This window comes from Furipterus horrens, unplaced genomic scaffold (assembly GCF_987537825.1).
Source record: "Furipterus horrens unplaced genomic scaffold, mFurHor1.1.pri manual_scaffold_6, whole genome shotgun sequence".
NCBI lineage: Eukaryota > Metazoa > Chordata > Mammalia > Chiroptera > Furipteridae > Furipterus > Furipterus horrens.
The window spans coordinates 41,979,410-42,041,382 of record NW_028327176.1 but is presented as its reverse complement, the minus strand read 5'-3'; the positions used below and the strand labels follow the sequence as shown (position 1 = coordinate 42,041,382).

At 37.0% G+C, this 61,973-nt stretch overlaps 1 protein-coding gene and 1 pseudogene across 1 annotated transcript; one reads left to right on the top strand and one right to left on the bottom strand.

The window, feature by feature from the left end:
• Positions 1-1,461: 1,461 nt before the first annotated feature.
• Positions 1,462-45,114, bottom strand: REL (REL proto-oncogene, NF-kB subunit). Its single transcript, XM_090281344.1, has 10 exons — positions 44,808-45,114; positions 33,828-33,970; positions 31,776-31,924; positions 27,763-27,854; positions 12,340-12,480; positions 11,086-11,190; positions 10,761-10,973; positions 10,141-10,209; positions 9,937-10,008; positions 1,462-8,908 (listed from the first exon to the last, which is right to left on the bottom strand). Exons 1-10 carry the CDS (start codon positions 44,815-44,817, stop codon positions 8,127-8,129), a joined length of 1,776 nt encoding a protein of 591 aa, XP_090137470.1. The 5' UTR covers positions 44,818-45,114; the 3' UTR covers positions 1,462-8,126.
• Positions 45,115-50,577: 5,463 nt separating this feature from the next.
• Positions 50,578-51,401, top strand: LOC150006014 (sodium/potassium-transporting ATPase subunit beta-3 pseudogene; annotated as a pseudogene).
• The last annotated feature ends 10,572 nt before the right edge of the window (positions 51,402-61,973 follow it).

Below are 61,973 nucleotides of genomic sequence, written 5' to 3'. Positions count from 1 at the left end.
TTTTAATTTGTGCAATTACCAATGATTTGGGCTTTGATCAGTTAATAAAGGTAGTGCCTGGCAAGCCCTTACACTCTTTTTTTTTCCCCTTTGATTAATAAATATAAGAGACCATCCAACTTTCATTTACCAGTATTAGCATTCATTGAGGATTTTCAACTGAATCAATTATTACCACAATGATTGTCAAATTCCAAGTGATTTTCTAATTCTTTTAACATTTATTGGTTGGCATTCCATAGAACTAGCTTCTAGATTAGGCAGAGCTTTCCCTTCTTGTGGATTCATGGCTTCCTGTTTTATTCGATAGGTTATAATTTGCTACTCATTTTTATTTTAATTTCTAAGTACTGATGTGGTTGCCTCATTAAGCTGAGTCCTGTATCCTTTTGGCATGTCCCCATTATTCTTGGAGAAATGTTCTTAGTTTCTAATACAGAAAGACACTCCAGGCTCATCTTGTGTTTCATCTATACGAGCCCTGGAGTAGACTGTTTCACTATGAGGAACTAGTGTCTTTTTAGTGGAATATGGTATTTAGAAACCAAAATCTGGGCACTAGGTATGCTTGCTGCTAGTGTGGCATTGTTGCTCCTAAGCCCTCTCATGGCATATGCACATACATGCTTACCTCTATGTATTTTCTTTTAAAGATTTTATTTATTTTTAGAGAGAGGGGAAGGAAAGGAGAAAGAGAGGGAGAGAAACATCGGTCAGTTGCCATATGCACATTGACCTGGGATCAAACCCTCAACCCAGGCATGTGCCCTGACCAAGAATCAAACCAATGACCTTTTGCTTTGCAGGACAATGCCCAACCAACTGAGCCACACCGGTCAGGGCACCTCTATGGATTTCTTTACATATATTGAAATTATGGGTTATACCAGTACTTCCAATTCCAACCTTATTCTAGTTTTCTTTCCATATTTGTCATTTCTTTCTCTCAGAGTGAGAAATCCAACTCCAATTAGCTTTACTACATTACTTAATAGATCAGTCCCCCTCATAAACAATCTCCTATCACTGTGTCCTCACTTCAGGTTACTGAGACTTCCCTCCCTACTGCCCTCGCATGTTCTCCTCAGGCTCCACACACGGTAATTCCACATCGGGCCACTACCTTCACCCACTGTGGTAATACTTACCTGTACCTTGCTCAGAATTGGCGAATGACTTTTGTCCTCAGTTATCCAGGAAGGAAGAGAAACAGGCAGGAAAAAGTCAAGAAGGCAGAGAATAAAAATTTTAGAAAAAGCATTTCAATACTCTATAAAATTATCTGTCATTTCAAAGGACAGTTATATATGCAAGTATATTCAGCTATAGTGTTTCATTAAAATGTCTAGTGTTGCTAAGCAACCAAAACTAGCTTTTTCTGTGAGGAAGATGGTATAAATACAAAGAAACTGATATTTTTAAAGTCAAATAGCAACAAAATTTTAGTAAAGGTTTCAGAATTTATTATATTACTAAGAAAAAAATCACTGTATACAAAGATATTACAGAGGCAATATTCTGTACAAAAGGGATTCTGACATTTTAAAAATAATTTCACCTTGATATCGTATGCAACAATTAAATAAACAGTACATGAGAACTTATAAAAATCTTTTCAGTGCCTCCAAATTCATTAGTCACTAAAAAGCATATAAACATACTTAGAACAGTAAAATACAGGATAGTGCCATTCCGTGGGGTTCTGAAGTCATCATAGTCAAAAGTATTTTTAAGTACATTCTTTAAAAACAGAAATCATTTATAAAGGGTTCATCTGGTCTGAACCATGCACTTAAGAATGCCCAATACCCAACAACTTGATTGTTTTCTCCTTGCCATTTCATCTTAAAGCTCCCTGAATCTGTGTACCAGTGACCAACATTTTCAGCTAATTATCTAACAAAATCAAGTGTGTCATCAATAGTCTCAAGATTGAATTCCACAAATGGATCCAAATACTCCAACCTGATCTAATTCTTACTACATTTTATACAAAGCTATGATGGTTTGATAAAGTTTAAGAAGGAAAATAGACAAGATGAATATTTGATACTTTTACTAATTTGTATTTTATCCGCTGACATCCCTAAAAACTTGATTTGTTGAAGCACCAACATTTTGTACTAATTATGGCGTATAACTGTTCATACAGAGGTGTTTAATGAATTTTTTGTAACTTCTCAGAGTCCAATAGTAAATTGAAGTTGTAGAAGCAAGTGATTAGAATATTAAGAGTATGATAAATTCTGCTCTTTTTAAATAGATTATTACTAGCAGGTGGGTTTTTTCTTTCTTTCTTTTTCTTTTTTTACTTGAAGCCATAGCCATTTAGGATAGAAAAAAATCTTTAGAAAAAAATAATTGTATATAAATTGTATCTATATTTTATTTATTAATGAGGGTAACAGAGACATGATGGGGTCTTTTGGAGGTGGGTATAATCTTTGGTTTGCATTTTAAAAATGACATGATTACTTTTGAGATTCAATCTTATCCACTGATAAGTCTGTGCTTTAAATTCTGCTAAATTGTATCAGTTAAAATATTAATTTGACTAAGGCTTAAATAAACAAAGGCATAAAACTGGATACAGATAATTCATACATTTATCTCTGACAAGCTACCCATTCTTGGGCTTATCAATTTTCTATTATATGTGATATTAAAAAAAAAAATCTTAGTTTTGCCCCTTTCATACTCAACCTCTGAAAACAAAACAGATTAATCTTACAGTGGCAACTTTATTAGCTTTGATGACTCTTTTTTAGGAAGACAATACTACTACTCTTGATTCATAATCAACTTTGGCTAAGAAATTAAAAGTCATAGAATTTCAGAACTGGAAGTCATCAATTGACCTATCTTTGCTATACAATTGGAAATGGTTCTGGGAATAGTAAGGCCAAAGGCCTCCAGATCTGGGCAACAGCTGGCCACTCTAAGGGGAAACCTATTTCAGGATTCCTACTATGCCACTGGAAGGAGTGTTTGGATTAAAGATTAATAAGGGCCACAAGACATATACAGATGATCTACTAACAATATTTGATTAGCACTATATAATTTACATAATTTCTTATGCATTATTTTATTCAATACAACAAACCTTGTGAGGCAGGTAGGCTGGGTATTATCTGCAATTTTATATCTGAAGAGACAGGCCCAAAGAAGATGTCATTTTTAAAATATCATTTTAAATGGCAGAGCTGAAGATTAAAACCCTGATGTCTGACTAAGTATTTCCTATCCTCCATGCTATTGAAACATCCCATGGAAATTTCTTTAATCCCTCAACAAATCAATTTATGATATAACAATTTATTGGTGCTACTAGGCAGCCTTGGTCACCAATTCCAAGTCTTTCTTAACATGAACAGCATAATTAGTTTTTCTGAAGTATTGGGCTAGAAATTGACACTCTAGCTGTTTCTGTTCAGGTTTGAGTAGAAAAGCCCAGTTAGCAATTTAAAAGCTCTGAAGATACGCACTAATGATAAAAATCAGAATAGGGGTTTTGAGGAGTAGGTAGACTGGCAGTGGGTATGAAGCAAACTTCTGGGGTGCTGGAAATGATTATTTATATATGTAAATATACATCAAGCTGTACACTTAAAATTAATCCACTTTATGCACTTTACATGTTATCCCTCAAAAAACGTATATCTTTGAGAAAGTTTTGTCTCATTTACCTCTATATCCCTTACAGCAAGCACCAAACATGCTGCTTTGCACATTAGACTGTAAAAAAATGTGATATGTAATTTGATTACACGAATACTCCAGGGTCTGAGCAAGGGTAAGGTGCTAAGCAAATGCACGGGGGGAGAACTGAGATTAAACCTGCCACATAGAGAGAAGCAGCGAAATCAGACATATGAAATAATCCTAATTGTAAAATTTCTACCTCCTACAGTTGACAATATGGAGGCAGAGGGTGAAGTACTTCACAAACTCGATAATCTTGGCATCACTGCTTTTCCTGTCAGGTTACATTCCTTTCCTTTTGAGAACCACATCCTTGTCCACATTTTTATACTCACTTCTATGTCAATTTCACCTTGACTCCTTAATAATAGTACCATTTATTCAGCACCAACTATGCCAGGGACTGTGCTAACAGATGGAGTCCCAAAGATGAAAGAGACAAACGACCTTAATTAAGTGAGGAGTTCTGCAACGGGCGTGTACAAAGGTGCTCCGCAACAAGGGAGGTCGGATCAAGTTTTACAGAGAAGCCCAGTCTTAAAAGACTGTGATGCGGTTGTAGAACACAGGTGGCGTGGATGACACGTGAAAAGCAGGGAGGCCCAGTGGCCTTAAGTTTTTTCAAGGGATGACAACTAACTATGTAATAGGGGATAAGGAAGAGTGGAGTGTTATTTTTAACCGGAGCCTATGGAAAAGAGATTCTTGTTGGAGGAAAAGAATGAAGGCCTATACTAAGAACTTGGCAGGAAGGAGGGCAAATGCAAGAGATTTTTAAAAGGCAGACTTAAAAGAGCCTGATGACTAAGTAAGAATATGAGATTTGTTTTAGATCTCTTGGGTGGCAGGGTAAATGGTAATGCCATTAATGAAAGAGTATGCAAAAGGAGGAGGCAGTTGTAAAGATATTCTGATGGTGTGAGAGAGAGCTGAAACTGTGGGTACTGAGAAGGTCAGCCTGAGGGAGAAAATAGCACCAGGTGGGGGCTGGTTGTGACTCTGGGGAGAAACCAACCTCGGAGAAGAATCTTGTCTACCACAAGAACCATGGAGGAGTATCCAAGGAGGGAATGGTCAATGGGATCGAAGGTTACAGATAATTCAAGCATAAAAAAACTTAACAAGAGAGGGTGTCTCTGGTCACTTTTCCCAGAATATCATAATAGTAAGAGGTAAAAAGAGATGGCAGGGTAAAAAATGCCTGGGAAGTAAGGAAATGGAGACTGAACGCATTTTACAAGCCTGGATGGTAAGGAAAGGGGTTTGAGGATGGCAGGAGAGTTTTTTTTACTTTTAAGCTAGGAAAGACGTTTACCAGTTTATACAAATTAAAAAAAAAAAAAGCATCAAATGCCGATGTGAGGATAAAGAAACAGGAGGAGGAATGGGAGAGAAAGGACTGGAGGTTATCCAGTATATAAGTAGAGTTGAGAAAGGCAGAAGGCTACCTTTTCCTCAGAAACTAAGAGTGGGATGTTACAAGAACAGGTAAAAAGTGTAAACACATTTAGAACTAGAGAAGCAGCAGGTTGCCAAATTCCTTTTAAGTTATAAAATAAATCCTATGAAAAGTCCATTTCAACACAGATGTAGCAGTACCTCAACTTTGGCTCACACAGAAAAACTGCAAGTCAATTGCTCATCTAATTTTAAAAGCCCATTTAGATTTTCTAACAGTGTTTAAGCTGATCGATGCAAAATTAAATTTTTAAAAAAGTGTACACCTATCAACCACTATCTGAAAATATCTTGGGTTCCTATTTTGAACAGGAAAGAAATTATGTCTTCAGGTTTTTCTTTCTCCTTGGTAAGTTCTATAGAAGTATGTGATGTGCTTATGATTTTTAAAATTATGTAACAAATGTTTTATTCTGAAATCATAATATCTGAGAAACATTAAAGATGTTTAGCTTTATTTTTTTTCACTTTAACCTTTTTCTTTTGCTCCCTAAATATCCTGACCCCAACCAAATCTTATCTGAGTTTTCTTCCCATATCCCAGTATCATTCAATTCAGTATTATTTATATGACATTCACATATTCCCTATTTTGACCAAATTGACTAGTTTTAATTGTTCCAGTAAATTAAATGCTATGTAAGTGAAATGACACATTTCTAGCTAAGAATATGCTTAACATTTATGGTAGCTTCTAGCTGTAAAATAAAGTAGGCATTTAATAAGTTAGTTTCTTAACATCATGACAATTTCATCCAACTAAGATTTTGCCTAAATTCTACCATCATTTTTCCACTGGGATAAAGCTTTCCAACAACTTGGATTACCATTATTAATCCTTGTCTTGGATTCCGATATAAACCCAACATCACATTGAGCAGAACTATAAAAATCATGAACATCTAATAATTAAAACTATTCTTAAAAACCAAAGTTAAATCTGTAGTACTTCCAATGTTCAATAAATATTTACTGATTGCTTAATATCAGGCTGACACTGTCCTACAAACTGTGTATTCAACAAACAAAACACAAATATTTTTGCCCTCACAAACATATATTCCAGTATAAGAAAACAAATAGTAAACAAATGAATACTTAGATAAGTACTATGGAAAAATATAAGGGAGGGGGGACATGGAGTGCTGATATATAGTGTCAAGAAAGGCTCTGATCAGGTAACAGTTGAATGAGACTGAAGGATGTATGGAGTGAGCTCTGAGTATATCAGAAAACCATTCAGGTAGAGAGAACACCAAGTACAAAGACTCGTTTTTGAAGAGGAGTACTGAAGTCAGAGTACCTGGAACCGGATGAAGAGGGTAAGTGGTAGCAGATGAGATAGGAGAGGGAGTGAAGGCCTGCTAATTTTAAGGACTTTGGTCTTTACTCTGAGAAGGGGAACCACTGGATGGTTTTGAGCAGTTGAATGATAGGATTTGACTTGGCTTAAAAATAACCATTCTGGCTACTTTAGGGAGAACAGACTATAGGGATACAAGGATGTAAGAGGGTTTGAGGAGGATATAGCTTCAATGCAGGCAAGAGATGACGGTGGTTTGGAACAAGATGTTAATAGTAGAGGTCAAAAGAGGTGGTCATCTTTGGATATAGTCTGAAGGCAGAGCCTACCAGATTTGCTGATAGATTTGGATATGGGAGATAAAAGAAAAAAAGAATCAAGGATGACTCCAGAGTTTTGGACCTGAGCCACTAGAAGTGTGGCACTGCCATTTACTAAGTTAAGGGAAGACCAAAAGAGAAGCAAGTTTTGGGGGGAAGATCAAGCATGTGTTGAGTTTGAGCTTTAATTAGATTTCTAGGTGCAGATGTCAAATAAGCAACTTAACATGCATGAGTCAACTCCAAGCCTGGTGTTCAGAGGACAAGTCTAATCTAGAGGTAAAGTTTCAGAGTTGCGGGCATGAAATTGGACGAGATTACAGTGAGTGAGGAGGACACATACGGAAGAGAAGAAAGTGGTTCAAGGAAGTTTCTCCCCTAAAATCATAAAATCATAAGCAATTTTAAAGGTATGGATTTAAATAGTACAAAAATTAGAAATCTCCCATACCTTGAAAGCGCCCTTATGCAACTTAGCACTTAAAAATTTTTTTGATTTACATATAACTCCAAGAAGCTCCAAAAAACCTCAGAAAAACCCCTTAGGGGTCACCTTGGCCCATGGGCCTCAAAAATAATAATAAGTTTATTTTTCCAATGACATAGCCATTACAAGTTTTATCTTAAATTTGCTTAAAAGCAAATATCAGTTAATTCATTTAACTAAGAATACATTAGTACATTACATGGTGAAACTCTAAAGAAAGAATTCCTATCACACGTTTCAAAAGAAGAAAACACTAAAACCCTTTTAAATTTCTGTTCTGAAATGTTCCCTTTCTAGCATATCCAAAGTTTTGTGTTTTTTTTCAATATGGAAAAATTGATTTTATTCAATATTTAACATATCACAGATTCATTATACATTTCTTATGGTCAATAATGATCAAACCTAAGCTGAAATATGTACTAGTTTAAATAAACCTGCAGGGCATGTGGGATTCTGCATGGCACGGTACCCTAGAAGTTCAGTTTGTGTGGATTTATCTATTCTTGAAGCAAAAGTTGTCCGTAAATGCTGAACTTTTCCCAGCTCTTCCTGACGTTGGAAAATGAGTTCATTCTTTTCAGTGGCAGCTTCAGCAATGAACAACCCATATTTTATTTGTATCCTGATGAATTCTCTGAGGAGCTCTAGAGCGATGACAGCTGGTAATAGAAATCCCCTACACATCAAGTTTTATAATTCTCTCTAATCAAGAAGTTTTTGCATTACCATTTGAAAACGACCTCCCCAAACACTCTTTGTTATAGTCTTGATCAGATAAATATAAAATACTGTATCTATATATGGTTCCAAACATTTAAGAGGATTTAAATCTTGAATCACTATTTCAATCTTAGAAGTTAACTTGAAAAAATTCAAAGTCAAATGAATTGCTCAATTGCTCATTCTGCATAGTGCCAATACCTGAATACTGACTTTGAACAAAACCATGACAGTTTGGATTAGTGCCGTTTGAAGACCCTGACTCACTTATCATGCTGTTATCTGTACAACTGAAGTCAGATCTCTCAAATGCATCTGATTGTGAAACAAAGGCAGTAGTAGTACTGGAACTGGCGCCTGCTGACATGCTGGAAGAGGACATCTGTTGGAGCTGTCTCAAGTCTCCTGGGTCTATCACTGAGTTACATGAGGAGCTTTCAATATTCATGCTCACAAGTCTTGGATTATCAGTTTCCCTCATGTTGTCATTATTGGGTGTTATCATATTCACATGGCAATTAGGCAACATGTTGCCATCAGAAATACCATATAAGTCAGCTGGTGACATGGATGATGTTTCCATTCTGCCTATGTCATTATTACTGTTATAAAGGCAAGCATTAGTCACAACAGGCATTTTCAGGAATGATGGGATAACTTGTGAATTAGAGGGAAGTGTCCCTGATGAAAAATTACTCAGTGGATTTGTATTGACTGAGCATGAGGTGGAGTGGGCCGCTGAGGACCAGCTTGAAGGAGACTGAGGTACCATTGAGGGTATGGCTGAAGGATGATGTGGCAATGCATTGGGAATGGACACAGACGGGGAATAGTAGGGTTCTGCTTGACTTGAAACTCTTGAAGGTCTGGGCATTTCTGCCAAAGCTGCATCGTGAGGAAACAAGCTGGATTCTGTAGGGGAGGGGAAACAGGTTTACAAAATTGAAATGAACAATATTATAAAAAGTACTATTTCTAAAAACTGCACAAACACACTAATATAAAAGAAAATTTTCAAGGACACTGAGTAGCATTTTAAATTAAAATGTTAAATAGCACTAAAATTATTACATGAGCCCAAAACTGAATTCTTTGACATTGATTATTTTACAAATACCTATAAATAATTTTGCTACATTATTTTGGCATCTCACTATAGTTAACTCTGAAAATCTAGCTTCTAAGGGCCAATAAAGGTATTTTTGAAAAGTGAAGGACGAATCATTTCATTTCTCTACTTTTAAGAAAAAATGGAGCGATGGAGGAAACACTCAGTAGAGATAATTGAAAGTCCACCACCTACCTTTCTAAGCTTATATTAAGATATAACACTAACATACTACACATTTCCACTCAGAAAAAAATTAAGGATTCTGTGTTTATTTACACATTATTTATGTACACCGCTATACATACTAACCCGGGACAAAGCACTGATTTAAGAATGTAATGGGAAAAAAGACTTCTAATTAACGCTGGTTGAATAATCAAACCAGAAGCTGGCAACTTTTTTTCTATAAATATTTTAGGCTTTGCAGCCTCTGTTGGAACTACTCGACTCTGCCACTGTGGTGAAAAAAAGCGACCACAGACAACACGTAATCAAATAAGCATGGCTATGTTCCAGCATAACTCCATTTATAGACAGGCTACTGGCCACATCTAAACCAGTTCCTGCATGACATACTGTAATTAGTAAAACTATCACTGTAAGAACGAAATGTGATTTCATTTCTCAAACAATAACTCCCCCAAACCACACTTTCCAATAGGACTATTGGAAGCCAAGATCAGTTTATTTAATATTCAAAGCATGAAAAAAAATGTAGGAGTAGAAAATATCAAAGAAGCGGTTTTATTACTAAGAATAGAATTCCAATATATTGTGCAAAGCACTTGTCTTTCTGATCACAAGGAATATTCTACGGGGAATAAAATACCTTTTTTAATGAATCTTCCTTCACCAGTTGATCCTAGGGAATCAGGTCTAGGTCTTTCAGGAAAATTAAGTGCTGTGACAAAGTTTTTCCATTATTAAATATAACTTGAAAAATAACATTATCAATTAAAATTTGAAAAACTGAATAAAGCAAAAAATTCCCCCAAAATCTATTTAGATATGAATAAATCCAAAACATTCTTACCACAATCCTGCCACAGTTTATGGAAAAGTAGAGTTGTTTTTTGTTTTTTTGCTTTATTGCCATAAGTATCTGGATAGAAAAAACAAAACAGAAAAGCATGTGAATGAATCATCATGCTTAAATCGTGTTTTATTCCTACATAGCAAATGCTTTAAATAAATGTACATAATATGGATTTAATAAATGTTGCAGAGTATCCTAAGCCACTGGTAAAAGATATTATTCTCTTAGTAAAAAATAGTTTGATATTCATCTTGTTTTCTTCTAACACCTATAGGTCAACAATGTCAAGTAAGCAATAAGGGCAGAAAAGGGCCAAAATGGAGACCACTCTTTGACTGGCAAGTTTGCTATTTATAAAAAGGACACAACAAAGGCCAAAAACCCTCGTCAAATATGAAACAAATTTTGGTAAGTGGTTGAGATACTCTGAAGTTATTCCAGATTCCTTTTCTAAGAAAGAGATGCAAAGAGCATACAGATCAATCAGTTAAAAAATCAGCTGAAAACTGACAGGAAAAGAAATGTAAATTACGAGGAAAACAACAACATATCTTACAAAAATGTTAGCAGGACAAATTTTAAGAAATTTATAAAACATTATCACCAAGAAGTCACACCTTTTTCGTCTGGAAGATATCTAAAATCCATAGATTCACTAACTTCCTGGTCAGAAGGTCTCCGCAACTGCATTTTCACTGTTACTGGTTCTGTTACAGCTTTGCAATATGGTGGAGTCTTGAAAACAATGGCTACTTGACGGTGTACATCAGCTTGTGAAAAGATACCTTTTGCTTCCCAATCATTCAACACAAACCGAACCTCTATATCATCTAGTGAATATGAAAGCAAAAAACTATTAATGGGAAAACAAAGTAAAGTATACCTATTAATTTAAAATGTATTCTGAATTCAATGAAACAAGCAAAAAAACCAAATACATACCTTTCTGAACTTTGTCACAGAGTAGAAATATTTCATCTCCTCCTCTGACACTTCCACAGTTCTTGTTTACACGACAAATCCTTAATTCTGCAGTATTAGGAGCACCTAAATGTGAAGAAGTTTTTAAATGGGTTGCTACCTTAATAATATATTTTCTTTCTTTTTGAAGTAGAGAATTTTAGAAACCCAACTTATAGAATAAATTTAAAAACTTTAATGTCTAAGTAAATTAAGAACACTAAATACATTAATCATCCACACCTGTCCCTTTCCTTTCTAACTGCATTATCTTACCTGGTTTAGAGTGACTTCATTTCTAGGCAATGACATGTCTTCCAATTAGATCTTGCTGCTTTTAAATTGATTCTTCCAATCCACCCTACACACTGTCATCAAATTAATCTTCTTAAACCATGACCATAATAACCCTAAGGCTATGCAATTTTCATGCACCCTATTATCTGGGCAGTAATCCAGTAACTCTCCCTGGCATTCAAAGCTCTTCATGGTAAGAACACTCTAATCTACCGTTACAACCCCATGTCCCACTATCCTTGTACAAGCAAAACATGGACAGTCATATAGCACGGGAGATAATTTATAAGAGTATGCACAAACATACACAATATGAGGGCAATTTCATAATCTTTAAAAACTATAAATATCTGTATCCTTTAATCTAACATTTCCCAACATTCTACTTCTGCAAATTTATGATAGAGATCTATTTGCATAAGATATGCAAATATAAGATATTTATTGCAGCGAAATGTGTTGAGGAAAAAGAAAAAAACCAAATGTCTTGTAATAGGGTAATGATTTAATAAAATTATGGTAAAACCACAGAAGGCACTATGCAGCTACTGAAAATAAGGGGCCTGAAAGGTAAAGAGATTCAAGATACATTGCTAAGAAGGAAAAAAAAAAAGTTAAAAAAAAAAGATCAGTGATATTTTTTTTAAGTTGCCAAAAATATACTGTGTGAATGAATGATGATGGTGATGATCATGATGATGTATCTGTATATATATGAAGAAGAAACTGGTGAAATAGGTACCTGAGGACAGTGATTATCTTTAGAGAATGAAATTAGAAGAGATTTCCTATAGGAGAATGACTCTTGTTTTTTACTTTAGGAATGTTTGAATTTTTCCTATAATAAACATAGCTATTCTAATTACCAAAATAATTTTAAAAAATTAAACCATATAAAAACAAGCTAAGGCTATAAACACAAGAATATAAAGTACTTACGGTTGTCATAAATAGGGTTCGAGACAACAGGAGGTAGAGTGATCGTCAAATTACCATGTTCATCATAGAGGAAAACTTGAAAACATAATCTCACCACATTGAGGTCGCAATCTTCAGTATCAAGCAGCTGTGGTTCAGGGACTAATTGATACATTAAAAAAAAAAAAGTAGAATATTTGCTTAGAACTCAAATCCTGCTAGGTCCTCCTCCCTGCCCAACAGATCCAATAACCTTGAGTAGCCCCCAAGTCTGCACTAACAAAAATAGAACGGTACACAATCTCAAGAATGCCTTTTATCATTAGTATATCATGTAGTCACTAACAGTATTCATTAAGTTATGACCATGGTCAGAAGTTATTATCCCAGTCATCTGGAAATTAGAGCAGAATCCCAAACTGTGACAGTATTATCAAATTTTTACAAAGATGGTTGCAGATTATATACATAACAGAGAATAGACATTCATTCATTAATTCAACAAGCATGTATTTGATCCAGTCATTGTGTTAAGAACTCTGTAAATTATCTCCTAAATTTGTACAAGGGAAACTGATTTTAACCTTGCCCCAAGTTTCACTACTAAGAAGTGGCAGAATAGGAATTCAAACACAGGTAATTGAATCCAGAGCCTAGGCTCTTAAAAACCTAACTCTGTTAGAAAATTTTAAAGATTTTATTTATTGACTTTTAGAGAGTGGGGAAGGGAGAGAGAAAGAGAGGGAAAGAAACATTGATGTGTGAGAGAAACATCAATTGGTTGCCTCTCGCATGCCCCCAACTGGGAACCTGGCCCACAACCCAGCCATGTGCCCTGACTAGGAATCAACCTGCAACCTTTTGGTTCTCAGGCAGGTGCTCAATCCACTGAACCACACAAGCCAGGGTTAGAAAAATTTACATATGTTTTGAATGAAATGACAAAAGAAATATCTACTAAAATTTAGATCAATATTTTAGGAATTAAATACCAAGAGGATTCCAGATGAGATAAGGTAGCTTAGTTTTCATAAGAAATTTTACATGCAAGTTTAGTTTTAAAAAAGGCAAACAAAATCTAAAGCAGGAAAATTTTATAGTTCTAAAAAAATATAAAAAGCCATTCTTTATGAAAGAATATAATGAATTTGTTAAATTGATAGTGGAAAAGAAATTCAGTTCCAAAGGAAAATATTACTGTCTTCTCAAAAAAACCATAAGCTATAGCAATAAATCATAAGTCATATTTTTAAAAGTGTGAAATATACATACTAATTTTATTAAAATTTTTATTTTTCTAAAAGTATTAAAATTTTAAAGACTAAATTTGAAAGCAGTTAAGACCCAAATTCTTTAGTCTTAAAGACAATAATAAAAACTACAATATAATTTTGACTATTTATATTTAAACTACATTCATAGTCACAGTAGATATAAGATTTAAAATTTCCCTATTATCGGCATTCTTAAGCCTACCATTTGAAGGAGTCCATAAGAACATATTTGTACAACTAAAAGGTCAAAATGTTATGTATAGCGAAAAATCTGCAATAAATAATTAAATATAATATTTTGAAAAATCCCGCGATACAGTGAGGCCGCAATAAGCGAACCGTGATATAGGGAGGGACTACTGTATTATGCTTCCACTTATATGAAGTTCTAGAAAAGATTAATCAATGGTGATTAATAGCAAGTTAATAGTTGACTGGGGCCAGAGGAGGGAGAGAGAACTGATTGGGAAGGGGACCAAGAAAATTTGGGGGGCAGTGGTAGTGGAAATGTTCCTTGTCTTGACTGTGGTGATGTACATGGAAGTATATATTTGGGTGGATCTAACTGTATATAAATTAGACCTCTATAAAAGTTTATTTAAATCTTAAAATGGCACATGAAAGAAAAATGAATTAATTAAACAAAGTTTAAAAACATATGGTCACATAATTGTTACATTGAAGAGAAAAAATTCTGCCTAGTTCTCCAAAAATCAATTTTATGGGATTTTCTCAATGTGTGGGAATATAGTCAGCACTGCATCAGAATTATTTTCATCTTTGCACAATGTGGTTAAAAATCATTGACCAGAAAGAATCATGACTGATACACGTTTTTACCCAAGGCAGGATTCAGTTTACAGAGAAAAACAGTGCAAAGCTTCTTTTCTACATAGCTTCGCTTCATCCTTTGAAATGGGAGAAATACATCTCTCCTAAGTCAGTGCAGCACTTGACCTATATACCTCTCGTACACACTTAAAGTTTATATATATCTTGCATGATTATCCTCTTCCACCCAGCTAGGCTAAGTTCCATGAAGGCAGAATGGGTGTCCAATACATTTTTGCATCTTCACTAAACATGGAACATAGTGGCTTATATATAATAAATATTAAACATTTTCTTAGTTAAAGTGAGTTAGTGAAAAATTAAGGAAAGGCCTGTGAACCAAACATTTAGACATTTTTATAAGTTGCTGAAGAAAACTATAAAGTAAAAATCAACAAATGGAAGTTCTGCTTTTGGTAATGGCAGGTGCCATGTCATTGGGACCAACTCTACCATGAAAACTAAAAAAGGTGGACAAAATATGAAACAAAAATCCTCTAAAGGCATCGAAGAGCTAACAAGATCATTAAGAATCATGGGGCTATGATATGGAAGAAAGGGACTGTAAGAAAAACATTGCTTTCTCTCTACTCCCCACTCACCAACACTTTTGATGTCTATGTGTTTTTTCACACATAGCATTCTCCAGCTCTCAAGACACCAACTAGGTATCCTGCAATTTAACTCAATTATGACACTACCAACTTGGGGTTAGCACAGATTCCACAAGTAAGGGCTCAGTCCCACAAGTCTGCTCCTCCCCACATACCAAAGACAACAATCCCAAGTCTAGGTTGTCATCTATGCTTCTGACTGACTGGTTACAAACAGGGGGTTCCCCAACCCACTCCTTGGGTTTGATAATTTGCTAGAATGACTCACAGAACTCAAGAAAACAAATTACATACTAGATTGTCAGTTTATTATAAAAGAAAACAACTCAGGAATAGTCAAGATAGAAAAGATGCGTAAGGAAAGGTATGCAGAAGTGACACTGAGCTTCTTCCATGCCCTCTCTGGGAATGCCACCCTCCCAGCACCTCCTCATGTTCACCAACCCAGAAGCTCTCCAAACCCCTTCAGTTAGGATTTTTATGGAGGCTTCACTTTGTATGTATGACTGATTAAGTCATTAGGAACTGGTTATTAATTCAACCTCCATTTCCTCCCCTTTCCAGAGGTAAAGGGACAAGGTTGAATGGTCCAACTCTAATAACATTACTGACTGGCTCCTCCAGCAACCAGAGTTCCCTACTTTTAGGGGTTTTCCAAGTCACCTCATTAACATAAACTAGATGTGACTGAAAGGAACCTGTTATGAAAACAAAAGATACTCTTTTTGCCTCTTTTACTCTTACCATTTAGCAAATTCCAAGGGTTTTAGGAGCTTTGTGCCAGGAATGGGGATAATAACCAAATATACTGTAAAACCACAGTATCACAGAAATGCAGTGAGATAAGTTCAGAACAAGAGGGCTTTTTTTTTTCAGATATAGCCTGCCAACTTTGTAAGAAGTGGCTAAGATGATAAGTTGAGATAAGCTCTCAATAAACTATAATGCAAAGATAAGAGTTTAGGGTCTGCCAGGGATGGCAAATCTGATAACAGTCCAATGCTTTGATTGGAATGCCTGGAGGAGTTATACCCTAGAAGTAAGGGTAAACTAGAAAGAGACCAGAGACTCACAGGATGAAGGCCCAGCTTCAAATATCCCAAGTCACTCACTGATTTTAGGTGACCTGGGATTGCTAGTGTGCCCACCGATCTCCACAAGAAAGTCTTCTGAAGGAAGATAACAACATCCTAGGACTAAAATCTCCACAATCTTTCATATACAATGACTGACATTCTATCTTAAATAACCAGATATATGAGGAGACAAACTAAAGTAATTTTTAAAAAATGGTATTCTGGTCAAGATGGTGGTATAGGTAAATGCAGTGCTCAAATCCTCTCACAACCACATCAAAGTTACAACTAAACTACAGAACAACCATCATTCAGAAATATAGCTGAACAGAAGTCCCATAACAAAGGATGTAAAAAAGAATCCACATTGAGACTGGTGGGAGGGGTGGAGACAACAGAACAGGCTGGTCCCACACCCACATGTAGCGGATAAAAATCAGGAGGGCTATCTTGGCTATGGAGATCCTACATGAGGAGCAAGGGGTCCAAACCCAACACCAGGCCCCTGGTCCAGGGATCCAGTGTCAGGAACAGAAGTGCCCTTAACTTCTGACTGTGAAAATCAGCGGGAATTGTGGCTAAGTGAGATGGAAGGCATCTGGAGTCCCAGATGTTCTTCTTAAAGGACCCACACACAAACTTACTCAGACTCATTTGCCCCAAGCTCCAGCGCTGGGGCAGCAGCTCGAAAGGCAGTAAGGACATATGGGGAGGAACTGAATTGTTGGCATTAGGGTGACGGGTGGAAGGGCAGCTTTCTCCCAGACAGAAGTGCTGGCAGAGGCCATGTTCCTTTTCTGAGGCCTCCCCACACGGAGCTGAAAGGTGGATATCATATCTGAGTCTCTATCAGCCTAGCTAACACTATTGGCCCTGTCCTGGTGATTACCTGATACCCTATTCTACCCAACCTTCTGACCCACCAGAACTGTTTCCGATGGCTTTTCAATAGGAATGGCCTGTCTTGGCTCATCCTTCCAGCTTTTCAAAAATCTCTCCAACAAGCAGCATTTGACCTTGGGGTACACTGTACCTCTGACTAAGTGGCCCCAGGACTAGCAATAGCTGGTTTGCAGCTTGGCCTCTCCTGGGCACCTCCAAGCCCAGCACAAGTAGTGGCCATCTGTAGGTCACTTTCTATCTCATGCCAGGTGGCACCTGGCAGGGCACAAGTGGTAGCTGACCGTGGCCTACACCTCCTGGGAGGGCCCAGAGCCAGTGCACACAGTGGACAGCTTCAGACAACATCAAAGCAGCACCCAACCACCTCCAAAAGTGACACACTCAAGTGGCAGACTCAGTGGGCATCAGAGCCCTGCCAAAGTGTGTCCTGATCTGTCAGGTGGGCCCCTTGACAGCAGATCCACCACAGCAGCTGCAACCAGTCATCGCAGCTGACTTATCTGGGGGTTAATCCCTACCACTGACATGCCAACAGCAATCACGGCTCAACTACAACAAATGTTGGGGGGCACCTGGAGTGGCCAGCTCAGGTGGTTGAGGAGGCTGTGCCACTAGACCCTACAGCACAAATACTACATAATGCCACTCTCAAAAGCCCAGGAGACAAAGCAGCTCTACCTAATACAGAGAAACAAACACAGGGAGGTGGCCACAATGAGAAGACAAAGAAACATGTCCCAATTGAAAGAACAGAACAAAACTCCAGTAAAGAGCTAAACAAAATGAAGACAAGCAATCTACCAGATCCAAAGTTCAAAACACTGGTTATAAGGATGCACAGTGAACTTAGGGGAAGAATAGATGAACTTAGTAAGAACACCAACAAAGAGGGAACATAAAGAGATAAAAAACATAAAAACAAACCATTCAGAAATGAAGAATACACTAACTGAAATGAAGAATACATTATGGGGAATCACCAGTGGAGCAGATGAAGCAGAGGATCAAATCAGAGATTTGGATACAAGGAAGCAGAAAACATCCAAAAAGAACAGCAAAAGAAGAAAAAAAAATCCAAAGAATGAGGATAGTTTAAGGGGTCTCTTGGAGAACATCAAGTGTACCAACATTTGCATCATAGGAATGCCAGAAGAAGAGAGAAAGCAAGGAACTGAAAACCTATTTAGAGAAATAATGATGGGAAACTTTCCTAACCTAGTGAAGGAAACAGACATACAAGTTCAGGAAGCTCAGAGAGTCCCAAATAAGATGAACCCAAAAAGGCCTGCTCCAAGACACATAATAAAAATGCCAAAGGTTAAAGACAAAGAGAATCTTAAAAGCAAGAGAAAAGCAGTTACTTACAAGGGAAGTCCCATAAAACTGTCAGCTGATTTCTCAACAGAAACTTTGCAGGCCAGAAGGGTTTGGCACAAAATATTCAATGTGATGAAAAGCAAAGACCTAAAACTGAGATTACTCTACCCAGCAGAGCTATCATTTACAATTAAAGGACAGATAGTTTCCCAGACAAGAAAAAGCTAAAGGAGTTCATCTCCACCAAACAAGTATTGCAAGAAATGTTAAAAGGTCTTCTTTAAGATGGGAGGGTGGCTGGGGGGATGGGTGATAAGTTGAAGGGATTAAGAAGTACAAATTGGTAGTTACAGAATAGTCATGGGAATGTAAAGGACAACATAGGGAATATAGTCAGTAATATTGTAATAACTATGTATAATGTCCAGAGAAGGAAAACTCTGACTCCAAAAAACCTCCGCTGCCTTGCGGCATACCTCTTCAGGGGAAAGGCTAAGGGAGTAAACCCCGACAGAAAATCCGGAGCCGGAGTCCCTAAGGCGGTTTGACATTGTAGTCAACACCGGCAACTCCTGCGGCGCACCTGAAACCAAGCTGTATTGACTCCGTCTTTCCCTTGGACCCTTCAGCTGCGAAGAGAGGGGGGGTCTGCTGCATGGGCAACAGCAGACCCTCCATATCACCCTGCCCAGGCTCTGTAGCTTCAGCTTCACTGGAGAGGACACTCCAGCGTCATCGCAAGATGTCGATTCAACACGGGAGGAGACAGATACCGTGTCACTCCCGAGTCGGACTGCACAACCATTCTCAGTGGTGCAGATAGACTCTTAAGAAGCTACACCATCGTCTCTCCGGACGGACGGCTGCCGACGACGACGACGATGTATAATGTCAGATGGGTACAATATTTAAATGGGTGATAACTTAGGAAGTTATATAATGCCTAATCACTGGGTTGTACACCTGAAACTAATGTTATATCCAACTGCAATTAAAAAATAAAAAATTGAAAAAGAAAAAGAACAGATTATAAAGGGTCCAAATAATGAAGTTTTCAGACACAATTTAAAGTAACTATACTTAATGTATGCAAGGAGTTAATTTAGAAGATTCAGAGTTTAGTAGAGAACTTGAAGCTACTAGAAAAGGAACCAAACAAATTCTAGAAATAAAAAAAAAAACCCAATGAATTAAAATTAAAAACATAAGATTTACCAATATCAAATTTAACAACTGTTTCATAAAAACAATTGTGTCTTATTTATCTACAACCCAGACTAAAATCTAGTTACCAATATTTTCTACATTAAGTGTTGATTCTCTAGGAGAGTTTGAAGGGGTAAAGGGATAGAGGAAAAAAGAAAAAAAGAGAAGGAACTCATTGATACAGACAATAATGTGGTGATTGTTGGGGAGGAAGGAGAAGGGTAGAGGTAGAAGAGGGAACAGGGAGAATAAATAAAATAAAATAAAATAAAATTTTCATTTACAAACACTGAAAGAAAAGAAGTGTTGATTTACATTAAAGTCTTCAATCCATTTTCAACTGATTTTGTATATGGCAAGAATAGAGAATCCAACCTAAATAAATAATCATTTTTTTCCAGTTTCGTTTCACTTGATGTGACATGCTACCTCTGTCACGTACTAAAGTCTCATAGTTTCTTAGGTCTATTTGGGACTCTCAATTCTACTCCATTGGTCAATCTGTCTATTGTTACCCCAGTGCTACACTGCCTTAATTGGTACTTTCTTTATAATAAATTCTACTATCCGATAGGTTCAGTTTCTCATTGGTATTCCTCCTCTATAGAGTATCCTCCTCCTTCTGTTCAGAATCATCTTATATTTAATGGAAAATCTTGTTAGGAGTTTGTTTGGAATTGCATTGAATCTGTATATCAATTTTTGGGGGAAATGCCATCTTTGTAATATTGATATTGATATTAGAAAATATGATACACCTCTCATAAAGAAGAGCAATGGAAGACAGGTAGGAGCTACATGTGGAAGACTGAATTCAGGGCCATTTAGTTTTTAAACTATTTAAGGAGCCATTGCAACTTTTTAATTACAATAATATGCAAGAGCACTGTTCTAAGCAGATTATTCTAATAGGAGGAAAAACTACTACAACTCAACTTATGAGATGATTAAGTTCCTAAACTGGAGAGATAACAAAAGGATTAGGGGAAGGAATAAATTTTTTTTTTTTAAAAAGAAACAACTAGAGCCCTGGCTGCTGTGGCTCAGTGGATTGAGCGTTGGCCTGCAAACCAAGTGTCACTGGTTTGATTCCCAGTCAGGGCACATGACTAGGTTGCACGCCAGGTACCCGGTTAGGGGCACATGAGAGGCAACTACACACTGATGTTCCTCTCCCTCTCTTTCTCCTTTCCCCTTTCTCTAAAAACAGATAAATAAAATAAAAATAAAATAAAATAAAGTAACCTTGTTAAAAAATTAATTTTTTTAAAAAAAGAAAGAAACAACTAAACAACAACAAAAAAACAGAAAATACTGTGAAGGATCAATTGGCAGGACTGTTCTTTCCCCAAATCTTTATTCATCTAGGCAGCATGGGAGAGAGAAGATCATGAGCCTGGGAGCCAGGCTACCTGGGTTGAAATCCTAGCTCCATGACTTACCAGCTATAATACCTTTTGCAAATTACTTAAGTTTTCTATGTTTTCATTTCCTTGTTTATAAAATAAACATAGTAATAGTACTTAACTCATAAGCTGTTATAAGAAATAAATGGGGTAAAATATGTAAAGCACTTATTATGTATTAGGAACTATTCTAAGTGCTATATGAGTGTTTGTAATTAACTCCATGCCTGGTTCTGGATTAGTAAAATATACAACACTACCCACTCCAAACCCAAAACCTTCCACAGATGGCCCATCAGCCTTATGACTCCTGACTAAAGTCAGAAGATCTGGACTTGAATTCATGCTGTGCCACTTGCACGTGCTACACAACTTGGGAAACTTACATAACCAAAGTTTTGGTTTCTTCTGTGAAGCAGTATTGTTAATTATTAAATAAGATAGTGAAAATAAAGCACTTAACATTTATTCCTTGATAATACAAAAAAGTACTTAATGGTAGCTATTATTTATAATCTCCTTGTTTTATACTAAATTATCACTGTTTTATATTGCATCTAGATTTAGATGGCCTCTTTAAAGATTTGGCCTTCTACTTCAGTAATGAATCAAAATTTTAAATGAACATACTCTTGACCTAAATTTCTGAAAATTCATCCTAAGGAAGTATTACACAAGAGTCCAAAGCATATATTTAAGGGAGCTTTTTTTAATAAAATGAAAATAACCTAAATGTTCATTAATAATGTCTACATAGGCTACCAAAACAACAGAATACTCTGTTAAAAAGTAAAATAGATTTATAAGTTCTAACATGGAAGGATATTTAAGATATATTCCTGAGTGGTAAAAAAAAAAAAAATAGAACAGGAAATCAACATATTTAAAAATGTTTATATACAGCTATGCAAATATAAAGGAAATTCTAGAAAAATATACATCAAACTTAAGAGAAATATTCTCTGGAGAGTTAAGATTGACAGGGAAGGAGATTTTTGCTTTCCATATTATACTAACTAGTATGAAAAACAGAGACCTAAAGAAAATACAGACCTTATGGTTCATAAAAATATAGTACTTGTCTACAAGCATATTCTATAAATTATAATCATATACTTTAAATTATTATGTTTTCATCCAGGAAAAACACAAATGAACAAAACAAGATGTTTTAAATATGGCAAAGAAATCTATTATTTGAAAAAATTTTAAAATGTTCAATCCCTGAATTATGTATATTTAAGTAGCTGCAGAAGGGGGCTACTGTAATGTAGAAAGTTAGCATTTAATGTGGTATCATGTATCTATTCAAACAGTATACAGTGATTAAAGTCCAGTAAATAGTAAATATCTAGCCATGTACATAATTATGCTATGAAAATACTTTATATAGTTTCTATTATTTCTATATTTCTTCCACTTTGGGATTTAAGAATCACTAAATATATATGCCTTTGAGTTAAATGCATTCCAGTATCTCTTCACAGTGCCTGTTCAACATTCAGAAAGGGGGAGTGTACTGCCTGCTAAACTGGCAAGGAAAGGTCACAGTCAAAGAGAATCAGAACATTTTTAAGAGGCTCTGGAGACATTTGTTGTTGAGACAGTGCACCAATGGCAAGGAATGACATTTTGTGGACAAGCTAAATTAGCATTCAAGAGCAAGGCTCCTGGCTTCAGGTTTAAGATGATGCAGTAGGAAGATGCTGAGCTCACCTTCTCTCATTGACACTAAAACCACAATTACATTTAGAATAGTTATCTCTGTGAACGACCTTAAGACTAGCAGAAAATATTTTCTACAGTTACAGATATAAAGAAAAAGCCAAACTGAGACAGGCAGAAGAAGCAGACAATCTAGTCAGGACCCATCCTACTCCCCATTCCCCATGCAGTGACCCACAAGTGGGAGGGATATCACAACAGTAGAGGTGCCTCCTCCCAATTGCCAAAGAGCAGGGAGTCCGAGCTCCAGCCTGGGGAACCTAAACCCGTAACATCAGTCTTTGAAAACCAGTGGGGCTTACTCTGGGAAAGCCAAAGGGCTCTAGGAACCAATGCTGCACCCTTTCTGAGTTCCAGTTCAGAGGCAGCAGTTTGAAAATCACCTGAATTATATGTGAAAGTGATACACTGATTAATTTTAGGGTGTGTGCTAGTGGAACATGTATTTGTTGGAACTCTCTCCTGAGTAAAAAGTGCTGGTGGGTGACAATTTTTCTTTCTTTATTCTTCTACCAAGCTGGTCTGACACTGGCAAGTGCCATTTCTGACACTCCATTAACCTTGTTAACATTATTCATCCCACCCTGATGTTTTCCTGAGGACTTACCCAGGGTGGCATCCCCCGAGAGCATCTCCTTCCCTGCTATACCTGGTGGGCAGCCTCTGTCAGCAAGAGCAAACAGCAGTGCGTCTGCAACAGCATGGCTTGGCCTCAGAGCTGGGCACACCAAAGGCATGCCCTGCACACCAGTGAGTCTGCAACAGTTGTGGCCAAGTAACCAGCCTTGCCTGCCAGTGTGTCCTTAGCAGTTGTGGCCCAACCACAACAGGAGGCCACACCAGTCCACATAGGGAACACCTGTGAAGCACCTGGCTCTGGTGACAAGGGGGTTTATCCATCAGTGGGCTGCACAGGACACCTTCTAAACAAGGCCACTTTTTCAAGATCAGGAAATGTAGCTGATCTACCTAATATGCAGAAACAAACAGGCAAAACAAGGAGACAAAAGAATATGTTCCAAACAAAAAACAGGACAAAACCCCAGAAAAAGAACTAAATGAGATGGAGGTTAGCTGTTTATTAAAAATAAGAATTCAAAGAAATGGTCATAAAGATGCTAATCAAACTCTGCAGACAAGTGGATAAACTCAGTGAGAACTTTAAAAAATTAGATAAAAATTGTAAAAAGAAAAGAAAAAGACCTATCAGACCTGAAGAATATAACAACTGAAATGGAAAAAAAAACAAAACAAAAACTAGAGGGACTCAACAGCCAATCAGATGACACAGAGAATGGATCAGTGGTAAGGAATACAGGTCAGTGGAAATTACTCAACTGGAAGATGAAAAAGAAAAAAGAATTTAAAAGGATGAAGATAGTATAAGGGGCCTCTGGGATAATATCAAGTATACTAACATTCATAGGGTTCCCAGCAGGAGAAGAGAGAAAGGAACAAGAAACCTAATTGAAGAAATAATGGTTAAAAACTTCCCTAGCCTGGTGAAGGAAACATATCCAAGTTCAGAAAGCACAGTGAGTGTCAAACAAGATGAACCCAAAGAGACCCATGTCAAGACACATAATAATTAAAATGTTAAAATTTAAAAGAATCTTAAAAGCAGCAAGAGAAAAACAACTAGATACATACAAGGAAATGCCCATAAGACTATCAGCTTATCTTTTACAGAAACTTTGCAGGCCAGAAGGGAGTGGCAGGATATATTCAAAGGAATATATCTGAACAAAGGGAAAAACCTACAACCAAGAATACCTTATAAGGTTATCATTCAGAGGTAAAGGACATATAAAGATACAAAGAGTTTTCCAGACAAACAAAAGTGAAAGGAGTTCATCACCACTAAACCAGCTTTACAAGAAATGTCAAAGGGAATTCTTTAAGTGGAAAAGAAAAGGCCAAAGCTAGAAATAAGAAAATATCTGAAAGAAAAAATACCTCACTAGTTATTAAAAGGAAATATATAGTAAAAATATTAGACTAACCACTTATAAAACTAGTATGAAGAAAATTACAATGGCAATAAGTACGTACCTATGAATAATTACTTTAAATGTGAATGGACTAAGTGCTCCATTCAAAAGACATAGGGTATCTGAGTAGATTAAAAAAAAAAAAAGACCTGACTTCCAGTCAAGATGGAAGCATAGGTAGACATGCTTCACCTCCTCCTGCAACCATAGAAAGAATTACAACCAGATCTCAAAAGGAAATAACAATAGAGCTATGTGGAAGTCTGACAACCAAGGATTTAAAGAAGCCACATTCATCCAGATTGGTAGGAGGGTTAGAAACTCAGAGGTGAGTGGGGAGGCAATGTGGCTTGGACAAGCCACGGCAGCACTGGAACAGAGGATCCCACATTCACGTGTGATGGATAAAAATCGGGAGGGATACTCTGGGAGCAAGAGATTTCAGCCCCAGGCTGGACCTCATGGCCCAAGGTTCTAGCACTGGAAAGATAACCCCATATTACCTCTGGCTGTAAAAACCAGTGGGGTCTAGCGTGGTAGAAGACACTGCCGCTTAAAGGGCCCGCATAGTCTTAGAACGTACGCAAACCCCAGGGCAGCAACTAGAAGGGCTCCAATTGCAAACTGGAAGTGAGTGTAGTGACTTGTAACAGGGTGAGTGCTGGAAAAATCGCCAGAAGCCAGGCAGTAGCACTGTCCCCTCTCTGTCCCCACAACAGAGAGCCACAAAGCAGTGGAGCGGATGGCCCTGCCTTGGCGATTACCCAAGGCTCTACCCTACACAATTTACAGGTGCCTTTATTACATAGGCCACACTAAGGGAGTAAAAGCAGCTCTACCTAATACACAGAAGCAAACATAGGGAGGCTGCCAAATTGAGGAGGCAAAGAAATATGGCCCCAATGAAAGAACAGGACAAAACCCCAGAAAAATAACTAAATGAAATGGAGAGAGCCAACCTATTAGGCGCAGAGTTCAAAAGTGGTGATGAGGATGCTCATAGAACTCACAGAGTGCAGCAAAAAAATAAAGTATGAAATGAAGGTTACACAAAGTGAAATAAAGAAAAATATACAGGGAACCAGCAGTAAAGGGAAGGAAGCCAGGATTCGAAATCAACAATTTGGAACAAAAGGAGAAATAAAACATTCAACCAGAAGAGAAAGAAGAAACCAGAATACAAAAAAATGAAGAGAGGCTTAGGAACCTCTGGGGCAACTTTAAACATACCAACATCAGAATCATAGGAGAAGAGGAAGAGCAAGAAATTGAAAACTTATTTGAAAAAATAATGAAAGAAAACTTCCCTAATTTGGCAAAGGTAATAGATATACAAGTCCAGGAAGCACAGAGAGTCCCAAATAAACTAGACCCAAGGAGGACCACACCAAGACACATCATAATTAAAGTGCCAAAAGTTTCAAGATAAAGAGAGAATCTTAAAAGCAGCAAGAGAAAAGCAGAGTTTTACCTACAAAGGGGTGCCTGTAAAATTATCAGCAGATTTCTCAAAAGAAACTTTGCAGGCAAGAAGGGCCTGGCAAGAAGTATTCAAAGTGATGAAAAGCAAGGACCTACAACCTAGATTACTCTATCTAGCAAGCTATCATTTAGAATGGAAGGGCAGATGAAGTGCTTCCCAGACAAGGTAAAGCTAAAGGAGTTCATCATCACCAAGCCATTATTACATGAAATGTTAAAGGGACTTATTTAAGAAAAAGTAAAAGGTCAAAACTACAAAGATTAAAATAACATACACACAACTATCAACAACTGAATCTAAAAAAACAAAAACAAAAAACAAAAAACAAACTAAGCAAACAACCAGAACAGGAACAGAATCATAGGTATGGAGATCATCTGGAGGGTTATCAGCTGGGAGGGGGAAGGGGGAGAAATGGGAAAATGGTGGTAGGGATTAAGAAGCATAATTGGTAGGTACAAAATAGACAGGTTGATGTTAAGAATAGTAACAGGGGTGAAGTCAAAGAACTTATATGCGTGATTCATGGACATGAACTAAGGGGGGTGGGCAAATGGGCAGAGGTGAGCAAAGATAAAAGAAATTGGGACAACTGTAGTATCATAATCAATAAAATACACTAAAAAGAGAAAAAAATGGAAACAAAACAAAAAGCTGGGGTAGCATTACTTATTATACCAGACAAAACAGACTTAATGACAAAAGTTATAACAAGAGACAAAGAAGGATCCAACAATTCCACTTTTGGGCATTTATCCAAAGAAAATGAAAACACTAATTTGCAAAGATATATGCACCACTATGCTCAATGCAGCATTATTTACAATAATGGAAGCAACCTAGGTGGCCATCAATAGGTGAACAGATAATGAAGATGCAGCATACATATATAATGGAGTATGACTCAGCCACAAAAAAGAACAAAATCTTGCTATTTGTTATGCAAAGTAAGTAAGTCAGAGAAAGACAAATACTGCATCATTTCACTTATCTGTGGAATGAAAAAAACTGAAATAATGAACAAACAAAACAAAACAGACCTGTAGATATAGAGAACCAACTGATAGTTGCCAGAGGGTTGGGTGGTGGGGCTGATGGGAAACAAGGTGAAGGGGATTAAGAGATACTAATTTATAGTTATAACTAACTCACAGGAATGTAAGTACAGCACAGCAAATACAGTCAATAATATCTCAATAACTTTGCATGGTGACAGATGGTTACTAGACTTCTTGTAGTGATCACTTCATACAGTATATAAATGTCAAATCACTATGTTGTACACCTGAAACTAATATAATATTGTATGTCAATAATACTTCAATTAAAAAGAGCTTTACATTCCAGAATGTAAAAAAGAACATTTCTGAGCTTTTCTTAAAGAAGAATGGCATTTTCCACTGATATAAGAAAGTATAAGAATTTTTTTTCAACACTGTGATATATTTTTAATTACTGGTACTTCATTACTTAGACACAGGTCTAAGCCAACAAGTAGAAAAGTGAGCATAGAACTTAAGATAGCTTTTAAAACATAGGTTTCAAATACAAATAGAAATCACTTACACAAATAAGTCAATATTAAAGTAATAGAAATGATTATATAAAACATACTTACCATTGAAAGGATTGATTCCTGCCTTTATTCTCGAAATAATAGCTTCTTTTACTTCTTTTTTCTTTACACATCGAATACCCAAATTTTGAAAACTAGAAGGAAAACAGAACTTTCAAACTGAATTATAGTTAAACACATAAATACAAAAGAATACTGCAAGTATCAAGCATATATCCAACAGTGAAGAGGCACCATACTCTCAGATGGAGATAGTAAAGCATGTTATAAACTTCCAATTGCTATGATAAAGATGTGAGGGTAAAAAAAGTGGGGTTATATTTCTAAGAGAACTGTTAAAAGAAAAATAATATATACTATATAGTTTTTGCATATAGTATTTTACAATTACACTTTACTAATATGTCTCTGCCAAATATACCAAAGTAGACGAGGATTAACAGAAAATGACACCAAAAAGCCAAATTCACTTCTAAACAAATTCATTATCAAATCACTAACATCTGTATATCTGATAACGTAAAGCAAAAGTTGTAAAAAGAAGCCCACAGGCTGAAGCCCACAGGTGTCTTTTGTTGAGCCCATAAAAGTGTTGTCTACATTTAAAAAAATGTTCACAATCAGGTAATTGCATATAAATGTCTGGATTTCTTGCTTTCTGAACATTTTAAAGGTCTGGCAACAGTAGGCTGGTACAGAACTACCTAGCTGGAGCTGTGGCAGGGCTCTCCAGTTTGCTCTGGTACCTGCTAGTGCTCTCAACCTTGACCCACTCCATTCTACAGACATCTGATACTTGAACCCTGGCTTCACAGCTAGTAGCAGTGGAATGAATTTTATGCCATAATATATGAAGTTACAATAATCACTCATCATAAGAAAGCACTGAAATGTGTTTAATTATAAAGATGTTTGATACTAACAATAATATTTAACAAAAGTTTAGAATGTCATTTATGGAAAACTTCTCAATAGCTACAAATATTACTAATTTGCATGTATACTACAGATGATGGTTGGGGGAACTCCCCTACCACCAGTAGTCATACTTCTTCCCACATGGAAAAACCATGACATCATTGAAGTTGGGTGGGTGTGAATAAGGAAGCAAAAACGATTATAATAACATTACTGTTTGTTCGAACTTCACATGGCACTTTGCAACAGGAGGCTGCCTGCCCTATATGCCCACTCCATGCTCAGGCTGCTGCATATTTACGCTCTTCACATTCACCACACTTGTGATTTTGTTATCACCTAAAATATCCTTGACATTTCCTTCCTCTGCCGTCAATGATTAAAAAAATGAATCTTAAATTCATAATCCTTTCTTGAAACCCCGAAACCCAATCCTATTCCTCAAAAGTATTCCACTTCTTTGAAAGATTATTAACTTGGTTCTCACTTTGTCTTTGACAAAAGATTTTAAAGAATCCTCCATCTTAATATATTTATACACTACTTGATTTAGTTTCATCTGAATCATATTTGACTGCTATTCACAGAATATTAGAAGTAGTAAAGATTTCTGAAATGCTGACATGAAGAAACCAAAGATCATAGAGATTACTTGAATGAATGATTCATTGATTCATAGTCATTCAACAAGCTTTGGGGTTCCTACCACATACCAAAAACTCTGAAAGTAATGGGGATACAGAAATCTTCTCCTCATGTGGCTCACAGTCTAGCGCAGGGGATGGCCAAATATGGTCCATGGACCGAATTTGGCCTACCACCTGTTTTTAAGAAAAACTGTGCTGTAACACAATGAAATGGCTTTGTTTATGTATGTCTATGTGTGCGTTCATGTTGCAACACAGGCCACATGGCCTGCAAAGCCTAAAATATTTACTATCTGGCCCTTTACAGAAAAAAAAAATTGCTAACCTTTAGACTACTGAAGCAGATAAACATTAAGCAATCATACACACACACACACACACACACACAAATGCTAAACTGAAACCATGACAATTTTTATAAAGGAAACGTACATGATGCCATGGGAGCCCTGTGATGGCAACAAACTGATCAATTCAGAGAGGGCAGACAGACTTCTTGTAGGAAGTGATACTTATTATGAACATAAGTGAACTAGGGGAAGAGGAGAGTAAAGAGACTTTAGGCAGAAGGAAAAGAGCATGCAAAGGACCCTACAGAAGAGAATTGCGAGCATAGGAAACAGGCGTATCAAGATCAAGGAGAACACAGTATAACAGAAGGCTAGAAATATAAGTGGGTCACGTGGGTTTTATAAGGAATGTTGTCCTAATTTCCATTAACATGTTTTAAGCAGAGAGGTGACCATGAGATTTGTATTTGAAAAGACTACACTGTATAAATAAATAAATTTAATTTTTAAAAAGATCTTGGCTAAACTGCAGGACATAATGGGAAAGAAGAGACACAAAAAGAATTGACATGAGAAGACCAGTCAGAAGGCTATTCTTTACAGTCCTCATTTAGACCACAGTAATAGTAGTGTGGTAGTGATAGAGAGCACTGAGATAAATGGATTGACTCAGAACTATTTAGGAGACACCTGTTAGTAAATTCAACATGTGCATCTGTGTGAGTGGTAGTCCAAAAATTTAACTGCCTGAAGGATTAAGAAGAAACAGCCAGAAAAGTAGGAAAACAGGAGAGTTTTCTCACAGAAATCAAGAAATCAGAATGTTTGGGAAGGAGTGATCTACAGTGTAAAATGCTGCTGGGAGGTCAAATAATATAAATAGGAAATATTTCTTGCCAAGTTTGTATTACTAGATATTTTATGCTTTGTGTTTTTATTGTAAGAAAAACATTTTAAAGTATATTTTCTAAATGGTTACTACTAATACATAAGGAGGCAACTATTGTTTTTTCCTGTTGAAATTAGTTCCACTTTTCCCTAAACTTAATACATGTTTAGCACAAAGAAATGACTTATAGTCCTAAGTGATGTGGCTCAGTGGGCTGGGCAATGTCCCACAAACCAAAAGGTTGCTGGTTCGATTCCCGGTCAGGGCACAAGCCTGGGTTTTGTGGGCCTGGTTCTGGTTGTAGGCATGTAAGAGGAAACTGATCGATGTTTCTCTTGCTCTCTAGTGATCTCCCTTCCCCCTCTCTAAAAATAAATAAAATCTTTTAAAAAATGAATTATAAAGTAAAAACAAGTTAAAAGAAAAACATGAAATCCCACAATCCTATCTACCCACAGACAACTATTATTAATCCCTTAGAGTATTTACTATCATGGGTATGTACACATTTATTTTAAACCAAAAGATTATTAATCACATACTGTTCTAAACCTATTCACCCCACATTGTAAATATCTTTCTATAGAAAGACATATTTGTAATGTTATTTTTAAGGCTACATAGGAGTACATTGTATAGATATACCAGTTTATTTACCAAATCTCCCTTTGTTTATCATCTGGGTTACTTCTAACTTTTTGTCATTACAAACAGAACTGCATTGAATATTACCATAGTTAAGTGTCTGAACATGTTTAACAAATTGTTTCCTGAGGATAAATTCCCAGTTCAAGAGACATTCATATTTTTCAGATTTCTGCTATGTACCTGTTAAACTGACTACCAGAAAGGTTTGATGAATTTATTTTCTCATCAACATAACGAATGGACCCATCTTCTGGCAGCCTCACCTTACCTGTCCTTTTCTAAATAATAGTTCCAGTTTTCCAGTTGACTTTTTCACATCTGGCAATTTTAAGATTAACTATTAAATGAAGAGCTAGAGTAAAAATTTATGGAAAACAACTTTTCATAAGTTATTAAAACTAAAAAGAAACCACACCATAAAATATTCTATTCTATATACTTACTTTAGGTAACAATAAAGACATTCCTGCTACTATCATGAGCTATATCTATTAAACAGAATAAACGGGTACTTCTAATGCAAATGGTAAGAAAATTTAAATGTACCTGCTAGTAAACAGAAGTAGAATGAGAATTAGTTTATTCTGCTAAAAAATATCAGAAGTACATGGATAGGAAACAGAGTATCCTATGCTTATCTGATACCTAAAGATGTATACTTACAATAAAGGCCTCCGTTCTTGTCCAAATTCTGCTTCATAGTAGCCATCTCTGCAGTCTTTTCCCACTAAATCATGAGGATGAGGTTTAAATGGTTCATTCTTTGTTACTAATGTAATTCTCACTTTTCCTTTTCCATAATAGTTCATAATCTGAAAAAGGGGGATATACAATAGATGATCCATAAATATTTCTCATTAAGAAATGATCTAATTAATGAGAATTAAATTCATATAAGGTAGTTAGCACCAGATAAATAAAAGTCCAATTGGCTGGCAGCTGCACTTTAGATGAAACAGCCCAGAGAATACCAGCAGGGAAGAATATGCCAAGGAACTTGGCATATTAATTTCAGTTGGTCATATCATCTGTTTCTGCTTATTTTCCTTTTAAAAACAAGTAAAATTATACCAAAACATTATCACAGAGCATGAGAAAATATTTAGATGTTAAGTCACTGAATGCCATGCTCTTAAGATTCATTGTCATACCATAAACATCCTTTCAAATTATATATTTAAGCAACACTGAATACGACAGCACACCAGTACACAGGATCATTTCACTCAAACCAATGTGACATTTCATCTCACAAAAATGTTTGTCCATCAGTAAGCATATCCCAAGCATTCACTGTACAGTAGACAATAAATCAAGTTGAGTTTCACAAAATTGTTTTCACACAGTAAGTACATCTAGAACACTGAGAATAAAGAGAGTTAAGCATGGGAAGAGGACATTGTGAGCATGGGGAGAAACTAATGTTTGGTTTAGAAGCTAGCAAATTTGCAAACACAAAGCAGAGAATATAAAAACCAGCTTACAACAATGGAACAAGGTAGTTAGGTAACAATGAGTAGCTTTACAGGTAAGAGGACACTGAAATCCATAATTCTGAATTTAAACTTAATTTGAAAAGCAACCAGTAAGTGTTTACTGCCTTTTTGAATAAAAGAGAGAGTAACCACTTAAAACTGCAATATGGGCTATGTAGATCTCAAGATGTAAAGTGTTTAGAACCTCCTGGAATGGTAAGGACACAGATCTTAGAAATATTTTAGAGAACCTACAGAATAAGCTGAATTATGGGGAAGAGTTAATAATTGCTCTTCAAAGGTTAGAAAAACAGTATTTTCTTATCTTGCTTTAATTAGCATTTCTCCCATTTTAACATTTAAATAAAAGGACTTAGATAACTCAAATCCATATTGCTGCCAAAAAATGTGATAAAAATTAGGAACTTGGAATTCAATAATGTTGCCATTGTCTTATTTTATAATTTAGCATTCCCTTTAAGTTCAATAAAATAAGCTTTGTAAATAATCTAGTTACAGAACAGTGAATTAAGAACTGCTGATGAAAGACTAAATTACACTTTTCAAAATTCACTTTGCCATTACAGTTTTTAATTGGCACTTAAAGGATAAAAATTACTAAATATCAAATAAAATATAGTATATTAATATAAATATATTTTATAAATATAGCATATTACCAAAGTCATTTTGGATCAAAAACTATTTGAAAAGTGACTGTATTTCAAATTCGTCAATGAAACACAGAGGATCAGGGATAGGCAATAAAGGCAAGGAAAAAGGGGGCAAGATGTTCATTCTCCTTTCTCATAGCCCTTAGTTTACCCAGGTGCTTACAAGAAGAATTCTAATTGAGTTCCCAAATCCATGTTTTTAATCTACAGAACAATTATGCTCACTGCTAGAAGGAGAGCATGCTTTTTCCTCATGAGTGCTGTGTTTCATAAAAGGAATCATCACCCAAAAGCTGCCAATGTACAGTAAACATGTGAATCCCTCTCCTTAGGAAAACACAAAAAATAATGAATAACTATCTGAAGGGATGAAGAATCCATGCTATATTTAAGAAATGACCTTAGACATCTATCTAGTACAAATCAATTAAAAAGAAAAGGAAAAGAAAAAGAAAAAGAAAAGCCCACAGAGATGACTGTAAAGAAAGTAGGCCTTTAATGTAATTGCTGTAGCTAAAATATGAAGCGACTAAGAGTGAGACACACACAGGAGAATAGTCTATTACCTGGATAGATGGATATGTTCGGTTGTTGTCTGTGCTGTGCTCCCCTGGAATGCTGCCTGCTGATCGCCCTTCACATTTGTATCTAAAACGCATTCCCCGCTGCCTGGGTTGTTCAATTATCTCTATATATGGGTTATACCCACCTGAAATTTTTTTAAAAAGGGGGGTTGGGTGAGATTAGGATAGCAATAACAATGGATTTTAACCATTTAATTGTTTCCAAAACATCAGACTAAAAAATTTTCCCTCCCAATATTAAATAACAAGGTTAAAATGTAATTATTTAAGATTGGGTGGTAAAAACACCTTTTTCTCCCATTTCAATTGCGTTCATATACAGTGTTAATACAAGTCATTCAAATCATACTTATTGGTTAGCACTTTATCGCTTAATATCTACACCTAATACCAATGCAAAGTTATCTTTAAAATTTTTCTTTTATTGATTATGCTATTACAGTTGTCGCAATTTTTCCCCCTTTGCTCCCCTCCACCCAGCACCCCCGACTTTCTCCAGCGATCCTCCCTCCTTTGTTCATGTCCATGGGCATCCGGGAAACCCCAGGGCCTGCACACCCAGCAGACAGTTACAGACCACATCCGAACCCCACCCAACCACCTCCAAAAGCCACGAAGAGAGGTGATACTGGCCAGGGGTTACAGCCAGACCTACCAGCTGTCTGGACTGGGTAAATCCCTCCTATTGACCTGCTGAAAGCAAGCAAGACTCATCTACAAGAAGAGGGAGTACTCAGCCCACACAAGAGGGTGCAGCCTGAGCACCCAGCTTGGGTGACAGGGGAGGCTGTGCCACTGTACCCTACAGAAAACCTACTGCATTAGGCCACACTACCAAGACACAGAGTCAAAGCAGCTCTACGTAATATATAGAGACAAACACAGGGAGGCTGCCAAAATGAGGAGACAAAAAAATATGGCCCCAATGAAGGAGCAGATCAAAACTCCAGAAAAAGAACTAAATAAGATGGAGTTAATGAATATGAAGTACTGGGATAGCCACTTCAAGGATACCCGCTTCTCACATGAGACCAAGCAGAAGGGTTTCTCCTAATTTCCCCACAGAAGAGGCAAGAATAAAGTCTTCTTAAGTACAATATTGTACTCCAAAAGTGAGTTTAACAGCTTGACTTTACATTAGAATCTTAAGTGTGGACTAAAAGATCTCACTGAAAATGAAAATGCATTTAAATCTTTGCAGAAGGATATGTAAGATTTTATATCTCCATCAGAATGTCAATGGACTTATTATAGTATATCAAAACAAATTCCAGAAGGGACTTTAGATTCAACATAATTTTCAGTCAGTCTCATCTAAACCTTTTCTAAAGTATAAGATGTAACAAAAGAAAATTATTTACTTTCTATAACAAATGTAATTCAAAATATATAACTTTAGAATGAACTACCAATACACACAACATAGATGAATCTCAAAATAATTATGCTGAGTGAAAGCAACCCGATGAAAAGAGCACATACTGTATGATTCCATATATACATGTAATCATAGAATGTGTAAACTGATCTATAATGAGGAAACTGGGGGATGAAGGTATGTTAAGTATCTTGATTGTAGTAACGATTCAAGGTTGTATACGTGTCAAAACTTACCAAATTGCACACTTCATGCATGTGCAATTTATTATAGGTCAATAAAGTTGTCTAAAACATATACACCCTTATCCCCCTTATCCAAATTGTGGAAACAAAAGTTCAGTAAAGACACTCAAGTGTGCTTACAAAGAGTACATAACAATGTGTCTTTATTTCAGAACACAGGAAGAGAACTTCCATCAGGAAAAAAAACCTCCCTCAATCCATTTGGTGATTTTTAAATTGCCACAACTAGATATCCATTTTTTGTGTGTGTGTGTTCACTTCAGCAGCCTATATACTAAAATTATATACCCCCTTTTTTTTGACTATAGACTTATCCTGTGTTACAATGCAAACAAATCTTCAGAAAGGGTAACACAGTGGGTCTTATCAGTACATTATGGAGAAGAGGACTTTTGGATCCTACCCCGCCAAATCTTAACAATGAAAACCTTGGATGTTATTAAAATTCTTAAATCTCCCACTCTATAAGATGAAGAAGATAATAACAGTACTACCTCATTGGGTTGTTATGAGGATTAGAAATAACATTACGTGCTTACCAAGTGTCTCACATATAACAAATTGTAAATAGTGTCAATTATTTCAGATGCTTTCTCAAAAACAATTATTTATAGTGATACCATTGTGAGAAATGCTCACAATAAAGACCGGGACACAGGACTTGAGCAGTAAAGCGAGGCATTTATTCACGTCTGCAGAGTCCGGCACAACCTCAGCCAGGAGAATGTGCGCGCCAAAAGAGGGAGTTGGCTGCTTTTATCCCTAACGCATCTAAAATCCCCCTCCCTCTTCCATTCCTTCCCCATTTCTCCATGTTGGATACTCCTGAGTTACAATCTAACTCGATTATCTAAATACCCCTTTTGTGATTTGTAAATATGCTAATGCTGTCAACTTCCTTCTCAGAGATTCTCTAATTACATTTGCCCTTAAGACCCTCTAATTGCATTTGTCCTTTGTCACTAATGAGTTTCTACGGGTTTGGGAGTCAGTATTCCCTTGTTTCTTACACCATGAAGGTATCCCAACTGTCACTTTCAAGGATTTTACAGAACAGTGAGACAGACAAATGCCACAAATTATTAGACTACAGAAGGGATGAACAAAGTTTTGTTTATGCTAACAAAATTCTGATAATAAAAACAAAAATGTCATGAATGCTTAACTATACATCAAAGGAAAAAAGGAGTTAACGAGGCAAAAAGGTGGAGAGAGAGGAGAGAGAAGGTGGGCGGGCAGGCAGGCAGGCAGGCAGGCATTCTAGGGAAAGGGAGCAATGTGTCCAAAGATGTATCAGTATAGAAGATACAGCCCCCATGGAAGAGAAGAGTTAAGAATCACCAACACAGGCCCAATAGAATTGGGGTGCATTTTCTACCCTTAGAAAGAAAACCAAAAGCCAGAGTACATTTGGCTTTTGTCAGAGAATCAGTGAATGATCTTATGCAGGGGAATCACAGGATCAAACTGGCATTTTAGAGTAAGAATTCTGGTAGCAATGAACAGATTGAAAAGAGAAAGCAAGGTAATCAGTTTTAGAGGCTGTTATGATAATATGGACAATGATGAAGGTATATCTGAAATATGTTAGTGGTAACAGGAATGAAGGATTATTTAAAAGATAAAATTGACAGTACTTGGTGACTGACTGAACATTAGGGTTAAGAAAAAGTATCAATGATAGCTCCATAGTTTCTACTTTGTGTCACTGAGTAAAGTATTACTGTTACCTTTAATTTTATTCTGTTTGGTTCAGACTTCTTTTGTTTGAATCTACTACCTCTTTGTTTATTCAAAGGACAAAGAGTAGAAAAAATTGACTTTAACCTAATCGAGTTCATAATACTTATTTCCACTTTACTGAAAAATGTAAGGCATGCAGATGAGTATTTCATAATTTCACATCCCTATATATTTTTGTATATTTTAAGTAATCCAAATTCACATTTCAGTTTCAAATATTTCACATACTCATATATCCTTGCAGGAATATTTATAAGAAAGTACATTTTCCTTGCAATAACTCAAAATACTCAACAGTAATTTTTAAGTGATATATTAAATCACTTATGTGGTTGAATTAAAGGTCAAATAAATCCCTGCCCACTACTTATTTAAAGGTGTCTTGGTGGGAATTCAATATAGAATGACATCATTAATGGTAAGTGGCTAACTTTTGGGGGAGGAGTGTGAACAAAAGTGCTAGGTTCATAGTGAGAATTCAAATAATTTCACTGGTTACACACTTCCTTAAACTAGAAAGTGTGTATGAAAGTCTATACAAAAGAGAACAAAAAAGCATTTGTTTAAAGATTAAATAAAACATTTTAAAACATTTTTAAATTATAAAAATGACATACATGTTATATAACATCAAATACTTAAAAAAACCCTTGAAACCTGTTCTTCCTATTGTAGGAGCTCTTTATTAGTAAAAAGTCTTACTAACAACCAAAGTTTATTGTAATATTCAACACTTCCCAGATGGAAATAATCTCCCCCTCCTCTAAACTACCATAGTATTTTGTTTATGGCAATCATTTCAAATAACTATAATTTAGGGAACACTATTTCTACTTGAAAAAAAAAGCTACTTGTTTTATTTCTTCAAGCTACTTGAATGCAGGAATTGTATCTTATTCATCAGTGCCGTGCACACAGATATTAAGTAAAGTATCTGTTGAATGAATGAAAAAAAATCTAAAGACTTTTTAGTTTGTATAAGTTATATATTCATGATTAATCAGATTTTCTTCAACAGATTCCACTACTGTGGAAAAAAATAGTACTCTGTATATATACTAGAATCGCTACATCTTCATACTCCTCACACCCATTCATATTTGGATTTCTTTATATGTATTTATGTTCTTTAAAAACTTCCCAGCTATAAATCATTTATATTATGCATCAGTACAATGTACCAGTTCTTCCTTCTTCAATACCCTGTTCTGAAGTGCAATTCTTCCTGAAGATAAAAGAAGTGATGAAATGTAATCATCTGTGGAGTGCAAGGTAAAATATAAATCAGGGAATTGTAGGGAAAATGAGTACTCTTAACTATTATTATCTCAAATCACTCAAGTTTTGAAAAGCACTGAAAAGTCTTCAAAACTGGTTCTAAACAAATTGATTACTGTACTTTTGACTAATAAACTGGGATTGATCCCTATATTTTGAACAATATTGTAAAAAGCCAATACAGGTCAGAATAATATTTGAAATATAGCATAAATGTTTGCAAGATATATTTATGTTTTTATCTGCACTTATGCAAAGAGTGCTATTTTAAAACATAGTGACTATGTAATAAAGCATGAGTTTGTAAGATGGAAAAAGAAATTACACTGAAATATAAGTTAAAAATGGATCATCAATTCTCAGAAATAGACACATTGTAAACAACAACCTTATAGCTAGAATTGGGAAAGGGCATTAATTACACAGTCAAAAAATATTAATTACAGTAATTATAACACTTTTAAATCACTTTATCATTTCTCATGTAATCCTTTTACATTTATTCTTCATAAAAACAGAATAAAAATTATTATCCCATTTTACAGATGATAAAACTAAAGCTCAAAATTATGTGAAATTATGAATGACATTAGCAAATATGACAGCTGGGATCCCAGGTGTCAATCTCAAAGAACAACAAGCTGAAAAGCAGCTGGGGGTAAATTCACAATAACTGATACAGCAAATAAACTAAAATAAATGCAACTTAGTTTAAGAAGATAAGCCTCTTGGTATAGGCGAGTTTTTAAATCCAATGAAATTCCTGGAACAGAGTTCATACTGGGGTTGTATATCAGAATCACCTAGGTAGATTTTCAAAACATACATGCCCTGAGCCTACCTGAGATCTGCTGAATAGAAACAGAGATTCATCTAAAGCCCAGACATGTTTCTGAAAAATCCTTCCAAGCAATTCTAACACATTCCTGATTAAGAACCAGTGCCCTAAAACATAAAGAAGTGGAAACAATGATGCACATACCCAGAGAAGTAGTCCAAAAATTCACATACAAGTATGGGCTGAGTGATAAAGTAGGCAGAGGAATTCTCACTCCTCACTCCTCTTCCCTCCCACTCTAAAAAGCTTGTCCAAATGCAAGTAAACAAGGAGTGTGGTGGGTGGGTGGGCGGGAAACATTATTATAGGGATAGCCTTTAATTACTCTGATTTATTTAAAGAGTAAATTGGCCCTGGCTGGTGTGGCTCAGTGGGTTGAGCACCAGCCTACTAACTGAAAGGTTGACGGTTTGATTCCCAGTCAGAGCACATGCTTGGGTCGTGGGCCAGTTCCCCAATTGGGGGTGTTCAAGAAGCAGCTGATCGATGTTTGTCACACACATTTATGTCTCTCTCTTTCTCCCTCCCTTCCCCTCTCTCTAAAGAATCTTCTTTAAAAAAAGTAAATAGTTTACAAAATTAATGTTATCATTAAAAATATTTCTTAAAATACAACACACAAATGATTATAACATACCAATGTGTCAACACCACAGTTGAGAATAACTGACTATAGACTGCATCTCCCTCACAAAAGTATCGGATAACAGAGACCCAAAGGAGCAAATGGAGCTAATATATACTTTCCCAAATATCACCACTACTCACTTTGGAGAAAAATAAAATAAAACCTATTCTTCTTTCCACCAAATTAGGAACCCAGATGAATCATGGTGATAATCTTCTTTACCTTAAGAAACAGGTGAGTTTTTCTGTTTCTTCGTATTACGATAAAAATTTTAAGTTACCATTTCTTACATAGCTAGAATTGCATGCAAGTAACAAAGGGGCAAAGAAAACTTAAGTCAATTCCCATAAGGAAGGAAAAAGACTAACATGGAAAGTGCAAAAGAAATCAAGTAGAGGATAAGTTAGATAAGTTATATCAATCAATCTGGTGAAAGGACACATGGTCTATCAACTAAGCAATTTTTATTTACTTTTTTTTTAGAATATTTATTATCATTTGAGTGGACAAAGGAGAAAAAAAATACACTGAGTCCAAACATCACAGTCAAATTCTACTCCCCTAGTTTAAATGCACACAGAGCCATTTCAAATTATTTAAAAGTAAATGGGCATTCTTGAAAGATGTATTTTCTATTTAGCATCTAATCTAGTTAATTAATATTGGCTTTATGGTTTCACAAAATTCTAGAATCATTAGGATACTTAAGTAGTAAGTTCCAAGGGTCTCTAGTAATTTGTTTCCTACAGATTTGAGTCCCCAAACTGCTCTCCTACAGAAGAAAACTAACACATTCATACATTATCACATTTGTTCCTCACCAGACTCTGCAGTAGTTATTCCCATTTTTATATCACAGAGTGGTAGAAGTAGAATAATAAACAATTAAGGTCCATCATGAGCTAAAGTCCATGTTTATCCCAATATATCAGGCTGATTCTCAATTGGGTCATAAGAATCCAACTAAGAAAATTTTCAGATGAGTATTTGACTGATGTCTGCATCACAAAGTAAATAAAAGATGTAAAAGATTTTGGCAATAGAGATTCTACTGCTAGAGTCCATTGCTGCAAGGTGAAAAAATAAGTGTTCAATAAAAATTTCACTTCAAGGGTGAAAAAGTAGAGAAATATTTAAAACCTGTCCTAGATTTTTCAGGTATTTAAATTAAAAATAGATGGCAAGGCCAAATCATCTGTCTTGATTAAGACTGCCAGATTTAAAAGTAAAAGTTATAGGATGCTCATTTAAATATGAATTTAAAATATTTCTTATCATAAGTATATCCCATGCAATGTTAATGGTCAATATTCACTAATGGACAAATATTTTCCTGCTAATTTTTAGGAGGTTTGGGGTGGTAGGAGAAAGTAGTAGGGAGAAAAATTACTAGAATATTTACTTTTGTTAACAGTATTTCTATTATATTCTGTTGTATAGTGAATGGTATACAGTGTTAAAACAAAAATGAATTGTTTAAAATATATAATGAAAAAATGTCCCTACATCTTCCTTTTTAACATTTTTCTCTATATCAGACCTAGATTTCTGACATCCAAACTTGGACCCTTGGAAAGCAAGAAGAGTTTTGTTTATTTTCATCTTATTTTATTTTATTGTTGTCAATTGCAGTTGCCCCAATTTTTTCCCCCACTGTTCTCCCCTGCCCTGTCCCACCCCAATCAATCCCAACCCTGTTGTCCATGTTCACGGGTCCTTTACATTTGTTTTTTGACTAGACTCTTCCCCTTCTCCCCTACCCTCACCTTGTTTTACTCCCCCCCCTCCCTTCTGGTCGTTTTCAGTTTGTTCCTTATTTCCAGGTCTCTGGTTCTATTTTGCTTGTTTGTTTTGTTCATTTTTTAAAAATAAATTTTAAAAACACTTGTGATTTACAATTTGCATAATATTTTCTTTGTTGTACTTTACATCTTGTTTACAGTAAAGAATTTCCTTTGGTATAAAATAAAGTATATGCCATGCAGTTACATAGATCATGTACCTACAACACCAATCACTTGCAGAGAACAGATGAAAAAGATGGAACAAAAGGAATGCTGAGTCCTTAAACTGTATTTAAGATCCTACAATACACACACCCTAGGTGTTCCCCAAAATGATTCCTCACTAGTCATTTCATTCACTCATTCCCTTTTCTCCACCTCTATCATCTATCATCTCCATTCCTTTATATTACTGTTATTTCTACATTTTCATGAATTGCATTTCTGAAACAGCCTTCATACTTGTGTGTAGTCTTTTATTTTAAAAAAGAAGTCATTTGTTTTAGCTATTGATTCCAGCCTGCAGCTCTACTTAAACTTAAAAATTTAAGTTGCACCACACTTACATTTTCTGCCCCCTTACTCAAGAGAAATAGTTTTCTTGATATTCACACTACAGACACAGCTGGGAAGTAGTGTGTGGTTTACAGAAACAATTTCTTTGGGTATTTCCTATATGACACAGCAGGACTAAATTGAAGAAAACTGGTAATAAAAAGAAATTATCTAAATTTTAAAACATATTTTGCCAAAGACAGTACTATTTATTAGTAAAGAGAGCTATGTGCACACAAGAATACTTTATATTTTTTATTGCAACAATGAGAAACTTTAAACTGAAGCTTAAAATAGCTAATTTTATTTAAATATACAAGTGTAATAATGGCCTAATGGATATAGGGATATTTTTCCTCACAATGCCTATTCTGATTAATCATGTCAGAAGAATAAAATCAGGGTGCAATTTAAAAAGACAACTTAATAGAATGCAAGCTGTGAGATTCTAAATAATCCGATTAATTTACCTGAACAAAATTTAGAAATATATATAATCAAAGCCCCAGTTATTCATGGTACTTATATAATTTGCTTATGAGATTATGATGTTACTTTTTATGTTATACAGATCACATATTCAACTACACATGCCTATTTACATATGACATCCGGGGAGAAATGAAGAAATGGTCTCAAAGGCTTGGAAATCAATAAAAATACCTTTTGAGGTTTTAATACTACCTTACTACAAACAATGTAAACTAGACAGTGATAAACTAAGTGAGCACACTTTTTTTTCTGTGACTCTGTTAAAGTATTATTTGAAAACAGGATGGGAATTTATAATTTAGTGACTCTTTTTCAGTCTTTACAACTGATTACGAAAAGTACACCCAGACTACGTTTTAAAAGTTTGCTTAGTCGTTTTCAAACAACTGAATTACAATTTAAATAACTTGTGATAACTCACAAGTTATTATTTCTTAAAAAAATTTCCCCTTCTAATTAGAGAATCAGCCCTCACAACAGCACAAAATGTCATTAAACAAGTTTAAATTGTATCACATTTTTAAATGATGTGGGTCTTACAATATTCTATTATAGTTAATTCTTTCCCCTGTTTTTAAAGAATTAGAAGTATTACATTCATGCCATATACGAATAAAGTTTGGTTCAATTGCCAGCAGGCTGACCTTTTTTAAACTTATAATGCTTCCCATACTCTACTACTTTCACACAAGCTCTCATAACCAATAAATTAATATACTATTTCAAGTTATCTTTGCACTTTTAATCTAAATGCGCTTTGAACTTAACAATTTTCAAGAATATCTGAAAGTTTGGAAGTCAGTGGATACAGAGAAAGTTGAAACAGTTTAAACTCCACTTGTATTCTCACATGAAAACCACAGACAAACTGAAATCAAATGTCATCAACCCAATTTCCTTTTCAGTCTACAGCAGTAGCTATGGATGGCAGCGTTTTTCTCAACCCCTTTAAAAAGTCCTCTAAGCTTTCAACTTCCTCTTCTCTGCCAGACATCAGCCTTCTACTGAAGGTCACTGTCCCAGGGACTGGAGAGGATGGTCAGGCATAAACAAGCCCGCCAGGAAAGCGTCGATGAAAAACCTTTAAACACCTCCGCCTCTGCTCCCGCTGCTCCCGCTGCTCCCGCTGCTGGGAACGCGTCCCTACGAACCGCACCAGAATCCTGAAAAGGTCCAGCTCGAACGCAGTAAGCTCGATTTACTTCCCTTCGGTTACAGGCTGACCTAAAATCAACCATGGCTGCAAATCCGAGACTCCCTCCCTTGCCGTCTAAGCTGTTTCTTGGTAAACTCGTTTTCTCTCAAGAGATTGACGCATCTATTAACTGAAAATGAATATTTACCTAAGTGAAACAAAGTTGTTTTCATTCCTATCCATATTTTAGAGCATGGGTACTCTAAAAAAATCCCCTTTCCCCTTCTCCCCAACAAAGGGAAAACAAACAAACAAACTCGACTTCTCCGTAAACTAGCACGTATACACTTTACAGTAAAAATTATCCACTTTGGTGAGGAACATTTTCACTTACGCTTTGTTAAAATACCACTCGTGACTTTTAAAGGCACACATTCCGTACAACTGTCAGCCCAACAGCGATCACACCCTTAGCATTGGATGAAATTAAACTAAAAAAAGCAGAGCTCTCCTGAGGTTCCTCATTCCTGGTCTAAAACATAAAATCACCATTTCAATATAAATCAATTTTTCAATACAAGAACTTCTCGCCTCCCTTTGTGTAGATTATCACTTCCCTAACCCCCAAACCAAGTCTTTGGGAATTTCTACGTTTCCGGCTATTATAATGGCATCAAATTACAGAGCGTGGCTTTGATTTCTCACGAAAACCCTGAACCACTTTTTACAAAGTTGACAATTTGCCAGATAAGGCGATTTTTAAAGACAGAATGCCCCACAACCAAACTGAGCCCCCGACACTGAGCAGAAAGACGCCGGGACGAGCTCCTACCCCCGCCCCCCATCCCCAAGTCCGGCACTGGCCCGCGGCGCCCGGAACACTCACCGGAGGCCATGGCTCCGCTCCTCTCCGCGCGTCAGGACCGGAGGCTGCCGCAGTCAGTCAGCCCTCCAGTCAATCCTCTGCCTGCGGGACCCCGCAGTCTCTCAGACCACCTCCCGGAGCCTCCTCCTCCTTCCCGCCCTCCTCTGGTTTGCGGCTCACACCTTCCCACCCCCTTAGTTCTCGCGCTCCAAATCGCCTGGCGTCCTCCGTCCAGAGTGCCGGAGCCACGGGCAGGGGGCGGAGCGCCACAGGAGCACAACGAAGTCACCGCCGAAGCCCCGCAGTGAGGGGATTTCCCGCGGCTGACGTAGGCTCCTGGCCACCGCCTTCCCCGGGGGCGGAGGGACGGGGCGTCCTCGCGGCGCGCGCATCTGCCCTCGGCGGCCCACGCTCTGCCTTTCCCGTGCCCCGCCCACGCTCCCACCCGGGAGCGGCCGCGGGTCGGGACCGGGTCTGGGGAGCTGGTGCGGGCTATCTTCGGGATCGCAGGGAGCACTGGGAACCGGCAGGTGACGGTCCTGAGCGTGCGAAAGCCGCCGGCTTCTGAGAAATCCCCCTCCTCCAGGTTGTTCTTCTGAGCGTGGTTTAAAGTTCAGGAGCGAGTAGGAGGATGCACTGGCGTCGAGAGGGCCGGCCGCCCGGGAGCCCTTGGGGGCGGGGCGGGCGGCGAAGTGGGGCTGGCCCTCCCCTGCTAGAGGGTAGTAAAGCCCGGGGTTTTCGTTGGGTGGTTCCCCCTCTTCCCGATTTCGCATATGCAAATCTTCGCCCCCGCGCCGAGAGGCGGCGCAGCGCTTAGGTCGCGGTGAGCCCTGGAGGGGAAGTGCGGCAGCGGCTGACGCCGATATTCACTTGTACTTCATGTATTTGCATATGGGGACCCCTGCAGTCTTATTTTCCCTGTATAGATCTAAATTGCGAAGGCTCAGTTAACTTTACGTACTTTACTTAGTAAAGCTTCTTAAACTCTTAAGGTCCACACTGAGTTCATTGCATCATTACGCAGTGTGCCCAGGATTAGTGGGGTGTACACTCTTCTGGCGTTTGATAGAGATACCCACGAGGAAAAGGTGAATGGAAAGAACGTTTAGTGTGGTAAAGGAGTCTAATGTAACTTTGTTTCCTTCGTGTGCTAAGAACCTCGTCTGTGCCACTTCATTTACCCCATTGACAATGTATTGTTATCCTCGTTTTATAGATGAGGTAATTGGAGTTTAGAGAAGTTAAGTAATACTTCAGAGAAGTTAAGGTCCTATTTCAGAAGGCTGGTGAAAAGAAAAGTACAGTTTAAATACAGGGTTGTCTGATTCCAGAGCTTCTTGCTCGTTCCACTGTCCCTTGCTTTCTAAGATAAGGAAGGGGAATGGGGAATATCAGCCTGCTATGCTAGTGCTGAAACTGGAGGATCCAGTTGTGGGAAGGAGGGGGGGGGGGACTAAAATTTACTAACCCCAGAATATCCTTTCCACAAAATGAAGAACAGTAGGAAAGAACGAAATTATTGAATAAGCATTAAACCATACTGCCAAGCACTACGGAGATTGTGAAGACAAGAAATCTCACTTGGTGAGGAGGATGGATTTTATTCCAACTTCACACAGAACGCTGTTGAGAGTTTAAGTTGTTTGACTGATTTACGATTATATTTTGAGATGTTTACTCTGGCTGATGTGTTAAACTGTTAGCATACGCTAGGGGCAAGGGTGAAGGCAAAGCAGTTAGATTGTTGGAGTAAGTAGTTTGAGAAGTAAAAGTGGTATCAACTAGTGTTTTTGCAGAGGAGATGGTGAAAAGGAGTCAGATTTAGTAAGATATTTTGTGACAGAGCCAGAAATACTTGGTGGTAGATTGGGTGTAGTTGGGAAAGGGAAAAAAAGAATTGGAAACTCCCATATTTTTGGTGTGCGCAACTAGGCAAAAAGCAAGAGAAAGGTGAAGGAAAAGATTTGAGAGGGAAAATCAGGAGTTGTGTTTTGGACATGTTACAGATGCTTATTAGATATCCCAGTAGATGGTTAAGTGTGCAGAACTAAAGTAAATGAGAGAGGACTGGGCTAGAAATAAAAGATTTGGGAGTTAGCAGAATTCCACTTAAAGAGTGAGAGAGAGACTTAACTGGTGGAGAAGGAGCTACCAATGAAGTAGGAGGAAAACCAATGGACGGTGGTGTCCCAGAGTGTTTCAGAAAGAATGAAAGTGGTCAGCTGTGGTAAATGATGCTGAGAAATTGAAAAAGATGAGAATGAAGAAATGACCTTGGATTTGGCAAGATGAAGGTCTTTAAATGACCTTAATAATAGGCGTATCAGTGGAATGGTGGGGATGAAGCTGATTAAAGGAGGTTGAGAAGAGAATGATGAAAACCATGAGTATAGACAACTCTTCAAAGAGCTTTAAAGGAAACAAATGGGGCAATAGCTGGAAGGGGAGGTGGAGTTATATTAGGCTAAGGGCTGTCACTGACAACTGCAATCCCAAAAGGTTAACATAATAAAAGTGTGTTTATCATTTGAGTCACAGTCCAATGTGAGTTGAATGGCTTTCTTCAAATACTAATCCAGGGACCCAGGTTCCTACAATCTTGCAGCACCAACATGTAACCATCAAAGTCACCTTGGGAAAGGAAAGTGGGTAGAGAATCATGAATGGGAGATTTTTATGGGCTAGGCCTGAAAGTGGAATACATTACCTTCTGATCACAGTCTACTTTCCATATGGTCTCCACAATGGGGTGAAAAATATAGCTTGAGAAATGTAATTTAGCTGTGTGTCCAGGAAGAAGGGAAGAAAATGTATATCAGCATTAGCAGTTTCTTGCACTGAAGTTTTGTTTTGTTTATAGAGGATGATATAAAGGCATATTTATATAAAAATGAGACTGACTCAGTAGTAAATGGATGATGAAAGAGAGCAGGGGGTAATGTGTGAGGAAGGGAGAAAGGATGAAATCTAGAGCACAGGTTATGGGGTTGGCTATAGATTGGAATGGGGACACCTCTGCAGTTACAAGAAGGAAGACAGCAGTTACAGAGAACCTGGTTGACCTGATGGTATGAAAATTAGGTAATCAGTCAAATTGCCTCCCCCCCGTTTTTTTTATTGTGAAGTATGATGATGTAAGGTTTAACTGAGCATGAAACTTTATAAGGTATATCTGGCTGTACTGACTGTCCATTTGAAATTTGTGGTCATAAATGTAATGTTAGAGCAGTAAACAGTATTTCTCATATGGTTTTTAACTCAGGGGATACCAATGGGTAATTTTATGAAAAAGAAGGCTAAGAACTAGGAAAATTGAAATCTGAATGGGAATATGAGGGAGGGATGCATAATACCTCTCTACCCACACACACTCCTTGAATAATCTGATCCATTCTCATGATTTACCCATGGTCACAGGACCATATATCCAGCCTGCATCTTCTCCTGGACTTCAGACCTATATACCCAATTATTTGCTAGGCACCTCCATGGGGAAACACATAGGCAACTCAAACTCAACCTACTCAGCATCTCTCCCAAGTTTACTCTTACTCCCATACTCCTTCTACTGCCATCTACCCATAAACAGGTTAGAAAATTAGGAACCATCTTTGGCTCCCTCTCTCCCTCCATAATCTGGCCTCTGCCTCTTTCTTCAGCCTCATCTTCTGCACTCCTTGCCTTGCACTTTACACCTCATTGAACTGCTTTGTAGCTTCTTATGTACCAGAAGTCATGCTGTTTCTTGTCTCTCCGCCCTTGTTCATGCTTTCCACTCTGCCTAGAATGCTTCTCCCCAGAGACATGCCATGTTTATCTATTGAAAGACTCAGTATTGCTAAAATATTAGTGGTCCCCAAATTGACCTATAAATTTAATGAATCCCAGTTGAAACCCCAGTATATTTTTTGTTGGAATTGACAAGGTGATTCTTAAATGTACATAGAAATACCAAGGTCCTAGAATAGCTAAGCCAATATTGGAGAATAAAGCTGGAGAATGTGCATTACCAGATGTCCAAATTATTTGAAAAGTACAGAAATTAAGATAGTGTGATATTGGCACAAATTTAAGACAAATAGAACAGTGGGCTGAATGAGAAACAGACCCTTGTTCATAGCAGTCACTTGTTTATAACAGTCTCTACTACAGTTCTCTGGGGGAAAAGAAGGTCTTTTCATTAAGTAGTACTGGGACAAATTTCCCATCTATAGTATATGGAAAATAATGAAACTTGACCTTAACCTTACACCATACCCAAAATAGTATTTAAAATAGATCATAGACATAAATGTTAAAAGTAAAATAATAATACTTCTAGGAGAAAACCTTCATAAACTTGGGGTAGGTAAAGACTTTTTCAACATTACATAAAAAAAGCAACAAAAACAAAAGATAGATAAGTTGGACTTCATTAAAATTAAGTAAAAAATGCCACTAAGAAAATGAAAAGGCAAGCCACGTACTGGAAGAAGATATTTGTAATACATACATCTGATAAAGAAGCCAGTGACATCCATGAAGGTATTCTGCTCAGATCTCAGTTCTAGAGAGGATCTACCTCAGCTTTTTATTTTTATTTTTTATTTTTTATTTTTAGGATTTTATTTATTTTTAGAGTGAGGGGAAGTGAGGAAGAAAGGGAGAGAAACATTGATCAGTTGCCTCTCAAATGCACCCCAACCTGGGACCGAACCTACAACCCAGGTACGTGCCCTGACTGGGGATCAAACTGACAACCTTTTGCTTTGCAGGATGATACTCAACAAACTGAGCCACATTAGTCAGCACTACCTCAGCTTTTGAGCCAAGGCCACATATTGCCTTGGAAGCACCTAACCAGTTATGAGCCCAGTAGTAACATAAGGGCTTGCTATCCCTGGCCAGTGCAGGACTTCTCTATGGGCAATATTTGTGTCAGAGCTCCTCACTGGACTTGTTGAGACTTTCTCAGAGATGCACTCCAATCTGACTGTTCCTACTCAATTCTCCTTTCTGCCTTTCTTTTCACAATTGTCAGACCTACATCTGAAGACTTTCCCTGCCTATTCCTTCTTTTTCTCCCTTTTATTTTTTATAGGTGTTAGCCCAATAAATCTCTTGCATTGCTCATTGTATATTGGCATCTGCTTCCCAGAGGACCCAACTGGTACTCATATCCATTCTACAAATCAGTAGGAATTCAAGATAGATGACCCAATGTTTTAAGTGGGCAGAAGACTCAAACAAGCACCTTACAAAGGAGGACAGCTAAATGACTAATAAGATTATAAAATGGTGCTCAGCATCACTAGTCATCAGGGAAATTGTATAAAAACCACAGTGAAATATTGCTGTACCTTCATCAGAATGACTGTAGTTAAAAAGATCATATCAAGTTTTGGTGAGGCTGTGGAACAAATTTTTTCTGGGAATATAAATTGGTACAACAACCTTGGAAAACTGTGAAACAAATTTTTTGTGGGAATATAAATTGGTAAAACCTTGGAAAACTGGCAGTATCTACTAAACCTAAAATACAAATATCCTATGATCCAGCGGTACAGATGCTCCTCCACTTATCATGGGGTTATGTCCCAATCAACCCATTGTAAGTTGAAAATGCATTCAATACATCTAACTCTCAGCTTGAGTGCACACACCATGTCAGTGAGGGGAGGTGTCCTTGGCCATTCCATCTTCTGCAGCCTTCTCCGGTCTGTGCTGCTGGGGCCAGGGCGTGCCTCCGTGTCCCTCTGCACCTCCACCCACCCCACACCATCCCCCATGGCTGCCACAGGAAGCACACAACATGATGAGGAAAGACAAGAAGTCCTTCAACCAGCGCCTAGCCAGGTGAAGGCTCTTCATCTAAAACCAAACCATGGAAGAGTTCTTGGGGTGCACTGCCAAGAGCTGGGTGGGGTTTGATCTTGCTCTTCTACCTAGTTTTTTATGGCTTCCTGGCTGCACTCTACACATTCGCAATATGGGCTATGCTTCAAACTCTGAATGATGAGGTTCCAAAATATCGTGACCAGATTTCTAGTCCAGGACTTACCATTTTTCCAAAATCAGTTGCAATATTCATTCAGTATGCCTGATCCACAGAGTCCAATAAAGGGTACTTTGAAGACCTTAATAAGTTTCAAAAGCCATGCACTTTAGAAAACCAGAAGAACCTCACCGTCTGTCCTGCGGGAGTACTCTTTGAACAGAAGGGTCCAGTTTATGTTGCGTGTAAGTTTCCTCTTGCCTTACTTCAAGCATGCAGCAGTGTGGATGATCCTGACTTTGGCTACTACAGTGGACAGACACCCTTGTATTCTTGTGAAAATGAACAGTATAATTGGGATAAAGCCTCAAGGATAGAATGCTCTAGTATCCTAAGGGTGAAAACACAACAACTCTATCAGCTTATCCTTCCAAGGGCAATACAAACTTAAAATATTTTCCATATTATGGGAAAAACTACATGTGAACTATCTACAGCCGTTAGTCGCCATCCAACTCAGCTTTGGTGCTGGCAGTAATAGTCAAGTGCAAGATTGTCAGATCACCCAACTTGAACAATCCATGATGATCGGTGACATGTTTTTAGGATGAGTTATATTCAAAATCAAAATGCGTGCATAATAGGGGTTAGAATATATCCACAAAGTTAATGTTGTGTTGTCTGTCTCAATTTGTATCAGCTGCACCTGACATTCTAGAATTATGAGACCACCTGAGAGAAAGGTGGGGTGGTGCATGACACTGGGGTAACATTATAATGTGCTTCCAGAGCATAATGTTCAATGTCCTCTGAAGTAACTGCCTGTTGTCCCTGCTGCTCTTTGGAAACATTTTACAGTCGCCAGATGGGGACTGTGAACAGCTGAGTCTGAACATGGGTGTCTTGTTCTATTTTTATGTATTTTAATTGCCAAGTGTCTAAAGTTTGAGGGGCTGTGCTATATTAAATATTTTACGGATTTGACACTGATTAACTCATATTTTGATGCCAGATAAGTTTTAGGGATAAAATAGTAACCAACCAACATGGAGTGCCTTTACAGCTGGGAAAAAAAAAAAAAGGTGTGTACAGAAGTTCTGTATATGTGGGAGAAGGGATGGGCTGGGAGGGGGGAGCAATGGGGGAAAAATGGGACAACTGTAATTGAATAACAAAAAATAAAATTAAAAAAAAAAGTTCTGTATATGAAGAGGAAAAAGGAAAATAAAAGTTAAGCTGAAAGGTTGTCTTCGGCTTTTTGTAAAGTTATCTTTTACATGCTGAATTAGTCTGTGGATCTTTTTGATTAAGAACACAAACTATTTATTGTAAAAGAAAAAGTAGTGATGGGGCTAAATCTCATTAAAAAAGTATTTTTTTAAAAAGTATTTTACATCACAGATTAAACAGCATTTTTAGATTACCCAGTGTGAATAGGAACCTAATTTTTTAATGAAATTAAATTTCTAAGATTTAAATTGTATAATAGTTTGTGAAATATCTTGTTACTTTTATTTAGCAGACTGTGGACTCTAATAAAATATATAAATCATAAAATATTCTAAAAAACCAACCTGCTGAACATCATAACAGCCTAATATACCTTGAGTGTTGTTGTCAGAGCACTTACATTAGCCTACAAGTGAACAAAACCATCTGACTGCCGCTGCCCAGCATCACAAAAGAATATCATACTGCATATTGCTAGCCCAGGGAAAGATCAAAATTTGAAGAACAGCTTCTATGAAATTCATCACTTTTGCACTATTGTAATGCTGAAAAATCAGAAATTGAATCATCGTAAGTCGGGGACTACCAGTACTACTCTTAGGCATATACCAAACAGAAATATGTTCTTATATCCACCAAGAGATGGAAAAGAATGTTTAAGGTACCTTTATTTGTATTATTCAACAGTAAGAAAACAACTCAAATGTTCATCAAGAGCAAAATGGGTAAATAAACTGCAGTAAGTTTATACCATGGATTTCTCCTCAATTATGAAAAGGAATGTACTATTGCCACACAATAATATGGATAAATTTTATAAGCATAAGTGAAAAAGCCATACACAAAAGAGTGCATACAATATAAATCCATTTATACCAAGTTCAAAAAACAGATAAAACTAATTTGATGGAGGGCAGAATATTGGGTACCTTTCAGGGTGGATATTGATGAGAAGTGGTCCAAGGGAGACCTCTGAGTTGCTAGAAACATTTTATATCTTGATCTGGGTTGTGTGTACATGACAAAAACTTTCTCCTTGACCAAACTCTAGTTGGGCTCCTCTGAACCTCTTCTCAACTAGGCCTAAACCTTGGCCTATTACAACTGCAGATTTAGCACGTGTTATTTTGCCCACCCCGCCACACTAAGAGACTTCAACAAACACTAGCCAAATTTCCTAACAGCTGAAGGCCATATCCCTAAGATGATGACTTTAGTGCCCCTCAGGTAGTTGCTTGGGACACCTCCAGGCTGCCAAAAGAATTTACTGTTTGTTCCAGCCAATAACTAAAACAAGACCCCTGTCTCCCAGTCTCTGTGGGAGGGTAGGAGCCTAACTTCAGTAAAAGCCTGTTAACAGATGCAGATGACATAATTACATTGACTGAGTGCCCCTTTCTACTTTTTGTGCATTTCCAGTTCCCTGGCTGCTCATTCCCTATTCCCTCCTTCTCCCTTGAAAACACCTGATCACCCCTGCACCGACGGAAGTTGAGTTCAGTTCACACTGTCCTCTCTTCCCTATTTCAACAGTTACTGAATAGAATCTGTCTTTACTACTTTAACTTGTGTCCAACTTTGTTTATCTTTGACCTGTGTTACATATTTTGAATATTTTAAAACTGAGCTATACTGGTGTATAAAGACTTGTGCACTTTATATATGTTATAACTCAATTTAAAAAAATATTTGAAAAGAACCCTGGCCTGTTGGCTCTTTTGGTCCTGTGCACCAAAAGATTGCAGGTTTGATCTCCAGTCAGGGCACATACCTAGGTTGTGGGTTAGATGCCTGATTGAGGAGCAAATAAGAGGCAACTGATTGATGTTTCTTTGTCTGTCTGTCTGTCTGTCTCTCTCAAATCAGTAAATATATCCTTGGGTGGGGATTAAAATATATATATTTGAGAAGGATTTTAATTAACTTTCTCCCTGAGGGCCATACAACCTACACAGCCTTACTTACCTTGAAACCTGCTTACCACCTCCCTCTCCACAGCCTAACACACCCTTCTTCACTTGGTTCATTTCTACTCACCCTTCAAGACCCAATTTACAGGAAGGCTTTATGGATTCCTCTAGCCAGATAGGCTGTTGCTTCTCTGCTGTTTGTGAGCAACTTCCAGAGTTCCCCCTGGGTGAAATTCAAAACTAGCCCCCATATACAGAGAGCAAGGAGAGACCTAAGAAAGAGGCAGACCACTCCAGATTGGTAGGTGGCAGTTGTTATAAGCAAGAGAATTTACAAGATTTGCCTTGGGCAGCTACAAGACAAGTAGATCTCTGCACCCGCCCCTCAGTGTACTGAAGCATTCTTTGAGAATGGCTGCAATACTCACAGAAGGAAGTGATACTTAAGGAGGGTGGGTACCATCTGGGTAAGTGGAGAGAAAGAAAGAAAACCTGAGTGTGGGAAAGAGTGGGGCAATTGAAGCAGAGGATGTGCAGCAGGCTCACTGGAGACAGTGCTAGCTGACTTTTTTTGCTGTGTTAATTGTGGCTTGATAAATAGTTGCTCAATTGCATTATATCTCCCAGCTTCCCTTGAGTAGAGATATGTGCCCACCCATTCCTAGGCAGAGACTTTTCAGATGGTGACCCTGCTTCTTTGTTTGCCTACCCTCGGGCTAAAAATGTGTCCTGTGTTGCCTATTCCACATAGTTTTTGAGGACGATGTCCTAGGGGTTGTGATTGAGAAACAAGACGGAAGGAACCTGTGTGATTGTGTGGAGCAACCTGGAACTCAGATATTGAATTACACTACATTTAGGTCTCTTTGTTATAGCATTATATTCACTAATATGAGTGTATACTAGGAAATTGAGAGGAATAAGCTTAAAATCTGGTATTAGATGGGTTTGAATACTGGGGTCGGTAGTTTTGTTTTGTCTCACAGGCAATGGAGACATATGGAGAGTGGCGTGATGGAGGCCAGTGTTTGCGGAAGGTCAGATTAGCAGCACAAAAAGCCTCCATTCAGAGATTATTGCAGTGAAACAGATGTGAGCCTGAAACAGACCAGTATATGGAACATGGAGATGAAGAGGGAGGGAAACTAGATATATTATAAAGAGAAGTTGAAGGCCTTGGTGATCAACTGGATATAGAAAACTGAGGAGAACCAGAAATTAAAGTCCTAGATTTCTAATTTGGAAAACTGCTGATACAGCAGGAATTGCTGTCAGGAAAATGGAAATATAAGGATTAACTTCAAAAATTCATAAATACTTTGGACTGTGACAGCACACCCAGATCCTGCCATTATCCGTTTTGCCTATTCTTCCCATCCAACACCAGTCCATGTGCCACCACTTTGAAAGCAAACTTCAGGGGAAAGGGACAGTCCCTAACGTAAGAACTATAGCTATGAGGAAACCTGCCCTACTCACCTATTTTCATTTGAGGAACTGAAACATTAGGTTTGTGAACACCCAGAGAAATGAAATCTTAGTACATGAAAACTCTAAAAAGCAGTCATTAAACATTCATTTTTAAAATGCCTCTTTCTTTTTAACCTTTGTGTTTGTTTATATTGCATTAAGTCCTGTAGTATTGTGTATGCTAGCTTTGCGTGTGTAGCGCTGCTTGGAAGTATGACACAGTGTACTAACTTGGTTTCTGTAACAGTAATAGCTGACATTTCACACACATGAGATCCAATAATTACCAGTACAGATTTAGAATTAGCATTTTTCAGAACTGGTAATAAAGTCATCATTACGTTAAAGTCATATGATGTTTCTGATATGCCTCAACAGAGGATAGTCAGTTTTAAGGTTTGAAGGAACCCTATGGATCATTTAGTTCACGCCTTCATTTTACACATGAAGAATGGAGGCACAGAAAATGTAAGTACTTCGCCACATTCATGCAGGTAGTTAGTTGCTGAGGTGGAACTTGAAACTAGACCTCCAAACTCTTAGTTCTCTTTTTCTCCTATACCACATTGCATTTCCAAATATGACCTAAGGCATAAAGCAGTATAAAACTATGTTAGCTAACTAACAGCCATTATCAAACTAATAAAAATGCTACTATCTGGAGTGCTTAGCATTCACAGGCTCTCTGTCTTTTAAGCTCTTCAAAATCTTCAATTCCAATATCTCTGTGGAAAAAGTTAAGATCAGTTCTTCAATTCTTTTTTTTTATTCAAGGTATTTACTGTGTCTTATTAATCATTTTATCCGTATAATGGTTAGTATGCTGCCCTGAGTATTGTAGATGCTTAGTAAGTATCTAAAGGAATATAAATTGTTATACATTGAATCACTCTAATATTGCTATGAGTGACAATATATGACCATTGGGCCATTAGATGCTATTACTACTAAAAAAAAAAAAAAAAAAAAAAAAAAGGCACAAGGTTTAACACCTCTCTCTCTGTCCAAAGAAGTGAGTAACTATGCCTATAGAGAGACAATATGATTATATTAAGACAAATACCAAAATCATGAATTTAATAGCATAAAACAAAGCTGAGCCAACCAGTTAACAAGTTCTTTAATAATATTCAAATCCTTAATTTTTTTTGCTAAAATTTTTATTTTAAAGTCACAACACCAAAAATATACATATAAAGAAAGATTGGAGAAAAGGAGAAAAATGACCTATAATTATGCCTCATTAATATACATGTCACGTATGTGCATGTGTGTGTATGTGTTCCCTTTCAGAGCTTTTTCATATATAGATTTGATTTATTTCTTCTGCTATTACTTAATCATAGTAAAACATTAAAGCAGAGCCTTGACTGGGGTGGCTCAGTTGGTTGGGTGTCATTCCACAAAGCAAAGGGTCACCAGTTGGATTCCTGATCAGGGCACATGCTTAGGTTGCAGGTTCAGTCCCTGGTCAGGTTGTGTACAAGAGGCAACCAACTGATGTTTCTGTCTTGCATCAATGTTTCTGTCTCATTCTTCCTCCCCTCTCCTCTCTAAAAATAAATAAATAAAATCATTAAAAACATTAAAGCAGAGAAAATGAGACTCAATTAAAATGATATCATCCCCAGTCCTGTGTAAAAAATATCCAAAAACATTGGTTTGGAATATATACTCACATCGCTTTTATTGAATATTTTATATAGCTACAAGCACAAATACTATACATACATAAAATGTGATAGCCTGGTTTTATTTTTCACCTGGTATTCTGCTAATCACATTTTCCCATGTTGCTACAGAGCTTTTATACTAAGCTCTTTAAGGAAGGAAGTTGGCTAGAGAATGGATGTCCTAGGAAACTGGGAATACTTTCAAGGTTTGTAGGTCTTAATGAAGTTAAAAAACAGACTGTGTCTAACCATGTGTGAAAGGTTGGAAAAATAGGGAATTATGAGCAGAAGGTTGTGCTTTCTAAGTTACTGCATAAGAAAGAAAAGCTTGTTTTATCTAACAACTGAGATTGAGGACAAGCATAACTTTAATAATCTAGTCTAAATATTTCATCTAATATTTACTATCAAAAAGTCTAATGAAGTTCAAAATATATTAAACCTAATTTTAGGTATTCCAGATGGAATTTTTTCATTTTCATAGTAAACATATGCACATTTATTTTTCTTTAGTGCTTATCAAAATGATAGGGCAATATTAAAAACCATAAAATTATACTTTCATATTACTGAGTATATTTTTAATACTTTTTTGCCTTAGACTTTTGATATGATCTTAGTGACATCACTTCTCTAAGTGGTTATAAATGAAACTTAAACTCAAGAAATGTTAAATTATCAGTGATTAAGTACTTGCCACATGCCAAGCACTGTGTTAGGCACTAACAGTACAAAGATGAAATTATGTGCCAGCTTCAAGGACCTTACAGACTAGTTGGGGGCACAGATGTGCCATTATAATGCAAGGTTGTTAGTGCTAAAATAGTAAGGACAGGGTAAAATGGATCATGGAATCTTCTCTCCTGCTTTGCTGAGCCCAGATCTCCCCTTCTGTTCAACACTATATCACACTTTGTCACCTAGGCTTCGAAAAGGACTGCTTGTCCCCAAAATTGTCCCAGAATCTTTCATGAATACAATTCCTTTATCTTTTGGCTGTAACCACTTTTCCTACCGTCATCAGGCTGATGACAGCAACAGATGGCCATCCCATGGCCGCTACTGTCGTTGCTTTCACATCTGTCTCTTGAATCCCCTTGCACCTGAACTCTCATACTTCTGCAGACACAGAACAAGTTTTACATGTTGGAGGAAGTGGACAGTGAAAGTGGCATCTAATTCCATTTTTAGCATTCGAGCTCCAGTAAGAATACCCTGATAATTCATGAGAGAAAGCTTATCCTCTCAACAATGTTGAAGATGGATTGGGGAAAGTGCAAGACTAGAGGCAGTGACTTGTAGGGAAAATAATTGTAATAATGAAGAGGGGAGAAGGTAAGTGCTTGAATTTTGCCAGTGGCTTTGGGGAATTGATATTTGGTAGACACAGGTAAAGAGAAATGCCAGGTTTCTGCTTTGAGCTATTCTATTAATTGGGGGTGTCATTCAATGATCTAGAAACTCAAGGGGAGGGAAGTTATCCCTTTGTAGTACAGTAAACCCAAATATTAAAAGGCTCCTGTCTATCATGCTTTCTCCCCTCCCCCTTCTAAATAGAATGTTGATTTTGTTGAGGTAGTCTACCCTGATACAAATGCCAAGTGTATCTTTAAATCAGTCATGGTCGCTGTTTACAATAGCCAAGTGCTGGAAACAGCCTAAGTTCCCATCTGTAGATGAGTGGATTAAAAAACTGTGGTACATTTACACAATGGAATACTATGTAGCAGAAAGAAAGAAGGAACTCCTGCCATTTGCGACAACATGCATGGTAGAGAGAATTATGCTTAGTGAAATAAGCCAGGCAATGGAACAAAAATACCATATGCTATCACCCAATACAAGAGACTAATGAACAACACAAACAAATGAACAAAACTGAACAAGGAACAGAGTGATAGTTATCAGAGGGGAGAGGGGGAGGGAGAGAGAGGGGGTAAGTAGGGGAAGGGTTTAGTAAAGGAACTAGTATAAATAACCCATGGACATGCACAGTGGGATGGGGAATGACTGGGAGAAGGGGTGGGCTGGGTTGGGGGGGAGCAATGGGGGGAAAATGGGACAATTGGAATAGAAAAACAGTAAAAATAAATTTTTTAAAAAATCATGGTAATCCCATTCTTGAGCCAGAGGGTGGTTCAGAAATGGGCAAATGATATACTTCTGACCAATGTAACAGGAGGGGAAATTTGCCAGGGATATTCTGAAATAAATTTTTCTTCATTCATAAAAAGAGACACCAGGAATTCATTGGACTTCGTTGTGTCTGCATGTGGCAAGAGAACTATAGAAGCCATTTTAAGACCATGAGTTAAAAATAAAGCCAACATGTTAAAGATATTAGCACAAAAAAGTTTTAGAAGGACTTTGAGTTTTTGATGACATGGTTAGCTGCTGAGTTGGAGCCATTCCACCTCAGATTCCTTGTTAGATGCAGTAATAAATATTCTCTTATAGTTTAAGCCAGTTGAGTTGAAGTTCCTGTTGTTTGCAGCCCAAAGCATTTTAAGAGATATAGAACTGTCCCTAAAGGAGAGAATTCTAGCCAGGTTCGTAATCACTTGGAAATAAGATCTTTGGGGCTTTATCCTTAGTTGGTCCAACCAATGGCCCAGAGCAGTTCACCACTGAGAAGGTGAACTGACTTTTTGAGACCTGAGTTCCTGAAAAATGGTCTCTACTACAATAAGTTTTTTCTTAAAGTCAGCATTTAATTCTATTAATTTTAAGTTAAGTCATAGTATTTCAGTTTCTACTTCCTGTATTATAGTTACTCTATGCATACTGTTGCTCAAGACTACTGGCAGATTTAGCAATAGAACACAGTGCCTAGGCCAAAATGGAAGTTCACAACTTTGACAAACCCTTTGACAAGAGTACAGGAAATAAAAGTCAACCAAACAGGAAGTAGGCAGAGTTGAACAGAACAGCCGGAAATATTTGGACCTGGTGCAAGAATTAATCTATTTATAGAACACATAAGTACCAAGAAAAATATTTAGAGCTAAAATCTTTACTTTGTAAACATTTTAAGGGGATCCAGAGAGGAAAAAAACAAAGAGGTAAAAGGAAGAGAAAAATAATGTCTCTCAAGGAAGTAATTATTGCATAAACCAAAGAATGTCTTCTGCATAGATAATGGCAGTTTAAAAATCTTTCTGCAAATTCTTTGACCCTCTTCCCATGAAGAGGTAAATTCTGTGGCCTCTTTCTTTGAATCTGGGCTAAACCTTAGTGACTGGTTGACCAGTAAAGTGTGGCAGAGTGACATTATGTGACTTTCCAGGCTAGGTCATAAAAGGTGATGCAGGTTCTACCTGGTTTGCTGGATCCTGAATTAGTGCTATGGGCCACTGTGTAAGAAGCATTACCACCCTTAAGACTGCAAGCTAACCCATGTAGTCAGGGTACATGGAGAGGCCCCTGACATGGAGAAAGAGAGATGCCCAGCCACCCAAGCTCTCCCAATGCCCTCTCTTCTAGATCCTACCACTGACTGCAACTGAATGAGGAATCCAAAGGCAGAACCACCCAGTGGCGCTCTTCCTGAGTTCCTGACCCACTGAAATCACAAGAGATAATAAATTTATTGTTGTTGTTTTAAGCCAGTGAGCTTGGAGTTGATTTGTTTTGCAGCAATAGATAACCAGAATGATAGATGAGGTGATTTAAATGCTATGGTTCTCTAACAAGTAAGGAAAAAGCCCTAAGGCTCATTAGAAGTCATTATAGTTAATTACTATGACAATCAAGGTGAAGTGGTGGTTTCCAGTCAGAGCACCTATTACCAATAATAAAAGCAAATACTTAGTGAGGCCAAATAAGATTTTTTAAAAGTCTTGATTCTGAAAGCACTTCTCTTTAGTTAATATGAAATATTTAATTATTATGCCATATTTCTCGAGGGCAATTTACATAAGTAATTTTCTTTTACCACTTTTTTTTCCCATTTTAGATTCATATTACCAATAAACTATGACAGATTTTTGGGCTGATTCCTGACATGTCACAATGCAAAAAGCTACAGGCTTGGGGGGGTGGGTTAGGATCCCTATGCACTGGGTGACTTTTTTTCTGACCTCAGAACATTCCGTGATGTAACATATCTGTAAGGGAAAGTCCAGGACATTTTTAGCTGATGTAGGACCTATAGCTAGGCGGCCATAGCTGTGGGCTAAATTTCGTGATGGGAAAGGGATGTCAGAGAAATCTAAGCCTTCTATGGCTCACACTTTTGATATTCTTTTTGTTCTTGTAAAATATTGAAAGAAAATGAATAAAAGTTAAGATTAAGGAAACCAAATGTAGAAAAGTAACATGGAAAATGTACAGTTGACCCTTGAACAACACGGGTTTGAACTGTACAGGTCTACATATACATGAATTTTTTTCAATAAAAACTGTACCTGTAGTTTCTCTTCCTTATGGTTTTCTTAAATTTTTCTTTTCTCCAGCTTACCTTATTGTAAAAATACAGTATATAATACATACAACAGGCAGAATACATGTTAGCTGACTATGTTATCAATAAGGCTTCTGGTCAACAGTAAGCTATTAGTAGTTAAGTTTGGGGGGGACTCAAAAGTTATACATGGATTTTCTACTGCATCCTTAAAATCCGTGTTGTTCAAGGGTCAACTGTATATGAAAATGTCTAGACTAGGCAATTTCATAGAGAGAAAGTAACTTAATGTTTGCCTAGATCTAGAGGGTGTGGTGCTGGAGGAACATGGGCCCTGATTGCTAATGAGTAAAATGTTAATTTTCTTTATGGGATGCTGAAAATTATCTAAAATTGATGATGATTGCAAAATACTTAACATACTAAAAAACCATTGAATTATACATTTTAAATGAATAAACTGTGTGGTGTGTGAATTATATCTTGATAAAGCTGTTATTAAAAAAGTAACAGGGGAAAAAGTTCATG

Excerpts from the sequence above, each read along its gene's own strand:
- REL (XM_090281344.1), bottom strand. Across the intron at positions 10,974-11,085 it reads CTGTGACAAAGTTCAGAAAG|ATGATATAGAGGTTCGGTTT; the intron begins GTATGTATTTGG and ends CATATTCACTAG. Across the intron at positions 8,909-9,936 it reads AGGAAGATTCATTAAAAAAG|AATCCAGCTTGTTTCCTCAC; the intron begins GTATTTTATTCC and ends CCTCCCCTACAG.